We start from the raw sequence: 72026 nt of genomic DNA on the forward strand, positions 1-72026 counted from the left end.
TTTTTTTTTTTTTTTTTTTTTTTTTTGCTTTGTTGCCCAGGCTGGAGTGCAGTGGTGCAATCTCTGCTCACTGCAACATCCATCTCCCGGGTTCAAGCAATTCTCATGCCTCAGCCTCTCAAGCAGCTGGGATTATAAGCGCATACCACCATGCCCAGCTAATTTTTGTATTTTCAGTAGAGACAGGGTTTCACCATATTGCCCAGGTTGGTCTCAAACTCCTGGCCTCAAGTGATCTGCTTGCCTTGGCCTCCCAAACATTACAGGTGTCAGCCACTGCGCCCCGTCAGTTATGTGCTTTCTGATACAGGTGAATGTGGGTGTACATGGTAGCTGCTTTGTACCTTTGTCCTTGGACTTTGTTTGTTTTACAACTTTGTCCTTGATTTTCTCCATGCGTGGATTAGGAAAAAACACTGTAGAGCAAGTTCAGAGGCATCTGGTCTCTTAGAAATGGGTTCTGTAGGTACCTTTAAAATGAAAAGCACTGAACAAGAACTGTTATTGCCGACCATGTGTTTCTCTTCTGCTGGTTTACAGAGTCCAACCAGTAATCCTGTTACCCAGAAAGAAGAAATTTCTTTAAAGCCTAAATTTGCCCATGAGGTTTTTTAAACATTGGTTTTTTTTTGCACAAAACATGCCCAACCTGAAATGCCTTTGCTAGTGTTAGCACCTGGCAACAATTATACATTTTTCTCTTATTATTGTATATAAAGAGGTAGGTTGTATAATGAAGTATCATTTTCCTTGCTAAAAATAACCTAATCTCTCTTGTTTAGTGCCCGAAGAACATAACCAGGTCTTCAGGCACTAAACAAGGAAATTTTCTTCTTTGGGAAGTTTGCTTTTTGCTTATCTGAAGTCATGTCCATGGAAGGGTAATTAGTCATAAGGATTCTGGCACTGAGTGCGAGCAGTATCTGCAATCACATATGTCAAACAATAAAAATTCTCTGGAAAAAAGATAAATGCCTTAAGAGTTTCCCAAATGTCTCAATATCCATATAATAACCAGTACAAATTGCTCTGGCCTCCTGATTAACTCAGCTGGTGAGCCCTTGACAGTGTATACTGGTATTATCTCAGAAATGCCTCAGAGAAAAACAGGGATGGCCTGGAGGTGTGCTGAGTGTAGTCCCTCTTCCTCTGTTTATTCTAATTGCAGTTAGATCAAAAATAGTTCATTTATCTGATTAAGGTGGACCTGGCTTAGAAACAAATGCTATGCTGACTTTAAAATGTGGAAGGCATGATTTCTCTAGAGATAAAAATATGCAAGGGAAGCACAGCTGTGAAGCGTGGGGATGAAGATTTAAGGGAAGGATTATTCTTCCCCCAGCTGCTTGTTCTCCTGTGTCTGCTTTAGCATCTCTACACTTTTAGGACCCTTTTTACACCAAGATCAGAATTAATGGAGCTGTTTGCTCGAGCTCAGTTATAGAGCACTCACCTGAGAAACTGTAAGGAACAGAACTGTAAATCTGATAATAAAATATTGAATTATGTCTAATTTATTTACTTAGGGAATTGAGAGCCCTGAGTTCTACAATCAAATGTGTAAAGATTTATTATGAAAGGATATTTTTAAGAGCAAGAGGAACAAAGTTTGTAGTGGTTTTTCTATAGTAGAAATGTCTCCTAAATAGCAGGGTTGCTAAAAGCTAAACCTAATTTAGAAAGTAGAGGCAAAGTTGCCTCTTTATTCCAGACTATGGAACACTGCAGCAAAATCACCTTCAAAAGTTATTGCCCAACACTCTCTTGCCACCTGTCAAAATGAAATGCAAACCTGCATTGTTTCCTCATACGTTGAAATCAAACAAAGCTGCAGAGACTACTATAGCATTGGTTTTGCTCTCTGACCCTCCCATGTAAATGAACATAGAAATTACCCAAGACAGTATTTTCAACCACATATCATGGACCTTTGAGATGATGTAGCATCGATAAACTTACCACATGGCTTTGAGAATTCTTACTGTCCACGTTTTATAATCTTCCAACAGAGTAGACAATCCTGGCAACTGTGTATTTGCTTTTCCTTGTTTCTTTAAAGGTATAGAATTAGAGACTGCTGGATTGGCTTTTGCAGAGGATTGATGATTCTAGAATCAGATGTATTCCACATACACCCTACTATAAATTTTATTCTTACAACATCTTGAATTTTAAAAACCAGACTATTTTAAATATTTACCAACAAGAACTATACCTGAGTACGCCTTAGAATTTTAGAGGTGATTGATTATATAAAATACCAAACATAGCAGTTAAAAGTCTTAGTGACAAACAGTGGAGACTCCGTTTACACAACATAAACATGAAACAGTTGCTATGAATCTTGTACTTATAAAATAAAACCAAAGTTATGATCTACAGATGAAGGTGAAATTGTGTTTCTGAATCACCAACGGGACTTCCTAACTGCCGGTGGTCCAGCATCTTAGAAGGGAGGGAAGGGGTTGGAGGATGTGCAGAAATGGAGGACGTATAGTTAGAGAAGGTCCCACAGGTTATGCAGATGTGAACGTCTACCCTCAAACCCACGCAGTTTGAAAGTTAATTAATTTAAATCAGTGGTTTTTCTGATGTCATCTCCCAAGGGACATTTGGCAATATCTGGAGACATTTTTGGTTGCCACAACTGCAGGAAGTATGGGTGGGAGTGCAACTGGTATTGAGTGAACAGTGGGTAGGGATGCTGCTAAGCACACACTCAAGACAGCTCCCACAACAAAGAATTATCTGGCCAAAACGTCAATAGTGCTGAGGCTGAGAAATCTGATTTAAAGAAACTTTGGATCAAGGGTTGGCAGGCTAAATCTGGCCTGTGGGCTAAATCTGGCCCACTGCATGTTTTTGTAAATAAAGTTTTACTAGAATACGACCATATACATTCATTTTTGTATTGTCTATAGCTGTTTTCATACTACACAGACACAGTAGAGTACTTGTGACAAAGATTATGTGACCCGCAAAATCGAAGATATTTATTATTTTGCCCTTTACAAATGAGCACTTTGTAATGTGAATAATCATTTGGTTTTCAGATAGATTTAAATGAAAATTAGGTGATTATTAGACATTTAAATAGTTCCGGATTATCTATCTGTGAGTCATTGTTAATTCTTAAGGTTCCTCTCTTATGATTTTGTTCAACTAAAAATCATAATAATATTCAATGCAGCCTATATCCAAGAGATTCTGTGGTTCTAGGTAGGGTGGGTCCTCAATTGTATATAATTTTACATGATTTCTTTTTTTTTTTTTTCTTTTTTTGAGACAGAGTCTCACTCTGTCGCCAGGTTGGAGTGCAGTGGCGTGATCTTGGTTCACTGCACCTCCACCTCCCGGGTTCAAGCAGTTCTCCCTCCTCAGCCTCCTGAGTAGTTGGGACTACAGGCACGCACCACCACACCCAGCTAATTTTTGTATTTTTGAAAGAGACGGGGTGTCACCATGTTGGCCAGGATGGTCTCTATCTCTTGACCTCGTGATCCGCCCACCTGGGCCTCCCAAAGTGCTGGGATTACAGGTTTGTGCCCCTGCTCCCGGCCTATAATTTCTTTAAGAAAAAAAATTATGAGGATAAAATTGCATGTTTGTTTATGATGAGAAAATGAATCTCAACAAATTATTGGAGACTTGCATATTCAAGTTCCTTTCTTCTGACACCTGTTTGGTTGGTTTTCCAGAAGTGCTTGCATCAAACTGCTTCCTGATTGAATCTTTCCATACTTTCTTCTAGAACACCAAATCACAGCAATCTGAGCACTCACAGGGTGCTGCTGCAACCCAGAGGCTTTGAGATCTTTGCCCACTTCCCTGTACATTCAATTCTGCACAAATGTGTCTGGCAGGATGTTTTTTTCAATGATTAACCAGCACCTGAAAGCCTGGCTTTGATTCTGGCTTTGCTGCTCATTGGCTGTGTGATCTTGGGCAAGTGAGTACATCTCTGTGTCTTATTTTACTATATGGTGAGAATGTAGACTGTTCCTTTAAGTGCCTAATCTCTATAAGCCATCACTCAATTTTCTTTCATTTCCAAAATTTGAATTCTCTTGTATTTGTCTTAGAAAGTTTTTATTATCTGTTATATGGCCATTTCTCCCCCAGTTAAAGAAAATTGGTATCTTAAGACCAATATTCTTACTCAGTTTCAGCTCTATTCTAGTCCTAGACATTTAAATAGTTCTGAATTGTCTATCCATGAATCATTACTATTCCTTACAGTTTCTCTCTTACAATTTATTCTACTAAGCCTGATCCATCAAAACCTGTGTTTTCTTCTTTGTGACTTATTTTTTATGCTTAGAAATATGCTTGATGTACTCTATGTAAGAATGTCAAATAATTCAGCTGTGAGAATCTAAGAGAAATATCTTTTTTCTCTTAAGATTTTTCTGAACATGCAAAGGACTACAAATCTTATGTATTTTCCTCCAGATTATCAACAGATTTTTAACTCCATTGTTCATATTTCAAACATGAATAATCCCCTCACTGAATTTTTTCATCCAAATGAGCTCTTTAACACATAACTTTAAACTAGAGTCTAATTTTAGTTAGGGTATTCAGCTCAAGAACTAAAGCTCTGCTACTTCAAGTTAGGCCAAGGATTCATCCTGCCCGAACTACTAACTCTAACAATGGCACCAAGAAAGTTGGAGGAGGGGGATATACAGCATCGGTGAAGAGTGGCGAGGTAGGAGAAAGAGGGGCTATAATGGGGGGCAGAGAAAACAACCATCATTACCACCAACTGCCATGTCCATGATATTTCTAGACATTTCAATTTTATTATGCAAGATGAATTCATATGCCAGTATCCCTATGTCTGTTCCCATCTAGCCCAGATTATATGAGGTTATGGCAGAATCATAGATAGTGGGCATTGCTATAGAGCATCTTAGAGAGAGTTTTCTATATGGGGAAACTAAAGTGCAGATAATTTTTTAAAACTTTAAAAAATATTAATTTTAGCTGTTATCAAAGTAATATAAGCATATCAATAAAAAATATGGAAACACCTTTTAAAACACAACAGCTTCCCTCACCTACCCTCCCAAGCCTGCAGTCACACTCCTTAGAGGCAAACACTTTGGCCGAACTGCTGTTTCCTTTTGTGTTTGCCTCCATAATTCTACATGAGATGCTTATGTAATCATTTCCTGATTTCTATTTATAGACATGAGCTATTACTTGCTGACTCTGCTAGCTGACTGGAGGAGCAATACTGGGTAGAAGTTACGAACAAGAACAGTGGAGCCAGGCTGCCTGGGCTTAATGCTCGAGACCACTCCTTCCCAGCTATGTGGCTTTGAACCAGTTACTTTATATATCTCACGTGCCTTGTATGATTGATGCATGAGTATAGACTCATTGGGTAGTTGTGAGAGTTAAACGGATGAGAACATGTAAAGCATCTATAACAGCCCTCAGTACTCAGTGTCAATAAACACAAGCTGTTTTTATTTTTAATTAAACAGGGTCTCACTCTGTCACTGAGACTGGTATACAGTGCTGCCATTGTAGCTCACTGCAGCCTCCAACTCCTAGGCTCAAGCGATCCTCCCACTGCCTCCTGAGTCACTGGGAATACAGGCGTGAAGAAGCTTTTGTTGTTGTTGTTGTTGTTGAGACGGAGTCTCACTCTGTTGCCCAGGCTGGAGTGCAGTGGTACAATCTCTGCTTCCTGCAACCTCCGCCTCCCGAGTTCAAGTGATTCTCCCGCCTCAGCCTCCTGAGTAGCTGGGACTACAGTCACGCACCACCACACCTGGCTAATTTTTGTATTTTTAGTAGAGATAGAGTTTCACCATGTTGGTCAGGCTGGTCTCAAACTCTTGACCTTGTGATCCACCCAGCTCGGCCTCCCAAAGTGCCGGGATTACAGACGTGAGCCACCGCACGCCATAGGTTTAGCAGTTATATGCCATCCCCCTGCCTATGTTCCCAATACCGTATTGACAAGTAAATCTCTGGTGAGTGAATATATTATCATCTAAAACTATTTATGAACAAGCTCTGAGACTCCTGCAGTTACATTTCCATTCTTGACTAATGTGTTGGGTTTTTCCCCAGAAACCACTTATTCCCCCAAATTAGTAGCACCTTCATTGATTTTTTAAAAATTCTATATATTTTCATGACACTTGTTATTTGAAATATTCCTAACCAATGTCTATTTACATTAAAAAGTTAAAATCACGGCCGGGCAAAGTGCTCTTTTATCACTATTTAGAATTTTCTATCTTGTGAATCCCATGTCCTCCTCTTTCTTTTTAATTTCCTCATTTTATGGGAGCATATTTCCCAGTAACTTCCACAGAAAGTGTTCGTGGAATATGCATTTTTGACAGCAAGAATTGCCTTTTTTCTATCATCATGCTTGACAGACAGACAGCTTAGGCTATATGTAGTATTCTAGATTGAACATCATTGCCTTCAGAATGTTGAAGGTGGCATTTTCCAGCTTTTTTTTTGAGACAGAATCTCGTTCTGTTGGCCAGGCTGGAGTGCAGTGGTACGATCTCAGCTCACTACAAACTCCACCTTCCGGGCTCAAGCAATTCTCCTGCCTCAGCCTCCCGAGTAGCTGGGATTACAGGCATGTGCCACCACACCCAGCTAATTTTTGTATTTTTAGTAGAGATGAGGTTTCACCATGTTGGCCAGGCTGGTCTCGAACTCCTGACCTCAGGTAATCCGCCAGCCTCAGCCTCCCAAAGTGCTGGAATTACAGGCACGAGCCACCAGACTCGGACGGTATTTTCCAACTTTAAAAGGAATTTATTACTTTTCTGATTAATGGTATTTGTTTTTAACCTGTTTTTATTCTGAAATCCTGAAAATCTTTATCGTCAGTAACTCTTTATAATAATGTGACAGATTTTGTTTGTTTTGTAATTCATTGTATTTGATACTTGGTAAATCATTTACATTTAAAAACTCATGTTCTTCAATTCTAGAAAATTTTCTTGAATTATTTCTGTAATAAATTTCCTCCTGTTCAATTTCTCCATTCTCTTTATGGAACTCTTAACAGGTAAATAATGGACAACCTGCAGTGATTTTTCAAAATTTTTCCTTTTTTTCTGCCAGGTTTTTTGTTCTTTTTCTGGGGAATTTCCTCAGCTTTATGCTCTAATTCTTCCACAAGAGTCTCTTGTTTTTGCAATCAGGTATTTTATTTTCAAGAAGTCTTACATATTTTCTGGCAGTTTGCTTTTACTTGGCATCCTGCTCTTATTTCATGGCTTTGGTGTGGACAAGAAGGACTCACTGAGATTTTTAAAAAGCCTATATATTCACCCAGTTTCATATGGTGGTGATCACAGTCCTGCATGTGATCCTTAGCTTTATAAATCCGAGGGTAACAAGGTTTTAAGAGATAAGTTCCCAGGAATAAAATTCATAACAAAATCAATTTACAGAGACAGATCTGCCAGGATGACAAGAGAATTGAGATATGCTGGCTAGGGCAGTCTTCCCCAGAATCAAGATTCTTAGAAACATTATCTCTAAGCTTGATAAGCATGGAATTTTTAAGCAAATGAGTTGTATGGTATGAAATAATAATAATTTTATTTACACATGAAAATGTTCGAATGTGTATTTATTTTCTATTTATGTTCTTGTCCTAGCCATATTGACCTACTTTCCAATTCTACCTACACTCAGGCTTGAAAACAGCCAAATGAATAGAACAGAACCTAACTGGGCTTTAATATGACCTGGGAAATGAGTTAAAATTGTGTATGTGTACATATATGCATGTATATATATGCATGTGTGTGCATATACAGTACACACATACGCACACATCAGGCTACATCCCAGACTTGCTGAATCGAATTTGTTAGGCACGGATCTCAGCATCTATTTCAAGCACGTCACCTAATTCTGGTCCTGTATACCTGAAAATTCCTGAAATAAATGTTCAGACGGGTCTCCATCTAATGCTTGTGCCAGAGACAAGAGTTAACCTCACAGCCATGGCCTCTTGGGAGCTCCTCTTTTCCTTAAAGCTCTGACTCTAGTTGGCTCTGAGCTACTGGTCAGACTGACTTTATTGTCAGACAGAGATGGATTTTCATCTAAGTTCTGCCAAGATGTGTGATCTTGGCCAAGTTATTTAACCTCCGTGAGCCTGAGTGCACTCTTCTGCAAGCAGGAAATGATAAGTACCAATGTAATAGAAAAGATGCCTAATATGTGATAGAACATCAAAAAATGCTAGTTTCCTTCCTTTTTTGTTGGCATTTTGGATGAGTCCTTCCTGATGAGGGAGGAGATCATAAGCTCCCTGATAAAGTGTCTCCAGCTACCTAACATGATGACTTTCTCTTGGTAGACCTCTTGCACGTAGTGGGCCCCATCCACGGGGTGTGGGTCTTCCTTAGATTCAGTCCTAGACAGTGGCACTTCCTGATCTGAGTGCCTTGTCCTTTTCCTGACTTTGTCATTTCCCGAACGTGTACATCTGAAGAGGCAGTCGTGGTAGAGGGGAAATAGCGTTGGGACTTGGAGATTGCCATGGCTTTCTTCTCTGAATAACTTAATAACCTTGGAAGTTTCAAAGATTTTCAAGGTTATATTTTCTCTTTGTGCATTTTGTGTCACTTTTCATCTATATAATGTGATTGTTGTGTGCATTTTATAATTACTGTATATAGTGTGTGATTCTTGGCTTAATGTATGCCTGTTTTTTGCAATGCTAAACTCCATGTCCATTCTGCTTAGCACTGCATCCCCAGCACACCTTGCATAGGGACGATCACCTAATAAAATCTCAACAATGTGTATTGAATGAAGGAATGAATTACTAAATGAATAATCTAGAGATAAAGTCCTCTGCTCTTTCTTCCTCATGATAATTATACAGGTCAAATTAGATAAAGTACATGCAAATGCTTTGGAAGCTGTAGTAATACAAGTGTAAAATAATTCACTCTTTTTTTTTTTTTTTTTAGATGGAGTTTCACTCTCGTCACTCCAGGCTCTTTCTTCCTCATGATAATTATACAGGTCAAATTAGATAAAGTACATGCAAATGCTTTGGAAGCTGTAGTAATACAAGTGTAAAATAATTCACTCTTTTTTTTTTTTTTTTTTAGATGGAGTTTCACTCTCGTCACTCCAGGCTGGAGTGCAATGGCTCAACCTTGGCTTACTGCAACCTCTGCCTCCTGGGTCCAAGTGATTATCCTGTCTCAGCCTCCTGAGGAGCGGGGATTACAGGTGCCTGCCACCACGCCCAGCTAATTTTTGTATTTTTTAGTAGAGACAGGGTTTCACCATGTTGGCCAGACTGGTCTCGAACTCCTGACCTCAGGTAAGCCACCTGCCTTGGCCTCCCAAAATGCTGGGATTACAGGCTTCAGCCACTGCACCTGGCCTAAAATACCTCACTTTTGTTAACCTATACCTCTGCCATTTGTTAACAAAAAGCACTGAGCCTATAAAAGTGTGCTTTAATAGCCAGCAACAACAGCAAAATATGTGTAGACCCTACCCAACATGAACTAAAGCAGAACCTCTGAAGGTGGAGCCCAGGAATCTGTGTTTTCATATGCCCTCTAGGAAGCGATTCAGACACATGCTGAAGTACAAGAATTATTATTCTATAGGACATTCTTGACAAAGCTATTAGAATGGCATAAATTACCATTTATCTTTAAGATTATTTTATTTACCTAAACAATTGCTTTAAATTCATCTTCTTTTGACCATTTTGATCTCAGAAAGGCCAAATCATCAGAAAGGCCTTCCCTAGACATCTATTCTGGACATTAGTTCCTTGTTTATTAACTTCATAGATCATAATGTATATTTACTTTATTGTTTCTGGTTTGTTTACTTTTTTAGTCTGTCTCCTCAAAATAGGTAAGGGTAGAGTTTTTCTTAACCAATACTTTTCCCCGGTTCTTAACACAGTGGTGCCTAGCAGAGTTCAAGGAATGTTTGTTAACTGGACATGCGCCGTAACAATATATTAATTGACAATGAGTGTCTTTGGGTTGATAAAACACAGACTTCATCCTGAGTCATGGTTAGGCTCATATTAAAATACTTACCTGCTTTCTGAGAATCAATACAGACTTATCAGACTCTCAAATTCTCTGAATTTTAATTTTCTTTTTTCTTTCACAAAAGAAGTTGAGATTTCATCCAGTAATAAGGACTGAATGGCGTCCATGCTCTGTGGCCAATATCATTCAATCTTTTTTTGCAGTGATTTAGGGGCTTTCTCAACACAGTGTCTCCTGTATAGTTAACTCTTGATTATCCATGGGCAAAATATTTTTGATGAATCTTGCTTTGAGGTCCTTGGTGAAATTGTATCAATTTATATTTTTAAGCCCTCCATCAGTCCTAGCAGAATTCAGCCCATCAGGGTTTCTTTTTAAATAATCACCTCTCCTAAAATATAAGTGTGTGCCTAATAAATACAGCAAGTTTATTCAGACTGGTTTGAGAAGAGTGACTGTTTTCTGCACTTCCTTAGCTGGTAAATAGGGAACATCCCGAGCGTTTGTACCAACCGGGACAGATGCCAGCTTTCTGGCTCTGCTGATTTACCTCTTTCTCCAGTGTGAGTTGATTGTATTAAAAGAATTAGGTTTTAGACCAGGCGCGGTGGCTCACGCCCATAATCCCAGCACTTTGAGAGGCCGAGGCGGGCGGATCACGAGGTGAAGAAATTGAGACCATCCTGGCCAACATCATAAAACCCTGTTTCTACTAAAAAAAATACAAAAATTAGCAGGGCACGGTGGCCCTCGCCTGTAATCCCAGCTACTCGGGAGGCTGAGGCAGGAGAATAGCTTGAACCCGGAAGGTGGAGGTTGCAGTGAGCTGAGATTGTGCCACTGCACTCCAGCCTGGCGACAGAGCAAGACTGGGTCTCAAAAAAAAAAAAAAAAAAAAAAAAGAATTAGGCTGTATAGTCAGCGAGGCTACCTTCCATTCAGGTTAGTTTTTTCTAAAATATTTGCCCTTTGATTATAGATACCGTGACTCTGTTCTATTTTCTGATGTGTCAAGGGAAGCTAGTTTATATAAAACCGTATTTGCATTATTACCCAAACAAGGAGATACACTTTGTATTCAAGAATAATTCCGTCGGGCACGGTGGCTCACGCCTGTAATCCCAGCACTTTGGGAGGCCAAAGCAGGCGGATCACGAGTTCAGGAGATCGAGACGATCCTGGCTAACACGGTGAAACCTCGTCTCTACTAAAAATACAAAAAATTCTCTGAGCGTGGTGCCCGGCGCCTGTAGTCCCAACTACTCGGGAGGCTGAGGCAGGAGAATGGCATGAACCTGGGAGGCGGAGCTTGCAGTGAACAGACATCACAAGCCACTGAACTCCAGCCTAGGTGACAGAGTGAGACTCCATCTCAAAAAAAAAAAAAAAAAAAAATTAGATTAGGAAGAAAGAAAGCAATTCCTAAGAAACCCGATAATATTGTTTTCCTAGAAAAGGAGATGATCTTTCTTGAGCCTCACTGTCAGGCAATTTACTTAGGCAGCAGTGACCCCTTTTCCCCTTGGAACCGGGATGGCTAACAGTGACTTTTTTCCTTCGCAAGCTACAGAAATCACCTCCTGGTCATTAGCCTACTTCCCTTCCCTTCTTTTTAGGCTACTGCCATCTATTCAATCCTTACAGGTCTGTTTTTCCAAGATGGGCTGTGATGTGCTCAGTATCTCCTAAGGCAGGCACTGAGTACTTTTAGAGTGGAAGTTTTAACTGCTACACCCTAAAAGGAAAAGCAACAGAAAATATCAAAAGTAACAAATATGGATAAATTGGAGCATGGCTTAGAGCTCTCGAATTCTGGCCTGTAGTCCATACTCCTACACTGGTAGATGGAATCACATTTGGGATGTTGTTTCCTGTTTTTATTCCTGATGTTGTATTTCATCAAACTTAGCCATTGTTTTAAATTGAAGATTGGAAGAAGAACCTCATCTTCCAAGAAGATTCCAAAGTTCAGCCTAAGGTGGAAACCTGAAGGATTTGCCCTAATGGATAAGTCACATCTCTAATAACCTTTAGATCAGGACACATTTAATAGGTCTCTGTCCCTAACATAAATTATTCCTCTGGGATATTATTTTTGTATACTTTATGAAGTATATGTTATGATCCCAATTTTGTAGGAAATGAAATGCCAAATAAACAAAAAGCTTAAATATATTGACCAAAGTCACACAGTCAATTTTCTAAGGGAGGATGGACTCGAATGAGGGCTGCCATGTTACAACTCAAAGGAGAATCAGATCGTAGTCTCTGTGTGGATGGTGCCCATAAGCCTCGGCAGAGTCTTCATCCATTTGGATTGCCCTAATAAAGTAGCATAAGTGAAGTAGTTTATACATAAGAGAAGTTTGTTTCTCATATTTCTGGAGGTTGGGAAGTTCAAGGTCAAGGTGCCAGCAAACTTGGTGTCTGCTGAGGTCTTGCTTCCTGGTTCACAGATGACCGTCTTCTTGCTGTGTCTTCACATGGTGGAAGGGGCAGGGCGCTCCCTCAGGCCTCTTTTCACTAATTTCATTCATGAAAGCAGAGCCCCCATAGCCTAATCTCCTCTCCTAATGCCATCACCTTGGAAGTTAGGATTTCAAATAGCAATTTTGGAGGGACACGTTCACCACGGCAGGCAATGCGCAGCTTACAGAACCCAAGTGCTGACCCTGGTTTGACCTGATGCCTTGCCATGCCACACTGCTTATTACTATCTAAAGCAGGGCACTCCACAAATTGTTTGCACAATGGGGATCATCACTAATGAAAATAAAAGGAATGAGCAACATTTATCTATCATCTATCTACCTACTTATCTACCTATTCATTTATTCACATTTAATTAAAAGATTTTATTTTTAGAGCAGTTTTAGGGTCAAAGCAAAATTGAGTGGGCAATATGGAGTCCCTCTAGGCCTCCTGACCCCACAGGCACAACCTCCACCAATATCAATATCCCCCACCAGAGTGGCACATTTGTTAGGACTGATTAACCAAATTGACACATCATTATCACCCAAAGTCTATAGTTTACCTTAGGGTTCACACTCTTGGTGTTGTAAATTCTACAGGTTTTGACAAATGTATATGATGTATCCATCATTATATAGAATAGCTTCTCTATTCTAAATATCCTCTGTGTTTTACCTATTCATCCCTCCCTCACATATAAACCCTGGTAACCACTGTTTTTTTTTTAATCTGTTCACTGTCTCCACAGTCTAGCCTTTTCCAGAATGTCATATAGTTGGAATCATATAGTATATAGCCTTTTCAATTGGATTCGTTTACTTTACAATATACACTTCAGTTTCTTGCACATCTTTTTACGGCTTGATAGTTCATTTCTTTTATTACTAAATAATATTCCATTTTATGGATGACCAAAGTTCTTAACAACATTTTTTTCTGAAGAAATAAAGAAATAAGTGTTGCTATGAATTACAGAAATTTTGTTAAAATAAGTTACTTAAAAATTCCAACTGTTTTTTTGTTTGAGTTATCTAGTAATTTTTGTCTATGATTACCCTAGACTTCTCTTAACATATCAAATTTTTATCCAGGAATTAAAGACAGTATACTATAACATTTCTTCACTATCAAATGTTTTATCTCTTTCTAAATCCATTCAACAAACAAGACTCTTTCAGCAGAGATGTTTTAGATATTAAAGCATCCCAGTAATTTCTTTTTGCATAAGGTAGTGGGTTTCTTCAGAAATAATAAAACTAGCATCTTCAAACTTCTGAAACGTGGTACAGTATCCTTCATGAATTCCACAATACTTATGGAACATCTACTGTATACTGTGCCAAGTAATATAATTGTGAACAAAAGAGACACGGTCACTGCCCTCCTGATATGCACAGACCGGCGAAGTGTGAAACACTGAGCAAGGAGGCACGCAAATGAATATATGATTGCATGGTGTGGTAAGCATCATGAGAGAGAGGGAGGATGCAACAGAGGCAGTTCATTTAGACCAGGGTAGTGAAGGAAATTTCTCTGAGAGAACTGAGAGTTAAGCAGGTCTTGAAAACTTCCAGTTAAGCTTGATTTGGGATAAGTCTGAAAGTTATTTTCCTGAGCTATGGAAGTATAATTAGGGAATCTTCAGCTTCATATAAAAGTCAGGAGCTTGGAAGAAAGATCTACTTTACTGCAAGATCTGCAATAGAGCAAACATCTCTACGTACTCAAAGGTTAGCCTAAAATAGAGTTTGAACAAATATTTTAAAGGTGCAAAATACTGTTAGAAAATACTATTTGAGGCCATGCACGGTGGCTCATGCCTGTAAATTCCAGCACTTTGGGAGGCCAAGATGGGCCAATCACTTGAGGTCAAGAGAGTTCAAGACCAGCCTGGCCAACATGGTAAAACCCTGTCTCTACTAAAAATACAAAAATTAGCCGTGTGTGGTGGCAGGTACCTGTAATCCCAGCTACTTGGGAGACTGAGGCAGGAGAATTGCTTGTACCCCGGAGGCAGAGGTTGCAGTGAGCTGAGATCACACCACGGTCCAGCCTGAGTGTCGGAGCGAGACACTGTCTAAAATAAATAAAGTTTAGCTAAAACCAGAAATGACGAACAGAGCATGAGCAACAATCTAAACTGCACTTGGGCCAGTGTCGTGGCTTACATCTGTGAGTCCAGCACTGTGGGATGCCGAGGTGGGAGGATCACTTGAGGCCAGAAGTTTGAGACCCGCCTGGACTACATAATGAGTTTAGCTGTGCTTGGTGGTACACCCTTGTGGTCCCAGCTACTTGGGAGGCTGAGGTGGGAGGATCACTTAAGTCCAGGAGGTTGAGGCTGCATTGAGGTAGGATCACACCTCTGCATTCCAGCCTGGACAACAGGGAGCACCCTTGTCTGAAAAAGAGAAAATACATAAATAAATAAACGATAGCATCTGCAGATAATCTGAGTCTAGTGGTTCACTGGCTGTGCATGAGGCTCTGCTTTGGACGTTCCTTTCAAAGTTGCAGAACGAGTGTGGCAACTGACCTGGGTGATGGTCAGCCAGTGTTAGCCTGCCTAGGTCCACTGTCTCCTCACTCTCTATATGCCCATATTGATTGATAGATAAATCTGTCTACTTTGAAGATTAACTTCATCTACAACAAATAAACATCTGCTGCCTCTAGAGATAAGTATTTGAAGCTCCTGAGTAACTATTCCATAACATTATATGGTGATTTAGCACTGAAAGCACAAAAAACTAACCATAATTGAAATGTGGGTGTTTTTACTTTCAAGACAATGACCCAGTCTTGTTAATGACCTAAAAGTCATGTACTCTTAAATATTTACTTCTTTTAAATGATACCATAAAGTACCATCAGCTTCGCTGTAATAAAAAAGCAAATAGACAATCACCAGGACACAAAACTCTGATTTTACAGGTGAAGGAACTAAGGAACTGAGAAGTTAAGACTCCTTTATTTTTATTTTTATTTTTATTTTTTTTGAGGCGGAGTCTCGCTCTGTCGCCCGGACTGGAGTGCAGTGGCCAGATCTCAGCTCACTGCAAGCTCCGCCTCCTGGGTTTATGCCATTCTCCTGCCTCAGCCTCCCAAGTAGCTGGGACTACAGGCACCCACCACCTCGCCCGGCTAGTTTTTCTATTTTTAGTAGAGACGGGGTTTCACCGTGATAGTCAGGATGGTCTCGATCTCCTGACCTCGTGATCCGCCCGTCTCGGCCTCCCAAAGTGCTGGGATTACAGGCTTGAGCCACCGCGCCCGGCCAAGACTCCTTTAACCACTTAAATCCAGTTACTTAAACCCCTGTAACAAGTTATCAACTCTACACCTAGAATATATCCTCCTTTTTCTTCCTTGTTGCAGAATTCCATTTTGTTCACATACTCATGGTGGGATTTAGGAAGCGTTTTACTAAAAGGGAGAAACAATTCTTCTAAGCATTATCTCTCTAGATCTGATTTCTAGAAATGTGGCAATCATCATGTGATAGCAAAAGGGACTAGCCTAGGACAGGCTGAAATACCAAGGATGCATAACCAAAAGATTGAAGGAACCCAGGTGCTTGACACATCCTTGGGCCATCAGATTAACTAGCACTGGTGTGACCCTATCTCTGGGTTAACTACTATGTACAATAGTGCTGGTTTCTGTTGTTGAAGTCATTTAGGGGTGTGCGTAAACTACACCTTTAGCACACCATTCTAGATGATACCTTTTGAAGGTTTAAGTCCCTGCTTTATTGAATGGAGATCAAAATAGCTCTATCATTGAGTTGTTGAAAGAGGTTAATGAGATAATGTTAATAAATTATTTGGGACAGGTGTGGTGGCTCATGCCTGTAATCCTAGCACTTTAAGAGGCCAAGGAGGGCAGATCACTTGAGGCCAGGAGTTCAAGACCAGCCTGGCCAACATGGTGAAACCCCATCTCTACTAAAAAATACAAAAATTAGCCAGGAGTGGCAGGTGCCTGTAATCCCAGCTACTTGGGAGGCTGAGGCAGGAGAATCGCTTGAACGCAGGAGGCAGAGGTTGCAGTGAGCTGAAATCACGCCGCTGCACTCCGGCCCAGCAACAGAGTGAGACACTGTCTTAAATAAATAAATAAATTAGCACGGTGTCTGGTGTAGAGTTCCACACATGATAGCTAGTATCCCTCTAGGTCAATGTTCCTTTTATTGTAATACCCTGCCTTCTAGACAATTTCAGACTATAACCAGACATTAAATTGGAAATTACATTTGAGAGACCAAGATATAATAGATAAGATATTCTAAAGTAAGGTAACAGACCAAGATGCAAAATGTCAAAGGTTTTAGGTTTTGTTTGTTGGTTTTTTAATAAAAAGCAGTTCCCTGACTGCTGAACTCCTCCTCTATATCTAAAGTACAAAAGCTTGAGGAAAGAAATGTTCAGGAATATTTACTTGGGGAGAGAGCTGTGATGTGAGTTCTGCCCCCTCCCCTAAACATGTCAACACCCCAGGTCGGAGGACATTTTTCTCATCATCTCAACTCAAGAGAGGGACTTGAAGGAAACTGATCAGAGGACAGAATATGTGTGGTCTGAAGTATTTAGCAGGGTGGGAAAAGGGACAGAATTGACTGGTTTAACCCTAAGTGGCTTCACGGGTGGCCAACGTCTAGAAGTGATTAACTGATGGACCCAAGAAGGCTATAGGGAGCTGATGTGAAATCCCTGTTCACCCATAGAAATATTAGAATGCGATTTTTCAAGAGATTGAGTTCCTAATGAGAGCTGGAATATCTAGAACTTTCCAATAGGGCCACCAGGAAGGGAGATCTGGCTGAAGGGTTGCTGTACTCCTAGAGGCTAAGTAGGGATAAAGTGACAAACCAGAAAAGTGTAAATCATTTGTGTCAAGAGAATTGTAGCCACCCAGCGATGGGGGAGAATTAAACTCCCTAAAGAACCAGTAAAAGCAGCCATGAAAGAAATAGGTTGTAACCATTGGCCGGGTCTAGAGAACACGGGTCCATCTTGTCACAGCGTCCATCTTTTTAGGATTCACCAGCTCCTCTTGTGCCTTATCTCCCCAGCCCTTGCATGTTGCTGGCTGGTTGTGAGCCTTAGGCAGGAGAGAAGACTCTACTTCAGTGAAGATGAAACCTTTCACTCTTACATAAGGTTAGTGTTCTAAGTACTGAATTGTAGCTGTTTTGTGACATAAAGTGATTCTAGGGCTTTTAATTTCTTGGGGCCTATCCAAATTTTTATCTAGGATTATTTCCAAAAAACTACCACAATGAACAGGCTTAAAGGGAAAATAAAAATCACACATTCAGTTGTTTACGTGTTTATACCCCGTGACTTCAGCTCTTTCAACATACTAGTTACACAATTTCCTATTCTATGCTCACTACATGCTCTGCACTAGGATAAGTCTTTCAGAGATTAATAGAATCAGACCCAATCACCAAACTGTATTGCATATTGCACTAAATTGTATATTGCAGGGGATACAGATACTGGCTTATATCTGTTACTCAATCCATTATAACTGTTAGTGCAAGGCTGTCTCTCTAAAACCTTGCAAAGTATTGGTAGAGATGGGAATGGCAGTTATAAAATAATTAGAAGAACTGGGTTCTAGTTAATGTTTTGCTACTAAGAAGCACTAAGACATAGGCTCTTCACCACACTTTTGTGATGCTTCATTAGCATATCTGTAAATTGAGAGGAGCGGGCCACAAAAGCCATATGGCACTTTCTAAAATTCTATAATTCTATAGCAACATTATTCACAATAACCAAAATTTGGAAACAACTCAAATGTACATTAAATTCTGAATGGGTAAATAGAATGTGGTGTATCCATACAATGGAATATTATTTGGCAATAAAAGAAATGAAGTCCTGACCCATGCTTCAGCATGGAAGAACCTTGAAAACATGATGCTAAGTAAAAGTCTTTTGTCAGAGACAAAAGACCACATATCATATGATTCCTTATATGTGAAAGTCCAGAATAGAGAAACCCATAGAAACAGGAAGTAGATCAGTGGTTGCCTAGGGCTGTGGAAGTGAGGCAGGGAAGCTGAGTGACTATAGGGAGATGGGAGTTTTTTGATAGGTGATAAAATGTTCTCGAATTTATTATGATGGTGGCTATATCACTCTGTGCATGTACTAAAAATAATTTCATTTACATTTTCAATCAGTGAATTGTAGGGTATGTGAATTTTATTTCAATAACATTGTTATTGAAATTTAAAAATTATTTATGTAAATTGGAATAAGAAAGTCAGAAGACACATTGAATGTTGAATAATGAAGTAACAGTTATTTTCTAATAACACTATATTCACTAAAAGAGAAGATAGCTTTGTAAATATTTTCATTTGTTGCATTTCAGTAATCTAGATTCAGATATAATTTATGAAGGGATGAAAGAAATAAAGGACTTTTAGGATCAACGGGCTGATTTTACCATTCTCCTTTTAACTTATAAGTACTGACAGTAAAATTGTTGTTCATGTCATAATTTATTGATTGATGAATCATTAAAATATACATGTAATTATGAACCTTATTTTTAATTTCACCTTATTCTTCTATTAAGGAAAAAGAAGAAGAGTACACACATTAAGCCACTACTATTAGGCTTTGTGCCAACTGAGTTTATGTATAGCATCTGATTCACTTCTCAGGGCAACCCTTAACAGAAGTAAAATTATCCCAATTTCACAGAAGAATAACTGATGCTTAGAAAGTGTACATTATTTGCACCAAGGTGCACAGTAACACTAAGTAGATTTTGGATTGAATTCTAAGTCATTACAAATAATATAGTACAATACAGAAATCAACTTGAGTTTTAACTATGTCTGTCTTCAGTGCTTCTACATAGAGCCTGTTAGATTTATGATCAACTCCGCTACCTAGCACTGAACGCATTTGCTAATCTGGTTCTATTTTTAAATGATCTCTCAAGACTTTAATCACAAATTCTCCAGCCCATTTTGGGGGTTTTCATACTGTTCCTCAACTGGAATTTCCTTTTCAGATATACATTTTGTATTTCTTTAGCAGAGGGCCTTAGCTTAAACTTGAGTCGGTATTCTCTCCTATTTGAACATATTTGCTAAATAATGAATGAGGACTTTGGGGATTAATTTTCATGAATGTGTGAGACTGAAAGAGAGAGGGAAACACAGCCACACTGTTTCACCTAGAGAGAAAAATCCCCTGCCGTGGGTGTGAACATGAGTATTCACACACAGAGCACCACTGTCACCAGCAGTGACGAGTGGCCTCCCCCAAGTGGCTTCACAGGCGGCCAACATCTAGAAGTGATGAACTGATGGACCCAAGAAAGCTATAGGGGCTGATGTGAAATCCTTGCTCACCCATAGAAATATTAGAATACGATTTTTCAAGAGATTGAGTTCCTAATAAGAGCGAGCACAAGCTTCACGTCGGTCTCTTCTCCAACTTGCACTTTTCTTTCTTTTGTGCAGTTTCTGAAAGATAAATTACATATTCATTGGGGTTAGCAGTGTGAAAGGAAATAGAATCTTGGGGCCCCAAACACACTATGACAAGAGAAAGTTAAGCTTGGGAACGGACACTGTTTTCCTTTTGTTCCCAAATAGCTGTAATTTCACAACCCTGTGCCATAGCACCATCTTCTCTGCTCCCTCTTTTCATGCGGTTACTTTAGCTATGTCAAATGTAGTTGAGCACAGGACAATGCGTCATTGGCTTTTTCCCCTACTCCCTCTTCTTCTTATGTAAAATGTAGATTTACTGAAGCTAATCAGAGCCTCACAAGAATGTCACCATCTGCCTCACTGCCTATCCTCCCTCTCTTTTTTCCTTCCTGCTTGCTTTTTTCCTTAATACTGAAGTTCCAAAAGCTCCCTGTTGACAAAAAGAGTCAAACTGTAAAATGTTTGAAGATATTTATTCTGAGCCAAATACAAGTTATCAATGGCCTCTGACACGTTCCCAGGAGATCCTGACAACCCGTACCCCAGGTGGCCAGCTATAGCTTGGTTTTACACATTTTAGGGAGTCATAAGGCATCAATCAATACATGTACCATGTACATTGGTTTGGTCCAGAAAGCCAAGACAACTAGAAGTGGGGCCTTCCAGGTCATAGGTGGATTCAAACATTTTCTGATTGGTTGCATTATTATCTAAAGATCTGGAAACAATAGAAAGAAATGTCTGGGTTACGATAAGATGTTGTGAAGAGCAAGGTTTTATCATGCAGATAAAACCTCCAGGTAGGAGGCTTCAGAAAGAACAGATTTTAAATGTTTCTTATCAGACTTAAAGAGTCTGTTTTATCAGTCCTAAGGTCTCTGTGTTGATATTAATGCTAGTCAGCTGTGCCTGAATTCCAACAGGGAGGAAGGTATAATGAGGCACATCTGACTCCCATGATGGGCACATCATGGCCTGAACTAGTTTTTCAGGTTAACTTTGGAATGCCCTTGGTTGAGAGGAGGGGTTCATTCTGATGGCTGTGGGGCTTAGAATTTTATTTTTGGTTTACCTCCTTTTGTAAAAAAAACACAGGTCACAGATACTCTTGGGACTTATAATTTCCCCAGGCATGTCTTTAACCTTGGCAAAATACCTCTCTATGGATTGAGACCTGCCCCAGTCACTTTTTAGTTAACAGTTATAACACACATTGCTTCTGTTACATTAGTTAAAATGCCTGGCTTCAGGATTACATGCTCCAACCTTCTCAGTTTATGGTCACAGCTCAGAAGTTATGTCGCTTCCTCATGTTAAATCATACATCTAAGTTTAGAAGGGAGACCTGGATGGCTTTTGGGCTGTCTTAATTAGAACTTTATAAAAATTCCACATTCTTTGTCTATTCCTGCTGATCTGCAACTGGAAGTGCTATTAGCCAAGAACATGGCCGCAAAGCAGCTAGTGCATTGGAAAAGGAAAAGAAATTAACATTTGCTAAGTGCCTACTATGTATAAAAACCTGCTCTAGGCAGTTTGCATGTTAAACTTGCTTAGTCTTCATAACAACCCATGGGATAGTTGTTAATAGCACTGTCTTGTAGATCGATAACAAAGGCTCACAAAGGCAATTTACCTACTCAGTCAAGCAATTATTAAATGATAGAACCAGACTATGACTCCAAGTTTGTCTGATTTAGATTCCTTACTGAAGAAGCCATAAAGCTCATCACCTGTCTTTGAATAATCTGAAAACACCATGGACATAAAACTTTCTTGTGTCTGAGTTTCAAAGATCTGTAGATATCTCAAAGAAGTTCAAGTAACAAAAATATGTCAAACATCTCTCTAAAGTGCATATTTCCCAGAGTAAACCCAGTGGCTATTAAGATTTGGCTGGAGATTTTGCCAAACGATTGGAATGAACCCCAAAAAAAAGACAGCATGAAGAACTCTTAAATTGTTTTCACATGTATATCATTTTTATGTTAGCAAGAGGGCCACTTTTATCCTACAATCAGATAACCCAGGAAGTGATTTGGAATTCTTTTAAATATCTGTACCGTCCTCAGGGCAGGACACAAGGGCAAAACTATTATTTTGATTCATGTGAAAAGACCAGAATGGACTCTAGGCAGTATCGAGCTCTTTAGCTTCCAATCTGAACAGGACAGGAAGTAGCTAAAGATTAACAAAGTAAGCAAACTTGTTTGCTGTACAAACTATGCATAAGTTTGAGGCCAACTTCAGGAATTCTGAACCCTCAGGCTGTGCTATGTAGTTTCCATAACAACTAGTGACAGAAAATGAGGCAAACAGACGTGACTCACACAAAATGTTTCGGTCCAGTTCTGAGAGGCCAAATTTGGTCATTGAAGACCTTTAAAGAATAGAGTCATCTCTGTCTTACTAATCACATTCAAAGGGCAAAATGTTCCTCAGTAAGAATGGCTGTCTCCATGGGCCACCAAGGAAGTCTGTTCAATCATCAGTGCAGAACAATGGGGAGTCCCTATTGTTCACCCTGCCAAGTTCCCTCTGTAAAGGGGCGTTTGAGAACCTCAGAGTGTTACTGCTTGATTGTTTTGTACATGGTGACTGACTGCAGTTAGGTCCACGGAGGATTGGGCAGCAAGCTGGTGTCATGTTTTGATGGTTGGGTCAGCACTGCTTCATGGGCTAGATTCACCTGCAGTGAATCAGGGGTGGGGCAGTGGGGGTAAGGAAGAAAATGAGGGGGCTCTTCTTGATATCCTTAAAAAATGTCTGTAGGTCACAGCAGTGTGCAAACCACTTCCCCCATCCCTCGTCCTGCAACTACCACAAGTCTGTATAAAGGCTGCCTCTCTTATTTCATGGCTCACTGACCTGTTTTATTATATCCCAAGGACTTTGTGCACAGCCTCACTCTCAGACAGGTTCTTTGCTCATTTGCCCTTCCCTCTACTCCTTCCATTAATTTCATCCTTTCCCACCATCCCCTTAATGCTTGTTGGGACCACGTTTCTCTCTCTTTTTTGAGACAGGGTCTTACTCTCACCCAGGCTGCAGTACAGTGGCATGATCTTGGCTCACTAGAGACTCAACTTCCCAGGCTCAAGTGATCCCCCCACATCATCCTTCTGGGTAGCTCGGACTACAGGTGCACAACCACAGGATAATTTTTGTAATTTTTGTAGAGACAGGATCTTGAAATGTTGCTCAGGCTGGTCTCGAACTCTTGGACTCAAGAGATGCTGCTCTCTGGGCTTCCCAAAGTGCTAGGATTACAGGTGTGAGACACTGCACCCGGCCACATTTCTCTTACTCTCTCCATTTCTACTTTTGTTCTTTATCCTATCTGTCTCCCACACAGCAATTCCAATGAGCTTTTAAAAATATGGACCCACTTTGGCATTTTTCCCTTTGAAATGCTTCACTGACTTTGCACTACTCTGAGAGTAATAAAAAATGCAGGAGCACCACCCCACGCACCAGGTTGACTTCCACTCCTAAAGCCACGAGGCTACTTTGGTCTCAGCCTTTTTTTTTTTTTTTCAGAGATGGAGTCTCACTCTGTTACCCAGGTTGAAGTGCAGTGGTGCAATCTGAGCTCACTGAAACCTCCGCCTCCCGGGTTCAAGCGATTCTCTTGCCTCAGCCTCCCGAGTAGCTGGGACTATAGGCGCCTGCCACTACTGTGCCCGGCTAATTTTAATTTTTTTGTATTTTTAGTAGAGACAGGGTTTCACAGTGTTAGCCAGGATGGTCTCGATCTCTTCGCCTCATGATCCGCCCGCCTCGGCCTCCCAAAGTGCTGGGATTACAGGAGTGAGCCACCGCGCCCGGCCTGGTCTCAGCCTTTTGCACACCCAGATCCTTGTGTCTCTTCCTCCCATGTTTCACCTGGCTGACTCAATCTTTCCATCTCACTTTTAATCCCTTTTTTTCAGTGAGGACCTATGTAAACATAGTGGAAGATGGCAGAAAAGTGGAGTGATGCCTACTCCTAGGTACTTCCTTTGTCCTCAGGTAGAGACTTCCAAAGTACACCACGCAAGAGACATCCCTTATTTCACAATTTTTGAAACCTGTTGAATCACTGAGTAGGCTATTCAGGGAAGGTTGGTGATGCAAGCTCCTTATTATCCCATGCGCAGAGGAAGCTAACACACTTGCTCTGGCTAATTCTGGTCTTGAATCATTTCCTGTTAGCTCTTGAGACTCCTTGCATGTGGTACCAGCTTGCTGAGCAATGATCTCAGCTTACAGCAGGTTGCTTTATCCTCTGGGATGTCAGTCCTGTGTGGCAGAGCCGTGATCCAAGGAAGTTTCCCAGGAAAGCCCTGGGATTTGGAATTGGTGAGTCAGTTGAGACTGATAAAAATCAGTGTGTCAAAGAGAGGCTGTCTGAAAAATATTCTGCATGGTGATAAACTGTCTTTTTCCCCCCTTAGAGCAATGCTAAAATTACAAAACAGAAATTCATTCAGAAGAAATTCTAATAATAAAAGATGAAAATGGAAGTACTTGGAACCTGAAATTTTTTTTTGATGCCTTCAGGTTTAAATCAGAGTATGAAAGGAGTGGAAATTCTTGGACTAGTTACTTATAGGCTTATGTATAGAAGAGCAAGCCTCTGAAATAGGCAAAAGTCTCTCCATCATTCCAGTAAGGAGCATGAAGCCAAGAGAGGTTAAACGATGTGCCCATTGTCACAGAGCCAGTGAATGATGCACCACGATGGGTCCCCAGAGCCCAGGCTCATGCAGGCTTATGCAGGGGCCAAGACGGTTCTGAGTGCTGTGTTCCCTGGAGAATACAGGCTTCCTATAAACCAAAAGAAACATTTATATACATAGCCAGTATAATCAAAATGCTGGGAAATCACACAGAAATCTGTTTTCTTTTCTAAAATATTAAGTTGGAATAATTGGAACAAAATGTGCCATTCTCTTCATTGGATAACATGCTTTAGTATAAATCATATAAAGTTTGCATTTTTGTAACTCAAAAGCAGTGAAACATTGGCAATTTGAAATTGCATTTGTCTTTGAATTGTCTGTCTCTCCTAATTCTACTGTACTTTATCTCTGGTTTTAGCTCTCATCACATTACCAAGTACGTAGGGAAAACCCAGGAAATGTTTATTGAAGAAATGAACAAAATGAGATTCTGTTATCTAAGATACAGACAGCCTTGTGTGTTATACTTCTTACACAGACAAGACATTTTAATAAAATAGATGGTAGCTTTATAAGGGCTCTTGATAGAGAGGGATGTATGTAGGCTTTGGCAACAAGAAGAGAAGTCAGATTTTCACCTTCAGTACTTACTATGTGAGACCATGGACAAATTACTTAGCCACTCTGACAGCATTTCCTCATTTCAGAATGGGAATGATGATAGATACCTGCAAAGATTATTACGAGAATCAAGTGAGATTGTGCTTATACTGAATCAGTCTTACAGTAGGCACTCAGCAAATGTTATTCTTGATTCCAAATCCTGCTATTAGGTTACCACTTAATTCTTCACATAAAAATGTCGAGTTTTAAAAAGGTTGTTTTTTTAATGCTGGCTTCAGCTAAGCAGTGCTGACTAAAATGCTTCTTAGGCAATAAACGTTTTTTGAATTACTTTTTAAACATCATTCAAATGAAAATATACAATGAAGCAGCATTTCTCAAGCATTAATGACATGAATGCCTCATAATATAAATATAGCATAGTAATATCAACAGATTGAAGAAAGTAAAAATTCTAGTTGCCTTTCCTTTTTGGGAGAGGCATCTGTGTAATAAGAAATTCTATTTTAATACTGAGAAATGGTAAACTTCCTGTGTTCTAGTTCATTATTATTGCCCCGCCCTTTGAAGATGATAATGGTCTGCAAAACAGAGCTATTTTGGTACCAAGTAAAGCTACAAAATCTCCCGCTCAGCAAAATCGAAGGAGAGGCAAGGAAAAAGCGTTTATGTTTGCAATTAACTGGGTCTCTTTTGATATTCAATAGTAAGAAAAACAAAGTTTTTGTTGATGTAAAACAATTTGGTATTTTAGGAAAAGAACAATTCACACGGAAAAATGTCTTCAATTTTGTTTTGCTGCCATGTATGAAGATATTCTTAGTGGAAAAAAAATGTAATGTGCATTCCCTATAGGGGAAGATTTTCTTTGGCTTGTCTTTATTATTGTTTATTTTTGTTTTTGTTTTAGATCTTAACATAGCTTTAACCACTTCCTTTTCCTGGGGTTACAATTTTGTTTATTCATAGAACTAAAATTCAGTACCTTCTCCTTTTATTCTTTAGAATTTCACAAATATTTATTGATTATTACAATGCACATGACACAGGCCTAGACTCAGGGGGACCCAGTGACCTACCAGGAAAAAAGTGTTTTCCTTCATCAAGTTTATGCTGGAGGTAATTTCTGCCACCCTGATCATTATCATCTATGTTAATTTATATCTTATTATAATTCATGGTGACACAGTGCTAAAATGACCTGGTTTGTCATTATATATATACACACATATATATATTTTTGAGATGGAGTTTCGCTCTTGTGGCCCAGGCTAGAGTGTAATGGCACGATCTCGGCTCACTGCAACCTCCACCTCTCGGGTTCAAGTGATTCTCCTGCCTCAGCTTTCAGAGTCACTGGGATTATAGGCATCTGCCACCACGTCCAGTTAATTTTTGTATTTTTAGTAGAGACAGAGTCTTGCCATGTTGCCAGGCTGGGTGTAGTGGCTCATGCCTGCAATTCCAGCACTTTGGGAGGCCGAGGCAGGCGGATTACCTGAGGTCAGGACTTCGAGACCAGCCTGGCAACATGGCACAGTGGCTCGCACCTGCAATCCCAGCACTTTGGAAGGCCAAGGTGGGTGTGAGCCACTGCACCAGGCCTGCCATAATACTTTAAGTTCAATTCAAATTCAATGGAGCAAGTATTTAAGGCCCAACTCTATGACAGACACCATCTAGGGGTTTGGATGAATGGGACCAAGTCCTTCCCTCAAGGAGCCTTCAGTTCACTGAGGAAAAAGACTTGGAGAGAAAGATTTGCCAGGGAGTGGAGAGAAAAACAGCACTGATGCCCCATCCTGAAATTGAGGAGATATAATCACAGGGAAGACATTTGACTTAGCTCATAGAAATGTAGACGATTTGAGTGAGAGTGTGGAAAGGGAACAGTATTTCAGGGCTGAGACAGTAGCCTTGCAGTTCTAAGCTTTGGTTTGCAGAGCAGCAGCTTTGGCATCACCTGGGAGCTTGTTGGAAATGCAGATGCTCGGGCCTCAGGGCACACTTTCCAGAACAAATCAGAATTTACATTTTAGCAAGACCCCCAGGTGATTTGTAGATGCTTTAAAATTTGAGACGCACTGGGCTAGAACACAGAGGATGAAAAGTCAGAGCCTGTTGGAAGATGATAACCTGGGCCAATGTGGTTGGAGCACAGACTCCCAGGCAGGCTGCAAGGAGGAGGCTGGAGAAGCAGAGGGAGAAAATGCTGCAGTGGAATCCAAGTAGGATTATTCGAACTAGGTGGGAGTAAACTCTAGGCAATCAATGCTTTCTCCTGGAAACATTAACCACTTCCTCCTCTGATTGATGATTGTATTTTTCTTTGGTTGTACTTGCTGCCCATTACAATGATTGATCTATGTGTCTGCCTTCCTCCCTCCTCCCACTTTCCCCTGACCCTACTGTTGATATTTTAAAACAGACCTGTTTGTCTTTGCATCTCTTGAACCTGGTGCTCAAGAAATAACTGAACTGAACTGAGTTGTGACTGTGAACCACTGAGTCACACAGTAGCCCATCCTCACATTTATAATTCAGTATTGTAGACCAGACAGAGTTGTCAATCACTCATTAATTCACTTGTTCAACAACTATTCATGGCATGCCAGGCACTTTCTACCTTCCCCATCTGGTTCCTGAGAATGTCTCCCTGCCACCACCTCTCAGCACCCTGGTCCCTCAGACTATCCGACCACTCTGGACAAAGCACATGAGTACGGATCCCATCAGCAGCAACAAGCTCTGCATACCAAGCATCTTCTCAATAGAAAATGAGATTTCTGCTTCCACTGACACATAAAAAGATTGCTAGCATTAATGGCAGAAGATGCCAGTACCCATGGATGATGGAGACAACACTAGCTGTACTTAGTAAGAGCTAAAATCCTCAGAAAAATCTTTCTAAGTTCTGGGCCAGGACAGAGGAAGAATGGTATTCAAGCAACAAGAAGGGCAAGGGCAGCCGGGAGCGGTGGCTTACGCCTGTAATCTCAGCACCTTGGGAGGCCAAGGCAGGTGGATCACAAGGTCAGGAGATCCGGAACATCTTGGTCAACATGATGAAACCCCGTCTCTACTAAAAACACAAAAATTAGCCAAGCATGGTGGCATGCGCCTGTAGTCCCAGCTACTCTGGAGGCTGAGGCTGAGGCAAGAGAATTGGTTGAACCAGGGAGGCAGAGGTTGCAGTGAGCCGAGATAGCGCCACTGCACTCCAGCCTTGGTGACAAGAGTGAAACTCTGTCTCAAAAAAAAAAAAAAAAAATTGGGCAAGGGCATTCCTGGAAGATAGAATGGGAATAAATATAAAATCCAAGATAATGTTTAGGGGATTGTGGGAAGAGGGATCAGAGCACACAGATCTTCAGATATATTAAAAAAGTCCAGTCTTAATCTAGACAGTGTTTTTTATAGTAGACTTTAACCTGAACCTATATTTTATATTTCTCCTTTATACGTATGGTATATTCTATATATTTCTAAAAATCAAATATAAATAAGACAGAAAAAGAAAATGAAGCAGCAGGAATGCTTTGTAACAAGCTAGTTAACCTGGCCTGTGACAGATGCTGAAGAAAGTTTTTTTTTTTGATTGAGTCCACATTTATTTATTTATTTATGCTTTTGAAACAGAGTCTCACTCTGTTGCAGTGATGGCGTGATCATGCTCACTCCAGCCTCAACCTCCTAGGCTCAAGCAATCTTGATCCTCCCACTTTAGCTTCCCGAGTAGCTGGGACTACAGGTGCACACTGCCACACCCAGCTCATTTTTGTATTTTTTGTAGAGACAGGGTTTTGCCACATTGCCCAGGCTGGTCTTGAACTTCTGGGCTCAAGTAACTTACCTACCTTGGCCTCCCAAAGTACTGGGATTATAGGCATGAGCCACTGTGGTTGGCCAGTGCATGTTAAAGCAACTGCTTTATGCTTTAGGTGGATTTAGAGAGACCAGATTACAATGGGCCTTGAATACCCAGCTAAGGAAGTTGGACTTAGTACTGTAGGCAATGGGTAGACCTTGAAAGTGCTGAGCAGGGAAGTTACATGTGTAGAGTGGCAGTTTAGAAAGCTAAATCTAGCTGTAATATAAAAGACATACTGAAGGGTAAGAGCAGAAGGCAGTGAACTCCTTTAGCCATTGCAACACTCTAATGGAAGATGGTAGAGGCCCAGTGAAAGTGACTAAGAGCCTGGGGGGAAACGATTAACTGGAAAATCAAAATGCAGAGGATTAAGCCAATACATCTCCAAATTCTGGTGACACTTTCTCCCTAATTACCTCTAACACTCAACTACTTTCCATCTCTTCTTCATATGCTCTAATCTAGACAACTATAACATCTACCTAAAGCGTGTTATGCTCTCTACCCTCCGGTTCTTCCCCAAAATGCTGCCAGCTTGACCTTTTAAAAACAAGAATAAAAATATGGATATTCTCTACCTTGAAAGTCTACAATGGCTCTATTAGTATTACCTATAACACAATGTAAACTCTAACCCAGCCTCAAGTGCTTCAGCCCTGCCTGTCTCCATTTCCAGCTCATGCTATTGTTTCTCCTGCTCTCTGAGTTCAAGCAACATTGTTCCAGAAAATTGCTCTAATTTTATTGAGCATGTTATGCTTTTTTCAAAATAGAATCTTGTTCTAAACTAGTTCCCCTCTTTAAAATGCTCCTTTCTCCATCTTTTGCCAGGATAACGTCTCATCCTTTTCATTGTGGGTTATAATGCAGATGAGTGTAATCTTAGTCCCCCTGTAAGCCTGTAAATATGAAATATTTTAAAGGTCACTAAATAATTTGGAAATTGAATGATGCTAATATTTCTTAAAAAAAGGAATTCTTTTTTGAATTATTATGTTGTGTTACTGAAATTCAAACCACATTTGTTTAACTTCTTTTTTTAAATTGTAGTTTTATTTACCACTTCAACTACATTTAGGTAAATAGTTTATAGGCATAAAGTACATTTAAATGCTGAGAAATTATCATCTAACTCCAGAGCTCTTTTGTTTTCCCAAACTGAAATGCTGTATCCACTAAACACTAACCCCCCATTTCTCCTCTCCCGAGCCCAGCCTTTATGAATCTGGCCACTCTAGGTATCTCATATAAATGGAATCACACAGTATTTGTTCTTTTATGATTGATTTATTTCACTTTGCAATAATGTCTTCAAGGTTGACCCATGTTGTAGCTTGTGTTAGAATTCTCTTCCTCTTTAAGGATGGATCATATTCCATTGTATGTATATATCATTTTTTGTTTATCTGTTCATCTGTTGATGAACATGGGTGTTGTTCTCACATTTAGAGTATTGTGAATAATGCTGCTATGAACACAGGTGCATCTACTCATGTTCCTAATTTCATTTTTTGGTATATTACCAGCAGTGGAATTACAGGATTTCTGTGATAATTCTATGCTTCATGTTTTGAGGAGCTGTTGAACTGTTTTCCACAATGGTTGCACCACTTTACAATCCTGTCAGCAGTGCACAGTGGATCCAATTTCTCCATTTTTTTAGTAGCCATCCTAATGAATGTGGAGCCCATACCACATTTTGTAACACAGTTATAAATTTAGGAATTAGAAGTCCTGTCATCTCATTTAGTTCTAGTCTCTTATGTTCCAGAAGATACTGAAACCCAGAATGTTAAGTGACTTATCCTATGTCACCTATCAGAATGGGGCTAGAATCATAGAACCTTGCCTATGTTTTATGGAGCCTTTTAGACATGGTACACAACACTAGGGAAAAAAAAGCACTTAAGCGTCAGAGTTGGGAATACATCGGAAGTGAAATAAAATCATATGTGAAATTGAGAGAGCAGTCTAACTTTGTACTCTCCTACCTTACGAAGTTAGACTGGCACCAGAAAAGTTGGTGAACCTCCAGAGCTTCAGTTTCCTGATCTATCAGATGCACATAATAATACTTGCCTTGTAGAAATTTTGAAAAGATTCAATTAAATTATTCAAAATCCTATATAGTCCTGAAGCTATTTAGACATTGAAAAAATATTCCTTCCCCCGCCAACATCTAGCATAATTTGGGATACATGTTAGGTGCTAAACCAACACTTACTAATTTGACTTGCTTTGACAACAGAGTCTAAAACTGCTTTAGGCTTCAGATTTCTTCTGGCAATGTATTTCCAATTTAGGGTGGGTGCTAACAAAAGGTCAGAGGAACAACAAAAGCAGATGGTCTTCCTGAAGTGTGTGCCAAAAGGATTTGTGAGTGTCTTGGGGTGACGTCTCCACCCATCGCAAGGCTTGGAGGCTCAAGGGCAGATCCCCAACATTGTACTGGTCCCTTCCTGAGCACTCCCTGGTGCAGACTCCAAGTCTGACAAGGAAAATGTGCTGTGATCATCGTACGGGGGACAGAGCAGCTGCTCCAAGGTGGAGTCTATTGTCAAGGTCCTCCTGGTAACAAAAAGAGGAAAAGGTCTATCAAAGCATTTCCTGCCCGCAGGAGCCATGTGCTTCCATTAATTCTTTTCCCTGAGTCAGTCTGTCTCCCTCAGCTCGTGTCTCTCCATGTCCACTGTCCAAGGAACAGAAAAGGCATTTTTAGCAGTTGATTTAAAAGCCTTTCCACAAAGTGAGGTTAACAAGAAGAACAAGTTCAGATATTCAGTGGCATGCATCTATATATTTCATAAGGAAGCTGGCACTAAGAAAGGGTGGTTTATGGCAGTTATGATTTTTCAGAAATCTGCTCATGCCTTTCAACTGCTTTGGCACCGCTGTGTGTACCTGAGGATAAGAGAGATGTCTCTGCCATTCCTGCACCATCCAGAAATTACAGAAAAACCACAGTGAATATTCTCTGAATATTACATTGGTAACATTCACACATTACAGAAAAAATTAGCTAGTGATGGGAGTGAGTAAAACAGTATTTCTGAATGAGTGGCTGAGTTTGGCGAATCAAATTTGCTAGCCATAGGAGTCAATAAAAATATATTTCTGAATGAGTGACTGAGTTTCATGAACTAATCTGCATCTTAGCTCAGGGAAGAAGGCCTGGAGTGTGACTCTCATGAATAAGGTAAAATGTGGTCATTTATAGTGTACCCTGTTCCAGAAAAGATAATGTCACAAAGAAAGAGGATGGTGAGCACGGTGTCTACAAACAGAGTAGAGAGAAAGATAGAATTTGACAAATGCTTATCCAGCACTGTTATGATGAAAGCCTCTAAGTGCTAATATGGCAGATTGCAAAAAACGGTGGAAGAGAGTCGAGATGCCCTGGCTGGCCAATGACCTGCCAATCGGACAGATGAGTGAAGTCATCCTATGTCACCCAGCTACCAACTGACCACAGATGTCTGAGGGAGCTCAGCAGACAATGGCCCTGGCCAGAAGAACCCAAGCTAACCCACAGAATCATGAGTTAAATTGAAAGCTTGTCATTTTAAGTTGCTAAGTATTGGGGCAGCTTGTTATGCAGCAAATGGTAAATGTTGTAGTGGTCAGTAGCTAAGAGGTCTCTGCTGTGAAGCTAATCCTTCAAACATTGCGAAAGCCAGGGAGAAATTGTTTTCAAGACTCTTGATCTTGCTTGGCTTTCGCTTATAAATTTTCCTCCTCCTTGGCACTTAAATTTTTCCCATGCATGAATAAATTAATGGTGCTAAGTTATTCATTTATTTATTTATTTATTATGTTTTGAGGCAGGGTCTCACTCTGTCACCCAGACTGGAGTGCAGTGGCATAGTCCTGGCTCACTGCAGCCTCAAATTCCTGGGCTCAAGCAATCCTCCCACCTCAGCCAGGCCCCCAAGTAGCTGGGACAACAGGCACGTGGCACCACACCCAGCTAATTTTAAATTTTTTTGTAGAGATGAAGTCTTGCTATGTTACCCAGGTTGGCCTTAAACTCCTAGGCTCAAGAAATCCTCCCACCTTGGCCTCCCAAAGTACAGAGATTACAAGTGTGAGCCACCAAGCCTGGTCCTTGTTCATGTTGCAGGCTGTGAGTTTAGCTGGCATAAGTAAGTCTTCCCATCTCTCAACCATAGTGCCTAGAGTATTGAATTTCTGGTATTTCTTAGCTGAAAAGCAGAGTTTTGAGTGGTTATGCCTCTGGCATGCACTTGTCTTGCCCAAGCAACCAGCTCTATCTTATTTGTGTGGAATTTTTACAAACCTCTCTAATAGCAAAAATGAGCCCCTAAAATTGAAAGAGAAAAATTTAACCAGTCTCTTATACAAATTTAAAATTTTTTAAAGGTATAAAGGAATAGTAACTGAAATATTTATGAAATCTATTCAATATATACAGAATCCTGGTCTTGATGTCCCTCAAGGATGATGGAGAGTCCACATGCCAGGCTAGATAATCACTGAAGAATCCCAGGCCTCTTTGATCCTGTAAACAAGGTGAGGATGTAGGTATCTTCATCTTCCAAATATATGTAGAATGAAATGACGACACTGGCTTATGTCTACTCAGTGTGATCATGTCATCATTAACAATGAAAAGTTAAAAACTAGACATTCAGATTGTTATTTTGGCTGCATGGTATCCCACCCTTGCTTGGCTAATTTATTTTAGTCAATTGATTTTATCAAGTTATTTTTCTGTGTCAAAGTAATAGGGTCTTTGGAGTTGATATGATATATATTCAGTAATTTTTTTTCAAATTGAAATTAGATAATAGCCAATGGCATTTGATCTCTATCAAGAAGTGTGGGAATCTTGAGCACAGATTATGACGCCTTCTAAACCCATTCTATTCATGCTGAAATTCTTACTATATAAGGCAAGATAGATAGAATTACTTTCGTGACCAGCACAGCCCTTTTCCTCGTATATCACTTGGAGATTTTAAACCTTCCCAGAATTGCTCCCTTCCCTCCTTTCACTTACCCAAATGAAATGCCCAGCGCTATGATATATGACCCTGAAGCTGGAAGGAGAATAGGAGAAAACAATACGAGAACTTGTTCACTTCCACTGAACATTTGAAACCATTCTTGTGTAATGAAAAAAAACAAAGTTTTTAGTGGCAGAAATGCACCATTGCACAATGCCATTTCGACATGGCTCTTTCAGCATGAACTGTGGTTCATCCCCGGGTTCAGCTATTTAATACTAATGGAACACTGTTGACTTAGCCCTCCTTAGAGATGCTGAAGAGACAAAATGCTGACTTCAGAGGTTAATAAACAAATACCTTATTTTTAAGGGATATTTTTGTGTTCCTGTTCAAAAAACACTCATGAGGAACCTACCCCATACCAGAGTCTGTGCAAGAAGCTTTGTAGCATTCAACCATGAGTAAAGTGCTGTCCTGGTCCCCAAGGACCTTACCCTCACAGATATCATACTTAACTTGTGGGTGTTTTCACATATGTTGCCTTATGTTATGCTTATGACAAGCAAGAGAAAGAAATACAAAGGTGTTATGAGCTGAACTCTGTTTCCCCAACCAAAATTTACATATTGCAGTCTTAATCCCCAGTACTTCAGAATGCAACTGCATTTAGAGACAGGGCCTTGAAAGAGGTAGGTAAGTTAGACTAGAGTATTTAAAGTGGGCCCTAATTCAATAGTACTAGGACCCTTATAAGAAGAAGAGATTAGGATACAGACACACACAGAGGGAAGACCATGTGAAGATGCAGGGAGAAGATGGCCATGTACAAGCCAAGAAGAAACCAGCCCAGCTGACAGCTTGATCTCAGACTTTCCCCCTCCAGAACTGTGAAGAGGTAAGTTTCTGTTGTTTAAGCCACCCAACTGGTGGTACCTTGTTACAGAAATCTTAGTTAACTAATTCAGAAGGTATTATTATCCCTATTTTATAAATGTTAAAGTGAGGTTATAAGATATTAAGTAATTTACTCAAACTTTGCACATGCCTCATAAATGGCTGAGGCAGGATTAGAATCCAGGTCTTCATAAACCCTATAAACTCCTCTACTGATCTTTCTACTGCCTACCATGTTGTACGCATGTCGAACTATCCCACTAACAGCCAAGACTAGGGCTAGGAAAAATTAAGATGTTTTTCTTCAGTGAACTACCACATTTGCTTGTTTTCTTTATTATCAATTTCAGATGTTCTCTATCCTTGGTTTCAATCTTTCTGTTCTTCTGCCACTCTCCCTTTATGATTAAAACCACATGATCTCAGTGGAAGATATTTGCTGTTAGGAAGAAAGTGTTTTGTTAAATGCTGGTATTCTAGTTTATAGAAGTGACTGCTAGTGATAAGTGCTACCCATTCTTTTTTTTTTTTCTTTTTTGACAGAGTCTCACTCTGTTGCCCAGGCTGGAGTTCAGTGGTGTAATCACAGCTCACTGCAGTCTTGACCTCCCAGGATCAAGGAATCCTCCCACCTCAGCCTCACCATGCTTGTATTTTTTTGCAGACAGGGTTTTATCATGTTGCCCTGGCTGGTCTTGAACTCGTGAGCTCCAGTGATCCTCCTGCCTTGACCTCCCAAAGTGCTGGGATTACAGGTGTGAGTCATCACGCCCAGCCTAATTCTTACTTTTTAAAAGGCAAATTTCTCTGGACTAAGAAATGAATCTTCATAATAGCAGGCAAGTGGTAAATATATTTGGGGGAGACAGCCCTTACATTCTTTGGGAAAATGTGTTTTCATTGATGCAACTGTATGCTTTATGGGAGCCTGATGGGAGTTAGATAATGATATGATCATTCTGAGTTGGTAAGATTTCTTAAAACAAATACAATTTAGAGTAAAATAAAAATAATGGTATTATTTGAATTAGAGATAATAGGAATAAGGTATTCCACAATAAAGTCCTAGTCACATTTTGCTGCAATTGTTCGGTCCGAAAGGTATCGAGGCCTGCAATATGCCTGGGGACACGTGGATGAACTGAAATGAGCCATGTCCTCATGCCGTGCACAGTTTGTGATTTTAATCTAGGTCAGTGCTTCTCAATATGACTGAGCAGCAAAATCACCTGGGGAGTGATTGAAGCACGGAGCTAGCAGGTGTCCAGCCCCAGAAACTCTGAATCACTAAGTCCAAAGGCCTGGATTTTTAAAAGTCCCCAAGGAGACTGTGATAAGAGTAGGCCTGGAAATAGTTGCACTGCCCTAGGTATTCTGCAATCTCAGGGGAAGATGGTCCTCACACACGGCATTTCAGATACTGTGGCTGCCAGTACCCTTCAGGATCCCTGGGCTTCTCTGGAATCTTTCAGATGATAAAACCTAGGCATAAATAATGAACATAGACAAATGGCAAAAAAATTAAAAGGAAAGGTAGTGGTAAGAAACAGAAGCTTTCTTTCTTATCAAACATACATGTATCAGGGTAGATAAATATCAGACCGAAATTCAAGAAAGAAAAATCCAGAATGAACTAATTAACAAAAATACATACTGTAATTATTCTCCTCAAAATATATTTATTTTTGAAGGGTATCTGTATTAGTCTGTTTTTACACTACTATAAAGATACTACCTGAGACTGGGTAATTTATAAACAAAAGAGGTTTAATTGACTCACAGTTCCACATGACTGGGGAGGCCTCAGGAAACTTACAATCATGGCAGAAGGTGAAAGGGAAGCAAGGCACGTCTTACATGGTGGCAGGAGAGAGAGAGGTCAGGGAAACTGCCACTTTTAAACCATCAGCTCTCATGAAAACTCTCTTGCTATCACAAGAACAGCACTGGAGAAACCCTCTCCATGATCCAATCACCTTCCGCAGGTCCCTCCCTCAACATGTGGGGTTACAGTTTAAGAGGAGATTTGGGTGGGGACACAGAGCCAAACCCTATCAATATCATTTCCAATTAATGACAGAATTAATACGGTAAGACAAATTCTAACTAATGCCATGAAATCAAACCGTCTTTCTTGGTCCTTATATTGCGAAGTGCTACCAACAGAAGAGCCAATGTAACATAAGAAATGGTTCCATATATCTCATGTTGTTTGTAGTTGACTGTAGAGCTTTGTACAAATACCTAGTCCTAAAAACAATGCCTGGAGAGTTTGGGATCAAGAATTTCTACTTTTAAAACTTTACAGATGAATACAGTTCTCACCAACAGTGGAGACTGTCTCATTGACTCTGTCATTGCTTGGCTATGGAAGAGATAATCAAAATATTGACAGCCAGCCAGCCCTGGCACAGGCACCAACCACCCAGAATGGAAGCAGGCTATTATAAAGCACAGGTATATGTACAAAAAGTAATTTTCCTCACATTGTGCCTTCAGCAACCACTGGCTAAAGATGAAAACTTTTAAACTAGGCCTTTATCATACTTAAGAGAAATTCCTATCATATATGGAATACCAACTGGTCCAGAAAAAAAATCCCATCATGTAAAGTGGCACAGTTGCTCTTTCCCATTGATGTAGAATATAAGAGCTGATAAAGGTCACAGACATCATCCATCTGGTCTAGCTGTTTTTTTTTTTCCCCTTACAGATGAAACCCAGAGATAAAAAAGGAATTTGTCTAAGGCAGGGTCGGGAAAAACCCCAGAATTCCAGGCTCAGTCTGGGGTTGTTTGCTCAACACGATGCTATTGTCCACAGATGAGGAAAAAAAGCTCAGGGAAAAAAGCTGATATGCTCCTGGTAGGACTATGTATCTCTAGTGTGTGTGTGTGCGCGCACGCATGACTGTGTGAGTGTGTGCGCGCATGTGTGCATATGTGTGTGCATGAGTATGTGCATGTGTATGTGTGTGTGTGTCTGTGTTCTTGCTTTTGTGTGTGCAAGGAGTACAGAGGGGAGAAAGCAGCTACACTAAAAGTCTTCTGATTACTCATCCACTTTTAATTGAAACAACAACAACAACAACACTGCTAAACCTTATTGGGACAGGATGCTTATTTCCAACGCTCTGTAACATAGTTTTGCCAATACTTTGCTGAACCATATCCACTACCAGTGTATATAGACATTGAAATAGAACACATTTGCATTACCCATGATAATCACTTAAAATATCTGGAAACTGTTTGCAGAAGAGTTTTTCAAGAGAAAAAGATCTTATAACCATGTATTTAAAACACTTGTTAAATAATAAGACTCATTATAAGGATCAGGTGTAGTCACAATTTCTTAAATATTTAATTAAGCAATATATTAGTTGCTGTTTCCACAATCTGGCCTCAGGATGCTTTTCTTCATAATCTTTTACTTCTGTTTTGTCTTCAGCTGCCACATTGCTGCCCATTGTTATTGAACTGCAACCTCTATAGCTTTTCATTCAGTGTGAGGCAACAGAGTTCTGCAGAATCTGACTAAGTCCAACTGCTAGATGGTGGATTATTTTTCAAGCTATTAACTGTATCTTTTCCTAGGACCCAATACGCAGTAGCTAGACAGTAAATGTTACTTATCTATTTAAAGCTCTTAATGTTTCTCTATTACCTCCAGAATAAAATTAATACTTACACTTGTCATTTAAGGCCCAGCTGCCTTTCTTTTTTTCAAGATGGAGTCTCACTCTGTAGCCCAGGCTGGAGTACAGTGGCGCGATCTTGGCTCACTGCAACTTCCGCCTCCAAGGTTCAAGTGATTCTCGTGCCTCAGCCTCTCAAGTAGCTAGGATTGCAGGCACACACCACCACACCCTGCTAATTTTGGTGTTTTTTAGTAGTTTAGTAGAGACGGGGTTTCTCCATGTTGGTCAGGCTGGTCTCGAACTCCTGACCGCAAGTGATCTGCCTGCCTCATCCTCCCAAAGTGCTGGGCCACCGTACCTGGCCCTGGCTGCCTTTCTAATTATTAGTTGGGAATGCTTAGGCCTCTAGCCAGACTGAACTGCCTGGAGATTTTCAAACACTTTTTCCCGCCTCCTTGTCTTTGCAAATGCGATAGTCATAGACTGAAATAAATTTTTTTCTTTCAACTCCCCCAACACCTACTTTCAAACAGGGAAACTTCTCTGTGGAATGTGCTAGGGTCTCTGCCAACTGGGTTAGGTCTACTCCAATTCTCCTGCTACTCCCCAAACACACATTCAGACATATAGACACGCACACACACACATGCACAAGCACACACGCACACACAACACAAACACACACACGCATACACACACACACACAATTCCTGCCTTATGCTTCCAGAGCGCTCTGTCTAAACTCCCATCACACTTCTCACTGTGTGACACCCTTTTAAAAACCTTCTCTGTTCTTCTGATATGGAGAACCAGGATCCATCCTGGCCACGGAGGCTCCCACATATAGGTGCTTACTATATTTTTGTTTCGTGAATGGGTAAGATACAAATGCTGCCCCGCCCCCCACATCCCCAAGGTGTGAGACCAGGAGTTCACTAAATAATCTGTTCTGCTGGGAATTCATACAGGCTGTGCTGAGAAACCCTCATGTGGAGTATAGAAACGTCAACGAAATATTCTGAAAAAACATACAATCCCCAGACCATGGCTTCATTATCAGTTTACTAGCAGATGAAACTTTTCCAAGGGAATGTCAGTTGCATACCCTGGTTGCCCTCTGATGATGAGAAAAATATAGTCGATCATACACTCTGGACCCCTTTCTCAGAAAACCCTATCTGCTGGACAAGCCCTCCTTTGCTGTGGGCCAAGGGATGAACTGAATGAATAAAATATTGAACCCATGGTTTCTGAGTTCCCTCAATGAACGAACTAAGACTCAACGCCTTGACTGCCTAGAAGAGAGCTTACATGTGACCTTGTGTTCCAGGGTGCTAATACAAGTGTTATTTTAACCGCAGCCTTGAAAGCCTATATCTAAGCACATACTTGATATAATTAAAACTATTAAACTAAGACGCTTTCCCCAGGTAGCACATGTAACAAATAAATAGACAGACATACCCAGATCAGATAAAAGTGATGCTTCAGAGGCCAGGCTTTCCTGTCTTCATGACTGTCTAACATAGAAGTAATCGTTACTTAAAAGAAAAAGAGAAGCTTGATTTCTCCTAAAGAACCAGTATAGCCTAGTGGCTAGGAATGAAGGCTAGAGTTCCTGGATTTGATTTCTGGAGTTATTAGCTGTGTGTCATTGACCAGGTTACTGCACCTCTCTGTGCTTCAGTTTTATTACTAGATTATACACACACATGCCCTTAGCATTTACGTCATGGCACTAATTAAGTGATGTATTAATAATACACAGAAAAGACTTAGAAAATTGTCTGACTGATAGTAAACACTCAGTGAAAGTTATTTTTATGATCTAAAGATACAAACATGATTAATGAGCCATTTAATCTTTGCTGCTTTTATTTCTTCAATTACAGTGAGATGTCCTGACATGTATTTGCTTATCCTCGTGCCATAAATTTCTAAATTGAACGAATCCTCCCTGTTCTAATGATGATTATTTTCACCTCACATTAAATAATAAATGTATTATGAAGCTACAAATCATCCTTATGCAATTAAATTGATTCCGACTTTTGTTCTCCACAAATGGAAAAGACAACATGTTTGTGATAATCCAGTGGATGTGTTTTTATTCTCCATGCCATTTGGAGTGCATCTAAATTGCTTTTTAATTTGTCTCCCATGTTACAGCCTTGAAATCAGAAAATAATGTAATATACCATAAGAAAACAATCTAATACATGCCAATGTGAAGAGGAGAAGATATACTTTGTACCCTGTTGAAAACAACAGTGGCAGAGTAAATAGTTCTGAGTATGTATAACACACTTAACCCTTGAACTACATTTAGCATCCAAGATGTGCTTCAATTTTTGAATAGAAAATAAAAATTTCACTGATGGGCCCTATCAGGAGAAGGAAGTTATTTCTAGCATATGCAGCGAACATTAAGAAAGCTCAGTTCACAAGGATGGGAAAGTAGGGTCATGGAGCAGAGGGCCCCTTTACAGCCTTCTCTTTCATACTCCCATAACACAGCACAGGGAAAATTTCTGTGGAATTGTCTAGGATGTCCCCAGGCTGGGTTAGGCTTCCTCCAATTCTCCTGCTACTCCCCAAACCCTTCTTTTGTTTATAACTTTTTTTGGAGTTATGGCTGTCTCTACAAATCTCATGAAAATTATCAATATTCCTCCTAGTAAAATGCACAAACACACACACACACACACAATTTTGCAAATTAATGCATCATCTTCCTGAATGATCTCTTGGAAAGAGCTCCTTTTTAGTAAAGTGGTTTGCATTATCTTCAGTGAATGAGTAAGTTATTTTGAACATAGAAGTTCAAAAATCTATTTGAACATAGAATTTGCCATTTGATTTTCTTTTTAAAAACATAATATTTATAATCCTGATTTGTAACCCTCCCAGTAGATCTGAGGTAGTTCACTTGTTTTGACTTACTGTGATCAGCATTTTGAAAAACACTTTAGGTGTTTCTAAAATGCTTAACTTCTGGAAAAGTTTTATTTCTTTTTGTTAGGAAAGCATAGCAAGCATTTATGTATGCTGTCCTAGAAACATTTTGTTATAATTTTAATGGGAAATAAGCAAAGAGATAATATTATTTCTATATTTGTTCCTATTAAACAAACAGTAGTAACACACAGAATCTTGGTCATCATTCAGACTCTAAACCCAAAACATATTGCTTGGGAGAAATAGATGTACACATGTACATAGCCACTGTAATCATAGAAGACATTTTTCAAAAGTATGAAGAGAAAGAAGTCTTTTAAAACTCATCCTTAATGGATACATAAATAGCAATGCCAAGGAGTCAATCTATCCATTTCTATGTCTATATTTTATATTTTAAGATCGAGACAGAGAAACTTTCCAGATATTTGATGTAAGAATTTGTTTTGAAAAAGTTTGGTAATTAATATAAAGCTACTCTAAAATTAACTTTTATTGTTAGAGACACATCTTTAGAAAAGTTTGTAACTATCAACATTTACCATCTTATTTTTTCCTTTGAGACCAAGCATCACAGACCAAAAGCCACAAAGTTTAAAATAATTTATTATTGATGCATGACATTTGCCAGTAAAATAAATTATAGAAACTATAGCGTTTTTATAAACTATTTAGTATATCATATTCACTTCCTAATGCTTACTGCAGTAACTGTATGAAATTTAATTAGATTACATTTTAGCATTAGTCAGAAGATTTAAAAACTATATAAAATGTTTTCACAGTACTTTGGATTTATAAAAGACCCCATTATTTTAACTTTTGTGCAACCTGTTTGAAGTGTATAAAAAAACCTTTTACAAACCAAAAGGTGCCGTATGGTTTTACAGAGCTGCTGAAGACATCTTACTTTCTTGATTTTGTACTTAACATCCATGTGGTGCACTTTTTCAGGCATTGTAATAAGTGCAAATAAGTAATCAATTATTGATTTCTAAAAATCTATACCAATAGACAACATTCAGGCTTGGCAACATTTTGAACATTCAGATATAAAAATTCAGTAAACAATTTATGCACGGTATTTTCTCTCCCTGTCCTCCCTCTCCCTCCTCCCTTCCCCTATCTATTTGGTTAAAAAAAAAAAAGAAGTTCAGCTTAAATTTAAGTCCTAGGGCCTGACAAAGTGACCCTGGATATATGTCATCTCCAGCCATCTGTTTCCTTTAGTTCTCATTTACATCTGTCCAGGCTCTTCTATCAGCATCAATCCTTTCCTGCAGGGACAGGAGAGTTTTCACATCCTTGCTGAAAGCATTTTGTTCTCCACTGTAACAGCATGGGGTGTGACATTGTTTCGAGTCTCTGTAACCAGTCTGTTCAGTCCTGGTCCCTTTCCAGTCCCGATCCCTTTCCAGACTCTGGAGTCCTGACAGAAGAGAAGCTTGCAAGGTAACAGCAAAATGCTGCATCTGTTAGAATCTCACAAACTCACTTGGTCTTTGAATGTCCGTTCTTGGATAACGTCCTTATCCATTCTCTTCTCCTCAGTGAACTTTGATGGAATATTTCCGCAGATTCAGAAACTGAAAAAGCTTGTCTTTCGTCCTCTTCTTCAAGGCCATCAGGGCACGTGTTTTCTCCTCCACATCTTGATCTATGGCAAAAATGATCTTGGCTCTCTCCTCTGCTTTCTTGTCTCCAGAGTTTCTGAAGAGCCTTTGTAGTGATTCTTGGTCTATGTTTTCAAAGATGTTGCCCACGGCTTTCTTACGGGAGGCTGTGTCGAAGTGGTAGCCGTGGATGGACGGGCTGACTCGTAGCGACGTGGACATGATGATGGCTTGGTGGCTTCGCTTTGCTTTCATCGATGTGGGGATCTTCCGGAATTCAGCTCCCAGGCTTTCCAGAGAGTCTGTAGTGAAATCATTCTGGGACTGCTATTTAAAGTGTGAACAAAAGCTCCAGGCTCAAATTACACTGGTGACATCAGAGTGATCTCAAGGAAGAATAATCACAAAAAGGCTTAACAGTTGAGTTGCCAATATCCTGTCCTTGTGTAAAACATTACTAAAAGCTGTGTTCAGTGATTAGGGGCAGGGCTGTGAGTATTGATTTTACTTCATATGTGGCAGTAGGATAATATAGACCTGGGCCTTCCTTTAAGAAAATAGCTGAAGACAGGAAAATACAAAGATAAGACATAAACAAGGTTGCTTAGACTCTCAAATCTTCCTAAATGACAGTTATAACAAGCGGTTCTGCTAACCACAGGAAAACTTTCATTCCCAGAGAAGTAATTAAAGTGCACTGCAAACACTTGGCAGTCCACATCAGTGCCCTTTGGACGTCCATATCAGGGACAACTCCAGAGCTACTGAGAGAAAGTTGAGTAATCAAGGATAATAATTTGGCATGTGATCAATTCTAGGACGGGATTTTAAGTACAAAACGCTGACATGACACAGTTTGAAACGGTGACTTTTCGGAGATTGTGTATAAGTGCTAAGTGTCGCTGAAGACAATTGTAATTTGAATGTAGTAATCATATGAATAGTAGAGGCTATCTCCTTAGGCTTGTGTATACATCCACAACAATAGCTATCAAAAAAGTCAGCAGGAAAAGTTACTCGAGTGTTTTACGTGCACCGTGCCCAAAATGAATGAGGTGATCTTTTGTTTTCAAATTGATTTTGGCATTACGCAGACATACAGCAATAACTTCTTTGGAAGAATATAAATGTGTTCTTCCTGCCTTTCACAATATTCAAGCCAGCCAGTGTCCCCACTGACCTCTGGAGTTGTCATATGCTAAATGTGAGCTTCAAAGGGTCCTGGAGATTCTCTTTGTGGATCTTGTGCCTGGTCCACTTTCTAGTCCTTTAAGAAAGCAGGACAGGTCTTTTTATTTTTCTTTTTATCTAGTCAAGTAAGATCTAGAAAATGCACAAAGGGAGACACAGTGGGGAAGGTACCTCACTAGAAAACTGAGTTAGAGACTCTCCTTATATTTTCTTCATTCATTCACTCACTCACTTATCCACTCGTTTATTTAATCAATATTTATTAAAAGTGCGTTATTAGCCAGAACTTTTCGAGGCATTGGGAATGAAACAGTAAACCAAACAAAACCAACCAAACAAAACCAACCAAACCAAACCATGCAAAGAATCCCTTTTTTACCTTAATGAAGTGTATGTTCTACTGGGAAATAGATAATAGAAACATACATTTATAATATATACCATGTCAGAGAGTAATGAATATTATGAGTGAAAATGAAGCAGAGTTGTACAGGAGTGGAAAGAGAAGGTTGACATTTTCCTAGGATATTCAGGCACAACTTCTTGTAATGAGACATTGTGCAAAGACTTGATGGAGGTGAGAGAGGCAGTCAGCTGTATGGATATCTGCAGGAAGGGTGCTGTGGGCAAAGGAGCAAGTGCAAAGGGTTGAAGAAAATAGTGTGCAAGGAGTGTGTGGAAAACAGCCAGGGACCAGTGTGGTCAGAGCAGAGTGACCAGGGCAGAGTGAGAGGAGATGAGGTAACGGCGAGTAGGCAGTGGAAAAAGGGCAGGAGCAGGCTGTGTGCAACCTCACAGGCTTTGATTGTGGATTTAGCTCGTAGGCTGTAGGAGACAGGTAGGCTTTGAAGAATTTGGAGAAGAGAAATGGCATGGTTTTCCTTATAATTTTAAAAGATCACTGACACGTCTTAGAATAGAATAGATTTCAGGGAAGTAAACAAGGAGTGGGGAGCAGGAAGACTAGTCAGAAGATGTTCAAATAATCCAAGAAAGAGAGGATGAAAGTTTCCACTAGGGAGAATGTGGAAGTAGTGAGAACTGATCCAATTCTGGCATATTGTGAAGGTAAAGCTAAGAGGACTACTGAAAATTTAGATGTGAGGAATGAATGACAAATAGGAGCCCAGGCTGATTTCTTCTGACGGATGCCTCCTTGAAAGACATTTCTAGGTGTGCCACTGTTCAACTCTCCAGCCATGCAACTGATGTGTGTTCCAGTTTTTCCAAGGGTTCCAGAAGAACCCTTTGTTCTGCTGTCTATGGCTATGGATTTTACAGGCCTATATAGCACACTTTTGTGGCAGCATCATTTCCCTTGCTAAATTAGAAAAAATTATTATTATGGCAACAAGGATTTACTGAGCTTTTATTATGAGCCAAGCAGAAGACAAGGGATTCACAAAACCCCTCTTAATTACTGTCATAACTCAAGGACTTATCAACCTTTTTTTTTTTTTTTTGAGACACAGTTTCGCTCTTTATTGCCCAGGCTGGAGTGCAATGGCACGATCTTGGCTCACTGCAACCTCTGCCTCCCGGTTCAAGTGACTCTCCTGCCTCAGCCTCCCGGGTAGCTGGGATTACAGGCATGCACCACCATGCCCAGCTAATTTTGTATTTTTTTTTTTAGTAGAGGCGGGGTTTCACCATTTTGGTCAGGCTGGTTTCGACCTCAGGTGATCTACCTGCCTCAGCCTCCCAAAGTGTTGGGATTACAAGCGTGAACCACCGTGCCCGGCCTCAATCTTCTTATACTATGTTCTTTCTTGAAGTGATTCTTATGTGGGCTCATGCTTTTTCTGATACCCTATTTATTGATTACTCCTGAATTTTGATTCCTTCCTAGCCCTGGCCTCTGAAGTGTAGACTCATTTATTTATCTAACTAATCAATACAAATATATAAAAATGTGGTATACATATTCATTCTGTCATAAAATAAACCTTGCTATGATCCTTAATAACTACCTTTCTTTCTCTCCCTATACATAATCCATGGCCAAGTTCTGTCAGTTCTATCCAGAAAATGTTTCCCAAAGCCATCTACTTTCTCTCTATTTTCATTGCCATTTATGCCAACCCTTCATATGGTGGATGCTGTGATGCATGATCCAGAACCCCCTTTAAGATTTTCCCAAGTGCTCAGCTATCAGCCCGCTTTGGGGACTGCCACTACTGAAGAAGCTTACGTCACCTAAGGTTACCCTTTTTCCCTTCCAGGTGCAGCTATATCCAGTGACTGATCCACATGGTGGTGTAAAATCCTGCTCTCCTTGTCCATGTCAACTCTAAGGGGTCATCTAACCTTCAGAACACCTTTCAGCATAGGCTGAGATCTCCCTCTGTCCAATCTTGCATCTTTCCCATCTGCAGGCATTGATACTGACGGCACTCCACAACCAGTCACCTGCCGCTGATCTGCATCTCAGAGTCTGTTTCTTCGGGACCCCAGCCTAAAATATTCTATCATCTCTCACTAGACTAAAACCAAATGACTAGCTTTCCTGGCATTCCTGATTTCCCTCTTGCCCCAAATTCCCTGCACAGCACCCAGAGCCATATTTCCTAATAAGCACTCTGATTAAATCACTTTTGCTGTAAACTTTGCATGACCTCTTTGAACATGACCTGCTCTGTCTTTATGCCTTCAGATTCCTTAGATATACCACATTCATTCCTGCTGTAAGGATTTGCATATCTTTCTCCTTTTCTAGAATGTTATTTTAAATACTCTTTATCTCAGGTATGTAATTATATATATATTTTATTTTATACTTTATTTTTTGTATATATAATAAGCTTTTATCTCAGGTAGGTAATTCCTGGTTGCTCATACAATCTCAACTAAAAGCTACTTGCTCAGAGAGACTTTCCTAATTCTTGCCAACATTCCCATTACTCTTCCTTAGTAGCACTTTTTATTAGAGTTTGCAAACATACATTTATTTGGGGGATTACTCATTCAAAGGCTCTATCAGGAGCAGGGATTGGATCTACCTTTCTCACCATGTTCAAAGTTCCAAGATCACTTAATAAAAGGATTGTTTTTATAGTAATGTTAAATGACAGCATATGCAATTATATTTAATTCTCCTAATGACCCTTTGCAATAGGAACTATTGCAGTTCTTAAGTCAAAAATAAGAGAACTGAGGCGATAAACAATCTATTCCTGTAATAAATGGAAGGATGGCTCCATAAGATATCCATGTTTTAATCCCTGAAATTTATGAATATAAGCAAATGGCAACTGTAAACAGCAAAAGAGATCTTGCAAGTATGAACAAGTTCAACATCTTCAGATGTGGAGATTTATCTGGGATTATCTAGGCAGCCCATGTAATCATGAGTTCTTACAAGAGGGAGTCAGAAGGTCAGAAAGGAGAGAAGATGCTGGGTTATTGTCTTTGAAGATGGAGGAAGGAGCTGTGCGCACAGGAATGTGGACGGCAGTTAGAAACTGGAACAGACAAGGAAACAGATTCTCCCCTAGATCCTCCAGAAAGAACAGATTCCTGCAGACCCATTTTAGACATCTGGCATTCTAAACTATAAGATAATAAATTTGTGTTGTTTTAACTCACTAAATTCATGTCAGTTTTTTACAGCAGCAATGGGAAAATAATATACTCTCCTCTCCCTTCAGCTGTAAGACAACCTGAAGCCAGGGCTACTTGACTCCAAAATCCATGATCTTAAACTCTATCCTGCATTGCTTTCAAATTAGCTGCAAGCTCTGTCTTCAGAAAGTCTGGATTATATTTTTACATGACATTGAACAGCTCTCCTTGAGTACTGCCTACAAGCATTCAGATGAATTTGAGAGATTAAGGAGTTTCAAAATTGTTTAGAGGACAAGACCGTCTGCAGGAAAACAATGTCAGTTTCTAAGGTTACGATTTGCTGATGCTTTTTGCCAAAGGGGACTCTATGTATGCTAACTCTATGTATGCTTGGAAAGGTGTTTACTGTTGCCATCCTGTTCTTTGCCTTCTTTGTATAAATATTTTCAGTGAATGATGTGGATAACAGGATCTAAAAAGATATTCTCAAGATTCACAAATTGCATGTGGACACCTTATAGAATTGTGCTTTCTACAGTGAAGACAGAAGATAATGAAGACTGATTAAAAGAAGCAGCTTCTGGTCTATCCTATTTTCTTCTAGGCATCAGTTTTCCTGTTTTTGTTCATTATACAAAGAGATTTAGTATCTATTTGCCAGCAATAAATGAGCCTCATTAGTTTTGTGTCCAATGAAGAGATTTGAGAAAAAAAGGTAAAGAAGAAAACAAAAATGTATTAAGTGACTAGTATACCTGGTTTCCTACATATAATAACTAAATTACTCTTTACAACCATATTGGAGGTAGGTATTATTGACCTTAATTTTCACGCAAGCAAGGAATTGGACTCATTGAGGCTAAACAACCTGTCCATGGTAAGTGTAAAACCTGAATTCATTTCCAATTTTTTTTATATCTCCAAAATCTCTTCTGCCAAGAGTTCCCTGAACCTTTGTTGCTCCTCCTTTTGCCATGCACTGTGCCTTAGGTTTGTCTTTTTAAATTAAAAATGATGGTGGATTCTTACTTATAGCTTTAGTGCATGGCATAGCAGCTGGTACATAGTGTACATCCAATGCACAGTTATTTAATTATTACATTAATAAATAAAAGAAATTAAGTGCACAGAATTTACTTTGATGCTGTCTTTGTGCACTAGCTTACCTCTGTGGCAATTTCCTGAAGGCGACTGGAGTGTAGAGGCCAGCAATCTGAAATCTGTACTTTAAACATCAGCTGAATTGTCCCTGGACATTTTTGCTTTAACACAAAAAAGTTCATGCTGTGTTTGAATTTACAAAGCACTTTCACATATATTATCTCATTTGACTTTCACTACATCACTGATATTATCTTCATTTTACAGATGAATAAAACATAAGATTACAGAAGTTAAATGAGATTTCCAAAATCTTAGCGCTAATTAAATGAAGAGCTAACCCTGGAACTTTTATTTTCTAATTTCAAATTCTGTGGTTTTTTCTACCATAGCATAGCTTCTTCATTATACTCATTATTTATTCATCTCCTACAGTTTAAAGATTCTACTGCAGCTTTCTTCCATTTGCCTTTTCATGAACTTATTCAGTGATTTATAGATTTATTCACAAATATTTGTTGAATGCCTACTCTGCATCAGACATACATTGAGAGGGAAATAGACATGGCCCTCATATTTGTGGAACACAAGGTCTAAAGAAGAAAAGAGACTTTAAACAAATAAGTAAACATGTAATTATACGGAGAAAATGTTTATACATGCTAGAGAATGAAAATCATCCAAAGATATAAAGGAGAAAACAAGGCGAGGCTTCATTTAAATTGGTCGGGTCCTGGAAAGCCTGTGGAAGAGCACAGCAAGGAGCTTTGGAGATGGAAGGAAAATCCTGTGCAAAGGCCCTGCAGTAGGAATGAGTTAGAAGCAGAAAAGCAGACATAAAGACAACGTACATGGGGAACAGAAACCAACGAGGAGAGGAGAGGAAGACAAGGCTAGATTGGCAGGCAGAAGCCAAATGCTGCAGGGCGCTGAAGGCCATGTTAGAGATTTAAAATGTTATCCCAAGTGCAACTCGCAGTCTTTAAAAGGTTACAAGCATGGAAAGAAAACTGCTCAAGTTTTTAGATTTTGTTTTCTTCTGAAGTCACTTTGCTCAGTGAGGCTTTCCTAATTCCTGCCAATATACCCATTACTCTTATTTAGTAGCACTTATTAGAGTTTGCAAACATACATTTATTTTGGAGATTACTCATTTAAAGGCTTCCTCTATCAAAAGCAGGGATTAGATCTACATTTCTCGCTATGTTCAAAGTCCCTAGATGGCTTAATAAAAGGATTGTTTTTAGCGTAGTGTTAAATGACAACGTACGCAATTTTATTTAATTTCCGTAATGACCCTTTGCACTTTGGCTGTTGGGCCATTTAAAGACAACAACCAAAAAAGAACAAGCATGGTTTCAGAGAGCAAGCAGATTATTTGAAAGGCATTTTGGAAGTAAACGCAATGGGATCTGGTGATTTGGATAGAGGGTGGGATAAGGGTCAACGGAGCTCCCAGGTTGAGTCTTGAGCAGGTTGGTCAGGAAGGCTGAGGTAGGGCAGCTGAAGGTGGAGAGAGCATGAGAGAAAGATCAAGAGTTCAGACATGCAAAACAGTAAACCTGAAATGCCTGCAGCACAACCAAGGAGGCTGCTGAATATAGGAAACTAGAGCTCAGAGGAGAAATCTGAAGTATAAGTTTAATTCTTTATTATTTTTCAGTAAAAATTATAAAGTTTCTTCACTCAAGTTATGTATAAATCCAGAACCCAAAATGATGCCTGGCATGAAGTAAATTTTAAGTAGTTTTAGAATTCTTTCACATAAAAAAATATTTAGTATTTAGTCCAGAGAGGGATAAGCAACACACAAAGCTGAAACCGCTGCTTAGTGGCTGTGTTGTTTCTATTTTTCTGGTGTTGAGTGTCTCATTTTTCTATACTTAACAACTGAAGTGACAATCATTCTCCTAAGTAGTTCGTTGTTTGGGGTCATTTTCACATAAGGTCTGTTCTCGGTTTCTATTCTTTCGTAGTTGTGGTTGATCTCTTTTTAAAATTAATCAGTTAACATTTTTCTTTTAACAAACTTTGTTAAATACATTTTCAATCTTTAATTATTGCTGATAAGAAAGAGTAGTAGCTCAATTTAGAAATTTCAATTCTAACATTTATTTTGGATCATAAAGAGGAAATCGGAAGAAATTCTGAAGCAATACAGATTTCAAAAAATAAATCTGATGAAATGCATTTTCAAAGGCTTTCTGTCAAAACATGGTGAAAAATCTGCTACTTTATTGAAAAGAATTATAGCCAAAACAATTTTTTAGAAGTGCCTCTTTTTATATGATGTTTTTGCATGTGAAATGAAACAGCTGTCTTTTGTTAAACCATCAGTCTATATTTGAAATGTTTCCTAAAAAAGGAACGGAAGATAAGCTGTGCTTTTTTTAAAAATTTTAATTAGCTGTTCAGATTCAGATATTGAGACCCTGGTATTTATAGCTTCTTTAAAAAGAAAACAGTTGTGAATATAAACTAGCATGCTTTTCTCAGGAAGTGAGCATGAGATATTTATATGTATTTATACTAGTGTGTGTGTTTCTAAAATCTCTGACTAAAGCCAAAATAAGTCTTTATGAACTATCTCTTCCCACTCCTCATTCCAACTCTCAATGCATGCTTCTAGCTGTGTTTTGTGACGTTGCCACACTTCAGTCATTCTCCAGGAGGGATCCATAAGGGAAATAGAACTTCTTACATGAGCTTCCCAGATGTTATAAGTAGTATCGTAAATGATACCCAGGGCCATTCCTGAAGCTCATCGTCTATTTCTTTTCTTTTCCTGATCAGGGTGCAGCCACATCTGGCTCTTCTCTTTGCAGGACAACCTAATTCTATCTTTCTAAGAGCTATATGCAGCCCAAACTGGTGAGGGTATACACAGAAATTTAATTAGCAAAGGTTCGTAACATCAACTGAGTGGAAGTCCTGGAATGCTTTGTGAGGTGAAGCGAAACCTTGGCAGGGACAACATGTCTCAGTTCAAATGTTTGAAGGGTTATTGTGCGGAAGAAAAACCAAGCTTGTCTGAAAGGCACCTAGGGATAGATAGAAATCAGGCTAATTAGTAAGCTCCAGGAAGACATATTCTGACTCAGCGAAATTAAAGCGAGAGTTCATGAAAGAATAAGCAGTGACGGCATTCACATAGAGTCACCTGGATGACCACCAAGCAGGTGTAGAGCAGAGGCATGTCATTAGTGGGAATAGATTAGTGTTTATTTTTATTTATCTTATTTTTGGCCTATGAACTGTAGCCTATGTCACCAAGTTACACACACATATAATAGCGTAATAGTTTTGTTTCAGTTATTATAATAAAAGAACAGGCCAAGCGCAGTGGCTCGCACTTGTAATCCCAGCACTTTGGGAGGCCTCAGTGGGTGGATCACTTGAGGTTAGGAGTTCGAGACCAGCCTGGTCAACATAGAGAAAACTCATCTCAACTAAAAATACAAAAAAATTAGCTGGGCGTGGTGGTGTGTGCCTCTAGTCCCAGCTACTTCGGAGGCTGAATCACTTGAATCCGGGAGGTGGAGGTTGCAGTGAGCTGGAATCATGCCACTGCACTCCAGCCTGGGTGACAGAATAAGATTCTGATTTAAAAAAATTTAAAAAGTTTTAAAAAGGATGTTTGTGGGTGTGTTTGGGGGTGTGTATGTGTGTAGGGTACAAATATAATTGATACATATTATAACTGAAACACAAATTTCAAAAAGAAGTAACTTTACTAGCCTTATGCCCTATATTGTTTTTCATTCTATTATATTTTATTCTATCATATTTAACAAAAAACTGCTCCCAGCCCATGGAACCCATCTCAGAACTCACTAGTGGGCCGTAACGTACAGTTTGAAAACCTCTCAACCGGATAATTTTAATGACCTTTCCACTGCTCTGCAGGGGAGATAGTCATCATTTTCTTCAATAAACTTTTGCATAATGAGTTGTTGCTGCCGCTGTTTTGGGCAGTTTTGTGTAAGACCTTCAACATAACTACCCTGCACTGACAGATAATCCCGTACTACACTACCATCGTTTTTGGAGTTGTTTTAAAAATATCTCTTTAACTAAATTGTAGGAACATATAAAATGTCTCAATAATTTAGACCATATGGACACTCATTCATGTCTTTCTTTGTGTATTTGTCCTTTTACTTAATAAAATAAAGTTTTAATTTTATTTCTAGTGCCTTCCATCCACTTTGCTGTCTCCTAGAGAAATGAATACAATGTATGTTTATTAGTCCTGTGAGTCACTCCTTCAAACATCCCAAAGTGTCCCTTCTTCCATTTATAGAGGGATAATGAAATGGAAGCTGGAGAACCAAGGTAGTGAGAAGAGGACAATGACAAAGGACACTAGCGGTGCTGTTAGGTATGGGGTGAGGTCCTGCATAGCTCTGGGCAAAAGTTGATAAATACACTCCCAAGACCTAACTACACTCCCTACTCAACAGCCACCTGTTTTAGAACGCATGGCATGAAAAACTGACCCGCAGCTAATTTACTGTTTGTTGATACATCAATTAAGACTGCCTAAAATGCCAGGCAAGTTCATATAACTGCATAAAATCTAAGCATGTACCACTAGAGAGAAACTTAGTTTTCTACTCGAGTATGTCAAACCTAAGCTTTTAGACAGCCTAAAGGGGTTAAGGCTGCTCTGGGAAGAGAGAGAAAGTAGCTTTTGGTATAGTAATGTGTTTCAGGATCGCTCATAGATTAGCACTCAAAAGGATGTATTATGGAGTTTTAAGTCTCAGGTGCAGAGGAAGTGGATCGTAGTCTCTAAACTTTGTAGTTATTTTGAACATTGATTAATGTTGGAAGTAAATGCAATGGGGTCTAGTGATTTTGATACAGGTAAGTGATTTGGATGGGGGAAGGGTCAACAGAGCTCCAAGATTGAGTCAAATCAGTGTTTGATAGCAAATAAGTGTTTGATATTGATCACTGAACAATATCAAATAACTGTTTACTGAGCCCGTTAGCATGTACTGACTTTCATTTATTTTCCCATAATTTTTCAAAGTCCCTGACATCAACTTACTGTGTTATCTTTTGTGGTTTTTCTTCTCAAGGTATAATATTCTACATATGCTCACAAATCTTATTAAGTGTTATTTCTAGTTAACTGTATTCTAAGTCTTACTTTAGAATTATATAGAAACTACCCGCATTAAATAATCCCTCTAGTGATTAAAATGGGTTCAGCTGAAATGTTAACTGAGCTATGCCATGTGTCCTACCACGTGGATTTTGTAAACAGAATGGAACCACCATAACCTTCTTAAAAATTTTATTTATTTTACATTAAATTCTGGGATATATGTGCAGAACATGCAGGTTTGTTACATAGGTATACATATGACGGGTGGTTTGCTGCATCAACCTGTCATCTAGGTTTTAAACTCCACATGCATTAGGTATTTATCCTCATGCTCTCCTTCTCCTTGTCCCCCACCCCCTGACAGGCCCCAGTGTGTGACGTTCCCCTCCCTGTGTCCATGTGTACTCATTGTTCAACTCTCACTTATGAGTGAGGACATGCGATGCTTAGTTTTCTGTTCCTGTGTTAGTTTGCTGAGAATGATGGCATCCAGCTTCATGCATGTCCGTCCCTGAAAAGGACATGAACTCATTCTTTTTATGGCTGCACAGTGTTCCACGGTGTATATGTGCCACATTTTCTTCATCCAGTCTATCATTGATGGGCATTTATTAAAAAGTCAGGAAACAACAGATACTGGAGAGGATATGGATAAATAGGAATGCTTTTACACTGTTGGTGGAAGTGTAAATAAGTTCAACCATTGTGGAAAACTATATGGCGATTCCTCAAGGATCTAGAACCAGAAATACTATTTGACCCAGCAATCCCAATAATGGGTATATACCCAAAGGATTATAAATCATTCTACTATAAAGACACACATGCACGTATGTTTATTGCAGCACTGTTTACAATAGCAAAGACTTGGAACGATAACCTTTAAAAAAATTATAAAGATAGGGCCTTGCTATGTTGACCAAGCTAGTTTTGAACTCCTGAGCTCAAGCGATCCCTCTGGCTCAGCCTCCCAAAGTGCTGGGATTGCAGGCGTGAGCCACTGACCATCATAACCTTTTTTAACAGATTAGACTCCACAGTTGAGGAACTTTTCTGAGGGGCATAAGCTGATTTTTGGTGCTCCAGCCTAGATTAAACAAACCAAAGGCTGAGCCCCTACAAATCTGGATAGTGGACAAAGTATGTCTTTAGTGCTCCAGCCTCCTGCCTGCTTCTTTCTGGAGGACAAATGCCTTCCCTTCTGTTAAACCTACTTTGCAACAGGATAGAGAGTGGTGCTTTTTAGAGCAGGTATTTGCATTCAAGCCTTATTTCTCTCCTAACACACTGCAGAGCTTCAGCTTCATGCAGTCAACAAAAGTACAGTCAACTCTCCTTCGTGGTGACAATTTCTACTCAGCTGCTTAACCATTGATCCTTATTGGATTTCACAACCAACCATGCTATTTATGAATAAAGAGCATTTATTCATTAATCACAAAGTTTAAGTTAAGGGTCTGCTAAGTGTCTAGTCTGAAGCTCACTTATTTTGACTTTCCAAAGAAATATGCACAGCATTCTGGCAAATTCTGCTCACTTGAACTGTGGCTGGTTCTCTCTTTTCAATTCCCAGTTCATTTCTAACATTCTGTTTTTCTAACCTTAAAGACATTTCAGAACACCGAGTTCCCAGACGTTCCCCTTGTCCAATCAGGTTCTGTGTTCACAGAGTGTGCTGCAGTTCATCCCCAGCTCTTCGTCCAGAGGGAAGTAGGGAGCCCAGCCAGAGGCTGTACCGTGAGCAGCTGCGAGGTTACGCGCCCACTGGCCTTTCATGCTTCTGAGGCCCAAATCCCTAGGGTTACACAAAAGGCCCAGGCTGTATCAAAACGGAATCGGCTGTTCTGGCTCCCTCACCTTCCTTCCTCTTTGTACTCCTGGCAGGAAGTCACTGATATCAAAAGATACTTTAAAAAAATAAAAAGAAAAGAAAAGAAATAACAGAATGCTGCCTAAATCTCAGGCTTAGTTCATCATATTCTACTTGCGTAGAAGCCACTAAAACCATGAAAGACCACATCAGATGGCAGCATCTATTTAGCAGGTATTTTGAGAATGACCTTGTTCCTGGGTCCTTTACATATAACCAAATCCCATGAGCATGGCATCTGATCATTTTAGAGCTGAGAGGGCTGCAGTCTTTTAGAAGAGATGTGGAAGAAGCATCAGAGTGACGTGTTGCAGAGCTCCAGTCCCCCTCTCAGAAGTTTGCTATTGTTTCTCTGAGACTGGAGTGACTGCAGCACAACTCAAGACTTAGTTTTTTAGAGACCCCCTCCAACCTTCCGAGAACTACAGGAAGCAAGAAGACATCTCACTTTTCAACTCCCGCCTCTGGATCAGACCACACATTCATCATTTTAGGAAACAGTTAAGATGTTTTCCTAACTTTGCTCTTATACCCCTGGCATTCCTCTCAGTTATCAATTATCTTTATTTTGGCGATAGTGAGAGAGGCAGAATTCATTTCTTTTTTCGAAACACTGGAGAAGAAGTTTGTGTGACAAATTACTGTCTGAAGTTGAACATTAGATAGATGATTACTGTAAATACCCAGCATCCTGTCAAGCAGGGATCCACGTGTGGGCGAGGAAAGAGGGCAGGGAAAGTAACATTTCATGTTTCCCCTGCCCTAGGCACCTTTCATATACTTTTCAAATCATCACTGCAGTCCCACAAGGTGGGTAGTAGTCAGACATTTGTGGAAACTGAGGCTCAGTTAATAAATGAATACGCAGGGCCTTGGTCTTTGTTTGGGTCTATCTGAATGCAAAGCCAGATGGTTTTTCACCAAGTGGCTGCATCACTAATCATTGTCCGAGTCAGGGCTTCTGCCTCTCCCTCCTCTTTTCTCCCATGTCTGATTCATCGTGTGCTTTAGCCACAGTATTATACTCCAGATATTATCTAAAGCAATTATCACAACAATGTGTTAAACTCTAGAAATAACTAAGCTGTAGGGCAGTTAAGTACCGCACAGGACATTAGATAGTTAAGATGGAATGGCTATCCCAGTTCCTGTGACTGCAGGTGCCTGCTTTTTCTACAGAGCCACCACCTTTGGGTGAGACATTTGGAAGTGGACTTTATGCATGCAAATAATTTTCCATCTGTGTTATACCCAAGAGAACCAAGAGGGAAGAGCTCTATGAAAGAGAGAGAAAATATTTAAATGGGGTCAAGAAGGAAGGGAAGTCGTAAATTAAATGAAGAGTCTAACAGGGTTTGGAGAGATGGATAACATACTTTTTCATGTATTTTTCAAGGGCTTACTCTGTACCATAGCAGTATACTTTCTCCACTCAAGACTTTGTACTAATGGAGGAGATAGGCATAGGAAAAACAGAAACAGCCAAAAAACTACAACTCAGTCTCTACTCCACCTCATAGTCGACAATCTTCTTTCCCTCCCCTCCCAGCCCATCTCGTCTTAGTTAATAGCAACAATACCCACCTGGGCATCTTTCCCTCATCTCATTTCCGCTCTTCCTCATACCTCACATTCCATTTCATGAATTCTGAATGATGGACCGGCTTCCCCAAGTTTTTCTCCTCCACTGACTCTTCTGCTATCACCATATTCTAGCTCCACTGTTTTTCATGTGAACTACCACAAATGTGTCTTATTTTTATTTATTTATTTATTTGAGACAGAGTCTCACTCTGCAACCCAGGCCGGAGTGCAGTGGCATGATCTCGGCTCACTGCAACCTCTGCCTCCCAGGTTCAAGCAGTTCTCCTGCCTCAGCCTCCCCAGTAGCTGGGATTACAGGGTCATGCCATCAAGCCTGGCTGACTTTTGTAATTTTAGTGGAAAGGGGATTTTGCGACCAGGCTGGTCTTGAACTCCTGGCCTCAAGTGATCCACCACCCTCAGCCTCCCAAAGTGCTGGGATTACAAGCATGAAACACTGCACTCAGCCAACAAACATGATTGTTTCCTTTAAATACAGATAATAACTTTTCTCCAAATAAAATTATTCAGCTTCATGTTGAATAGAATAAAATCAGAACTTCTTACGTCAGCTTACAAAGCTCACTGCAATTTGGTTCTTGCCCACATATATGGCCTGACTTACTTTGTCTCTCTCTCTCTCTACCGCCCGCACCTCCACCCTGTCCCCCGACAACCCCCTTTAGTCACATTGATGTTTCTGCCTCTTAACCTTAACCTCTTTAGAATTTTGATACTGTTCTTTACATGCAAGTATATCCCCCAGGGCTGCCTTGGGCTTTCTTTTTCTCATTTGTCAGATCCTCATTCTAATGACCCCTTCCCATAGAGGCCATTATTGTATCCCCAAAAAGATAAGTTGGCATCCTAACCTCCAAAGTCTGTGAATATGACCTTATTTGGAAATAGTCTTTGCAAATATAATCAAATCAAGTTAAAGGCATACTGGATTAAGATGGGCCCTAATGGGTTAATGGTATCCTCACAAGAAGAGGGAAATTTTAGACACAGACACAGTAGGAAGAAGGCCATGTGAAGGTGAAGGCGTGTATTGGAGTGATGCATCTATAAGCCAAGAAATTTCAGGAATTTCCACCCACCACCAGCAACTAGCAGAAGCAAAAGAGAATTTCTCCCCAAGACCCTTCAGAGAGAACACGTCCTGCTACTATCTTGATGTCTAACTTCCAGCTTCCAGAATAGACAGAATACATTTATATGAAAAAATAAATTTCTTGCTGGGCACCATAGCTCACGCCTGTAATCTCAGCACTTTGGGAGACCAAGGTGGCAGATTACTTGAGGTCAGGAGTTCAAGACCAGCCTGGCCAACATGGTGAAACCTCGTCTCTACTAAAAATACAAAAATTAGCTGGGCATGGTGGTGTGTCTGTAGTCCCAGCTACTTGGAAAATTGAGGCAGGAGAATCATTTTAACCCAGGACATGGAGGTCTCAGTGAGCTGAGATGGTGCCACTGCACTCCAGCCTGGGTGACAGAATGAGACTCCATCTCAAAAAACAAACAAATTTCTCTTGTCTTATGCAACCCACTTTGTGGTAACTCATATGGCAGCCCCAGGAAATTAATTTAGAATTCAATCAGAATTTTCCAGCTGTGTTAGACCTAAGAGAACAGAGAGAGAAGAGCTCTATAAAAGAGAGAGAAGACATACAAATTCAGTCGAGGAAGGAGAATCATAAATTAGATAAAAAGTCTAACGGGATTTAGAGAGATGAATAACATGTATTTTAAATATTTTTCAAATGATTTGTGGTTGGTTCTCCCACAACCAACTCTTTATTGCATAATTCAGTTTTATTTTCTTTTATTCATAGTGTTTATCACACTCTGAAACAGTTTTAAGTCATTATATATGTAGTAAATACATACATTTATAATGTTTATATATGCATATTTATCATACGTGTATCTTTTTATCCTTAAACAATATATAAATATCTGAAAGTGCAATGTTTATTTACCTGGTTCACCCAACACCTAGAAGATAGCCTGGATACATAAATATCTGTTCAATGAACACATGAACTTGATGAATTTAGTAGTATAACTAAACTCAGATAATCTCTGAACAAAAGCCTTTATTATAAAATTGATTTTGTACCACGTTTAAGGAAATATGTAGTATGTTTGTGTGATTCTTATAGCAAAGGTCTATATTTGAAATGATAACAATAACTAATTAATCCAAGAAGAACTGAGAAGGTCAACTAAACCAAATATATCAGGTGAAAAGATCCCATTCATTTACTTTTAGCTGTCTCCATTGCTTAAAGAATGAGATGGGCGATTCCCAAACAACTGTGATTTTTCCTACGACTTGGAAAATAACTTCATTTTTGAATCTGAGTTTAGGTTCTGCTAAAATGAGTGTGGCAGTTTATGCTCTAATTTATCATGTCATCTACTTAATTAAGTTTGAACTGATATTACTTTTGGTTTCCTAACTATACAGCCTCTCAGATGTGTTGAGTATTATCGAGAGTGCTTGTGTAGAAAAATCGAGTTTGTTCCAGTGGGCAAAACTCAAGACTTCCAGAATCAAAACCCTCCAATTTCCATCACAATGTATTACATAATCAGGCATAAATAACTCTAATTTTCTGAGCATAACATTTAATTGTTTTTCATATCATTTGTTTCCTTTTTAAAAGTTATTATGTCCAAGCACAGTAGCTCATGCCTATAATCTCAGCATTTTGAGATGCCAAGGTGGGAGGATCACTTTGAGTCCAGGAGTTCAATAACAACCTGGGCAACATGGTGAAACTCTGCCTCTACAAAAATACAAAAATTAGCTGGGTGTGATGGTGTGCGCCTATAGTCCCAGCTACTTGGGAAGCTAAAGAGGGAGGATCTCCTGAACGCTGGAGGTTGAGGCTGCAGCAAGCCGTGATTGTGCCACTGCACTCCAGCCTGGGTGACAGAGTGTCTCAAAAAAAAAAGACAGGAAGCTATTATCAGAACCTGGTGGAGAGAATATGGTAGATGTGTCTAGGGTTATAGCCACAGACTCTATTTTTCAGTTTCACTAATTATAGTTAAATTTATAGTTATCTGAAAATAACTTATTTATTATAGTTAACTTTAACTCCATCTTGAAGTAAACTATGGAGTTCTCCTCTCTCTTTATCTCTCTCTCTCTCTCTTGCTATAATGTCTCTCTTCTGTGCCTGTGTCAGCATTTTGACTATAGTAGCTTTAAAATGTTTCAATTCTAGTAAATCTTCCATAGTTACATTTGTTTTCAAAATTTTCTTTGCTAATACATTTCTTTTTTTTCAGATGATCCTTGAACATTTCCTCAATCTCCTCTTTTACCAATACACACACACTCTCTCTCACACACACACACACACACCAGACACACACACTCACGTCTGTGAGATTTTGAATGGTAATGCATTAAAACTATTTGTAAATGTTGTGGTTCTGAGAGGAACTGGGCTCAACTACATGGTTTTCTATTCTAATTTTTTGAATGCTTGAAGGCAGGCATTGTTAGGGGCTGCAGTCATCTAAAAGCTCAAATGGGTTGCATATCCTAAGATAAACTCATTCAAGTGGCTGGATGATCATGCTAGCATTGGCTGGAAATGTAGGTGGAGCTTGTGAATATGGTCTTTCCGTGGACTTTTCACACTAAGGCAAATGGATTCCAAAAAGGAATCCTCCGAGAACAAATGCTCCAAGATATCTGGACAGAGGCTGTAACGATGCTTATATGAGTTTGAGTCATCAATAATAGACTGTCACATCTCCCACGTTCTATTGGCCGAATGAGTTTGTTAAGGTCAGCAAGGATTCAAGGGAAGGATAATCAGATCCCAACTTTGGATGGAGAAGTGGCAAGGTCCTTTCCAGAAGATCATGCAGGATGGGAGATATTGTGGCTCTCTTTGGTTACAGTCTGCCAGAATCCACCTCCTCTGTCCACAACAATTCACGTCCCTCCCACCTGCAAAATACACTTACTGATCCTCTAAGTTCCCTGTAATTTTATCCCAAGGCAATGATCTTGAAATCTAGGATCGCTTCAGACAAATCAAATGCAGATATAGATGAGGTTTATGGGTACAATTCCTCAAGAACATTTTCTTCCTGTCTGAAAACCGGTAAACAAGTTAGCTACTCCTGTGCGCACACCCAGCATACAAGGGTGATCAGGAAAAGAACTGTTATTGGTTAAATTGTGCCCCTCGAAATTCATATGTTGAAGTTGTAATCCCCAGTACCTCAGAATGTGAAGTTATTTGGAAGTAGTCATTGCATATGTAAATAACATGAGGTCATACTACAGTAGGGTGGGCTTTTAATCCAAAACGCCCGGCATTCTTATAAAAAGGGGAAATTTTGACACAGACATACATAGAAGAAAGACAATCTGAAGAGGAACAGGGAGAAGATGGTCATTCATAAGCCAAGGAGAGAGGCTTGGAACAGATTCCTTCCTCATGGTCCTCAGAAGGAACCAATTCTGCCAACACCTTGATTGTGGACTTCCAGCCTCCAGAACTGTGACGCAATAAATATCTGTTGTCTAAGCCACCCAGTTGGTGGCACTTTGTTATAACAGCCCTGGCAAACTAATACAGAAATAACTGAAGCTGAGCATACACCTGAAATCCCAGCTACTGGGGAAGTTGAGGCAGGAGCCTTTCTTGAGCCCTGGAGTTTGAGGCCAGCCTGAACAACATGGAAAGACTCTGTCTCTAAAATATAAAAATAAAAATAAAAATAATTAAAATAGACACTCTCATTGAAAAAGAAAAGAAACAGGGGACATATAGCAGCCATTAGTCCACAGCAATTCCAAAATTTCATCAGAAATGTATCACTAATATCTTAATTAGATGTTCCTTGGATCTGGTTTTTTGTTGATCTTGGTTCTGCTCTCAGGACTCTAAGCTCTACACTCTGAAATATCTCTTCTTTCTCATAAGAAATGGCTCATGGCTTATGTTAGGCCAGACACAGTGGCTCACGCCTGTAATCTTAGCACTTTGGGAGGCTGAGGTGGGCAGATAATCTGAGGTCGGGAGTTCGAGACCAACCCGGTCAACATGGTGAAACCCCATCTCTACTAAAAATACAAAAACTAGCCGGGTGCAGTGGCTCATACCTGTAATCCCAGCCACTCAGGAGGCTGAGGCAGGAGAATTGCTTGAACCCGGGAGGTGGAGGTTACAGTGAACCAAGATGGTGCCAATGCACTCCAGCCTGGGCAACAGAAAAAGAAAAGAAGAAGAAAAATAAATAGCTTACCTTTTGCAGATGAGTAACTTTCTCTAATTGTTTCCTTCAAGAAGTTAGGAGTTCAAAGGTACTTTTGTCTCTATCCTTTTTAATCCAAGCATTGAATGCTTCTGCTAGTATAATTATAGTAAAACATCTTATGGGTTTTCTGTAAATCTTATTAGGGCTCATTCCATTAAATAAAATCCATTCCTCCACATTTCTGGCTTAGGCTGAGAATCTGGATGCTGTGAGACAAAACTCTTATATTTCTTAGACACCTTTTGGTTTAGTTGAAAGGGTTTATGAGGCATATTCTGAAATCATTTTGAAGTTTTAATAAAGGGTCCTATAGCCACTCTCTTGATTTTTTTAATCCTGAGGTTATTTCTTACTTTGAGAGTCATTTCCATGTAGAGAATTTAGAAATAAAAAAAATAGTTTTAGTTTCAGGTCCATCAGGGCCTGACTCCTGAACATTGCTTCAAACTTCTACTTGAAAACAGACATAGTACTTTATTTTAGCTTATCTTTGTCTATTGATACCTTGTCATATGTAGCTAAAATAAATTAATTGGCATTTCTATTTCATTAGTTATATTTTCTATTTTCCATGTTACTACAGACCATAGTTTTGGCAAAATTTCTGCCATTACATAACACAAATTTCTTTATATTCAGTGTTCAATGACAATTCTCTTACTATCTTTTAAGGCAGCTATCAAAGTCATTCCAGTTTTTGCCCACTACATAGGCCCAAAGAGAATGCTCCATGTTTTAGTTTTACATTATGAGAATACCATAATTCCAGGCACCAACTTAGGCATCGAATGGGGCAATTCGGGTATCAAATCAGGCAAACAAAACTACTAAGAATGACATGAAATAAGAAATTTTTTATAGGAATTAGACCTTACTCATTTGTGAGAGCTGCTAAAGACATATGGGAAGACTGTTCCTTGAATTCAGTGGTGGGAATAAACCCCCTGTAGGTCAGTAGAACCAAACTCAAAGTGACTCAGGGGAGAGTGAAGGCAAGCTGAACCTTGTGTGGGGGACACATTGGAACTTACAAAGATACCTGCAATCTGTCTCTCACCACCTCTGACCTTGACAGTGTCAGTGACCTGCCACAGAAATAAGGGTACTTTGCTGCAGATTTGCATGCATACACCTAATTTATGGCCCAAAGAAGCAAAAGGACCAGATCCAGTGGAAGCTGGAAAAGCTGAGTGAGCTGAGACCAAGCACCGCCCCATGCTAATACAGTCAGCTGATCAGAGCTCCGCCAAGGGACCTGGCACCCTGCATCTCTGGACTGCAATGGCGACTGCATCACTATCACTTTCCAATAATAATGCTCAAACAAAAGGTGGTTGTGCTTTGTTTATATAGTTAAAGGCAGGAGAAGGGTACACATTGATTAAAATCTGATGTCTGTAGTCAAAATTCACACAATGGACCTTTTATTATGAGACCAAACTCTAAGAAGATATGAAATCTCTTGATGTAATGATTTCCTCAGAATTCATGGGATAATAAGGAATTTGTATGTTACAGAGTTTCAATTTTTGCTTCAGCTGCAAGAAACTCACAGTTAAATTGTGATGTTCAATTTTTGCAAATATCTTTAGTCAACGTTTCCTGGCTTAATAACTGTTTCCCTTTCGTTATGACTTTTTACATTTTCTGTTCATTATTTCAATTATTTAACATTTAATTCTGTAGGACAGGCACCAACTTAGGCATTAGACAGGGCAATTTAGATATCTCAAAGAACTTCTGGAAGTAGGTTGAATAGAAATATAATGTGTTTTTGAAGTAGTTTTATAGCTGTTGCTAAGTTTTTCTCTCTTTTTCTACATCTGGTTGATTCATTTCTGTTTCCCTTTGTCTTTTTTTTTGCTTGTATTTTTGTTTTTGCTTTGCTTTTGTCTTTTCTCTTTTACGCAAAACTAAGCTCTTAGAATTAGGAAAGAGATGTTGGGTTAAATTCAAGGCTATTGTATGATTTTTCAAGAGAGCAATGTCTAAGGGCTCCTTTTCATGCAACAGAATACTACAGACAATGTAAAGGAAGATGGCAGAAAATCCTCAGAAGAAGCATGGCTCCTCCCCTGAACACTCTAAGCTAGAGTTTTGCACACCAGTCTTTAGCTTCTCCTTATCTTATACATCAGTAAGATAATCTCATTATGCACAACCAGGAACAAAAGAATATGATGAATTTGAGATTCTCATTGAGAATTAATCGTCTGATACTTCCCATAAATTCAGTGCCATCTCCTGAGTTCCTAGTAGCGCAGTACAAGACGAGATAAATTACCAGTGACTTTAGGTAAATTACAGAGATTTACCAACCTTAGACACAAAGCTGAAACTTGTGACATTTGCAAAATGTTCACCAGGCAACAAGAAACAACTCCCAATTAAGGTGGAAGAAATCAGCAACCATGAACTCCCACAGAAGGCCTTGTTTCATATGTTTTTAAAAACAACTTCCTTGTCTAGAATATTTTTGTGCAGGGCCAAGAAACTGAAAGCTGAGGATATATGCTCTCACACACAAACACATGCAAACACACGCAAACACACACAGTTGCAAGCACACACCCCTCTCATATCATTTTGCAGGCAGCGCTGCTCACAGGCTTGCAGCTTTATCTAGCTAAGAAGCAAATGGCAAAAGGGCTCAAAGATAAGTGTACTTTTTCTCTTTCTTTTTTCCTATCTCTCTCGCGCGCTCTCTCTCTGTCTCTGTCTCTGTCTCTTTCTCTCTTCCTTTCTTTCTTTTTTTGATGGAGTCTCACTGTGTCGCCCAAGCTAGAGGGCAGTGGTGTGATCCTGGCTCACTGCAACCTCTGCCTCCCGGTTCAAGCGATTCTCCTGCCTCAGCCTCCTGAGTAACTGGGATTACAGGCACCCACCACCAATGCCTGGCTAATTTTTGTATTTTAGTAGAGACATGGTTTCGCTATGTTGGGTAGGCTGGTCTTGAATTTCTGGCCTCTAGCAATCCACCTCCCTCAGCCTCCCAAACTGCTGTGATTACAGGTGTGAGCCACCGTGCCGGCCCCTCCCTCCCTTCCTTCATTCCTTCCTCCCTCCCTCTCTCCCTTCTTCTTTTCCTTCCTTCCTTCCTTTCTTCTGCCCTGGCCTCCCAAACTGCTGGGATTACAGGTGTGAGCCACCCTGCCCAGCCCCTCCCTCCCTCCCTTCCTTCCTCTCTCCCGCCCTTCTTCTTTTCCTTTCTTCTTCCCTTTCCCTCTTCCTTCCTTCCTTCCTTCCTTCCTTTTCTTCCTTCCTCTCTCCCTCTTTCTTTCTTTCTTTCTTTCTTTCTTTCTTCTTGCTTGCCTGCTTTTCTTTCCTCCTTCCTCCCTTTCTTCCTTCCTTCTTTTCTTCCTTCCTTTTCTTCTCTCTTTCTCTCTTCCTTTCTCTTTCTTCTTAAAAAATATTTCTTGATTGCTCTTGGTTACTGCTCCATCAGACCCTACATTCCCTGAGAAATCAGTCACATTTTTATCTGCCCGCATTATTTACATAGTCCACAATGAATATTAGGTCAATGTTCATTATATAAATTAGTGGTGCTGAATGGTCTTAAATGAGCAGAGCCTTGGGTAGGTTTCTGTGGATGTTATGTGTGTGTATAAAAGAAAGAGAGACAGAGAGATAAAGAAGAGAAGGTAGAGAATGTAGCAGGCACGGTGGCTCATACCTGTAATCCTAGAACTTCCAGAGGCTGAGTTGGGGGAATTGCTTGAGGCCATGAGTTCAAGACCAGCCTGGGCAACAAAGTGAGACCTCATCTCTACAAAAAGTAAAAAAATTAGCTTGGCATGATGGCATGAACCTGTGGTCCCAGTTACATGGGATGTTGAGGCAGGAGGACTACTTGAGACCAGGAGATCGAGGCTGCAGTGAGCCATAACCATGCCACTGCACTCTAACCTAAGTGACAGAGCAAAACCCTATCAAAAAGAAGAAAAAAGAAAAAGAAAAGAAAAGAAAGAGAGAGAGAACACAGTATGGTGGCAGGCTTCTAGTGACACCACCAGCTAGAATTACTGGAAGCCCTTGGCTACCAGAGTTATCTATGCATGTTATTAGAAAGAGACTGTTTTTCTATGAAAAGCAACTCCATGTAGATAATAATTGGAAAACTAAAATGATGAAAAAGATTCGGACTCCACAACCCACTAAAAGAGCACAAAATTACATTCTGTCATTCTTAGTATTCAAAAAAGGATTGTTGGAAAATCTCCTTTGTCTGTGGGCTCTTTTTCTATAGCTGAGAATAATGACCTCTTGAGTTTCGTAACACAGGTAGTTAGACTGTGGAGGCATGAAATCAAAAAACATAAAGTTCTGCATCTTCTGGTTTGATTGTGAAAAGTCTAATGTAGGGGCCACCTAAATCAGAAAACAATTAATTCTTGTTATCTGTGGTAGTTATGTTCTATAAAGTCACCAGGAACACCGAATTAATGAATACTGAATCACTGCTCCTAGGAGAAATGCAGGGTGAGGGTCCCACCAGCCTCTGCTCACAACATTTTCAACAACAAATCAATACATACCTTATTTTACATGTGCCTCTGCTTAAAGACACATTATTTAACACATATTGTTGAATGATTAACATTGAACTCATGGCCAACAGCACTACATAATTCATTCTTGAGCAAAGTTGCCTATCAACATGTTTTCTCTGTAAAAGAGATGTCAGCTTTCTTGCCCTTAAGAAAACGGAACAGCACTAATGTGGGGGTGAGGGTAACAGAAAAATTACCAGCAAAAATAACAAAAATGCAGAAAAGGTGGCTCTACACAGACTGGAAAAAGGATACTTGTTAATAGAGAGTACCGAACATGAGAGCAGAACATCACTTTGTTAGACCTCAATTTTTCCCCACTTGTGCATGTCTGCAAATGACCAAATGGCACTACAGGTATTGATTGAAGAGTTACAGATACATTCTAGCTAGCAGGGAAATTCACAAATATGAGATCTGAATAATGAGGATTAACTTTATATACATTAGTGGGCAAGTTGAGATTCCTGAAATTAAATGCAACTGACTGCTGTACATTTCTAACCCTAAGTATTATGCATCAACATGGGTTCAAGTGGAAGCAAAAATAAATGATTCCTACAACGTGCTTCCTAGTAAATGTGTTTTTCCATTTAATGTGTGATGAAAGAAAGGCTTAACTACTTTACGACACAATGAAAATTCTGAAGAAAATGCCTATATCATTTAAGACCTAAAGGCATAAATGAAGAATATAAAATGGTGACTTGACGAGTGAAAACAGAAATGAAGTCTCTTGAAAAAAGTGAGGCCCAATGCTATTTTTATGATATGTGAAATGTCCCTGGGTTGGCACAAGCCATTAGACACTATTGCTGAAAGGGAAATAATTAACATCTAACTGGGCAGAGCTATTGGGATCTTTTTTTTTTCTTTTAGATATAAGCAAAAAATCCAAAGAAATGGAACTATCCCTAGATTAACAGATTGAAGCGTCCTAGAAAGTTTCAATGTAGGCCGGGCGCAGTGGCTCAAGCCTGTAATCCCAGCACTTTGGGAGGCCGAGACGGGCGGATCACGAGGTCAGGAGATCGAGACCATCCTGGCTAACACGGTGAAACCCCGTCTCTACTAAAAATACAAAAACTAGCCGGGCGAGGTGGCGGGCGCCTGTAGTCCCAGCTACTCGGGAGGCTGAGGCAGGAGAATGGCGTAAACCCAGGAGGCGGAGCTTGCAGTGAGCTGAGATCGGCCACTGCACTCCAGTCCGGGCGACAGAGCGAGACTCCGCCTCAAAAAAAAAAAAAAAAAAGAAAGTTTCAATGTAGAACTTTATTTGAAAGAGTGAATCATGGCTAGCCCAAGCAGTTTATAACTCAACATTGCTGAAAATCTTCATGCCTGTAATCCCAGCACTTTGGGAGGCCGAGGCAGGTGGATCATAGATCATGAGGTTAGCAGTTTGAGACCAGCCTGGTCAAGATGATGAGACCCTGTCTCTACTAAAAGTACAAAAATAATCTGGGCCCTGTGGCAGACGCCTGTAATCCCAGCTACCTGGGAGGCTGAGGCAGGAGAACTGCTTGAACCCGGGAGGCTGAGGTTGCAGTGAGCCAAGATCATGCCACGGCATCCTAGCCTGGGTGAAAGAGCAAGACTCTATCTCAAAAAAAAAAAAAAAAAAAAGAAATCCTAAATAATGCAGGAGAGCAAAATGAACATAAGGCAACATAGAAACACTTCACGATCTAGATATTTTTATGCACATTTAACACTAAGAGAATTTTATTTTCTTAATGACTGTTAAAACTATTGTATAAATTAATAATTATTGTGAAAATGAAAAATAGGACACATAAAGTTGAAATGATGCTCCATGCATGGCAGCTATTATTATTTTGAAACCAGCTGCTAACTAAGTAGTATTTCATGGGGAAACAGAGGAGCTTTTGATACTACTTTGTCTAGACAGGCTTCTCAGCAGGAATGGGGAATGCAGTGCACTTCTCTATCGTAGCAGAAACTGTAGCCTGCAAATTATCTATTTCCTCCCTTTCATTTCTAAAAAGACCTAACATCATATTCTCCAAGCCTGGCTTGTAGTGAGATGTGTCCAGGTGACTGTTTTCTGGCCATTTCAGTATAAGAGGAAACCACTGAGTAGGATTTCCAGAAAAGCTCTTTAAAAGGTACTCATCGCACCCCGCCCCGCCCCTCCTGAAGGCCCAGCTATTGGGGAGGTTGAGGTGGGAGGATCACTTTAACCCAGGAACTCAAGGCTGCAGGGAGCCATGATCATGCCATTGCACTCCAGCCTGGGCAACAGAGTGGGACCCTGTCTCAAATAAATAAATAAATAGGATGAATGTAGCTGACATACTGATTTCTGTCCCTTTTCTCCCTGCATGATGGCTCTTGAGGTCCTTTTGAGAGTGAGGATAAAGGTCATACTCCAATGAGGTAGAAGCACAAAACTAAAGCAATACTCACTTCCTGACGAAATTGTAGAGCCTCTATACCAGCACTTGACTACTCATCTCTCATAAGAAAAACAAACAAATCCTTAATTGCTTAAGTCATTGAGTTTGGGATTTTTAACACTAGCAGACAAATACAATTCCTAACCAATAGACCTAGGGATGATGCCCTTGACTGGTGTTCAGGAGCATTTATTAGGTCCTTGTGTGGATTGTACTCGAGATTTTCAGCTTTCCCAGAAAAGAAGAGTGCCATGTTGTAACATAGAAAGTGAGACATACACGTGGTGGCTCACGCCTGTAATCCCAGCACTTTGGGAGGCTGAGGCAGATGGATTATGAGGTCAGGAGTTAGAGACCAGACTCACCAACATGGTGAAACACTGTCTCTACTAAAAATACAAAAATTAGCTGGGCATAGTGGCACACACCTGTAATCCCAGCTACTCAAGAGGCTGAGGCAGGAGAATCACTGGAACCCGAGGTGGAGTGTTGTAGTGAGCTGAGATCGTGGCATTGCCTGGGTGACAGAGCAAGACTCTGTGTGGAAAAAAAAAAAAAGAAAAGAAAGTGAGGCAGATACTCTGACTTAAACTTATTCTCCTCCTCTCTGTACGTTGATGAGAATAGTGTAGAGTACATGACATTGGGCTGACATTGCTCGGATTGGTAGGTTTCCATGGCCATTGTTGAGTGGTAATGAATGATGGCATTGAGTCCATAAAAGTATGAATTTTAAAATATAGTTTTCTCCTCTTTTCTATGCTGGGTTTAAAAATAGAAGAATTCACGTGAAAACTATGGCCCATGCATTTCTTTTAAAGAGGTGAATTTCCAGGTTTTAGGTTTATATTTTATTTGAATAACCACGTCTAAGATGTCCTATGTAAACAGGCATTTAAGCAGTCCAGGGCATGGTTCACTCATAACAAATTATGTCTGTCTTTGGAGAGGATCTCCAGTTCTTCCAGGTGTTACTTTCCATATCCTTATCATTTTACCCAGCTTCAGAAAGACTGGCCTGAGTTAAGACTTTTTGCCTGCATTTTGATTGACAGCAGACCCCTCCCGTTTACTGAAAAGAATGTTGCAGATTTCCTGTTTAACAGATGATGCTGAAGAGGGGCAGAGCATGAGGCGTCAGTGATCCTACCTATGAAAAGAAGGCACATGCTTTGCTAAAAAAGGATAAAGATGAAAGGCCTCTAAGTGGCTGTGTATTCAACCATTGTTTAGTTCAGGAGACGCTGACTCACTGTGCTGACCGCTGGGGGAAATCCTGTATTTCCCTCTCTGGGACTTTTGGGTCCAGCTTGCTTAAGAGAGTCAAGCGTTTTATTGTTTTGCTGGAGCCTTGGTGCCACTATTCCAGACATACTCGTGTCAAGTTTCAGGTGGCTTCTATAAATCATGTCACTGGAAGTTAGGGAGGTGACTTTTTCCTCTTTTGTTGTTTGGACGTACCAGCGTGATATGTGTATGCATCTTCCCACTCACCTGAACTATGGGGCCAGGTCTTCATGGGAGCATCCTCCTATGTCCACTTGTCATTTTCAAGGAAAGTGAATCCCAGCCTTTTCATCATATTAGATAAACTCCATGTCATTGCTAAGTGCTTATGTCATCAAATTAGGAAAATATAAGTCATCCACGATTTACAATATCATGCACTCAACAGTATTCTCATCCATTTACAGGGAGGAAAAAAACATTTAAAATATGGTATCTGTCTTAAATAAATGACAACAATAAGATAACCAACTTGAGAACCATATGGCCTAGAACTTACATAATTTCTCATTCATATAAATGAAACTGAAGACCTTGAAGGATTTAGACTGTAAGCCACGTAGACTATAGTTAAGAAAGTGTTGGCTGGGTGCAGTGGCTCATGCCTGCGCTCCCAGCACTTTGGGAGGCCAAGGCGGATGGGTCACAAGGTTAAGAGATTGAGACCATCCTGGTCAACATGGTGAAACCCTGTCTCCACTAAAAGTACAAAAACTAGCTGGGCATGGTTGGTGCATGCCTGTAGTCCCAGCAACTCAGGAGGCTGAAGCAGGAGAATCACTTGAACCTGGGAGGCAGAGGTTGCAGTGAGCCAAGATCGTGCCA

The 72026-nt window shown here is 39.8% G+C and overlaps 1 protein-coding gene and 1 long non-coding RNA gene across 2 annotated transcripts; both read right to left on the reverse strand.

Annotated features, from left to right (window-relative positions):
• Positions 1–24505: 24505 nt before the first annotated feature.
• LOC105525138 lies at positions 24506–34233 on the reverse strand. Its single transcript, XR_001003859.1, has 3 exons — positions 34163–34233; positions 25299–25375; positions 24506–24792 (listed from the first exon to the last, which is right to left on the reverse strand). It is a non-coding gene; the product is annotated as an uncharacterized LOC105525138 (long non-coding RNA).
• Positions 34234–42084: 7851 nt separating this feature from the next.
• Positions 42085–43544, reverse strand: LOC105525139 (chromosome unknown open reading frame, human C8orf4). Its single transcript, XM_011960667.1, has one exon. It carries the CDS (start codon positions 43470–43472, stop codon positions 43152–43154), a length of 321 nt encoding a protein of 106 aa, XP_011816057.1. The 5' UTR covers positions 43473–43544; the 3' UTR covers positions 42085–43151.
• Between the last annotated feature and the right edge of the window lie 28482 nt (positions 43545–72026).

This window comes from Colobus angolensis, unplaced genomic scaffold (genome assembly GCF_000951035.1).
Source record: "Colobus angolensis palliatus isolate OR3802 unplaced genomic scaffold, Cang.pa_1.0 Scaffold52, whole genome shotgun sequence".
Taxonomy (NCBI): Eukaryota; Metazoa; Chordata; class Mammalia; order Primates; family Cercopithecidae; genus Colobus; species Colobus angolensis.

Bases quoted from the DNA above. Each gene is read 5' to 3' on its own strand.
- LOC105525139 (XM_011960667.1), bottom strand. From the start codon at position 43,472: ATGAAAGCAAAGCGAAGCCACCAAGCCATCATCATGTCCACGTCGCTA.